This window comes from Neolamprologus brichardi, chromosome 15 (genome assembly GCF_056152115.1).
Source record: "Neolamprologus brichardi isolate AB-2024 chromosome 15, ASM5615211v1, whole genome shotgun sequence".
NCBI lineage: Eukaryota > Metazoa > Chordata > Actinopteri > Cichliformes > Cichlidae > Neolamprologus > Neolamprologus brichardi.
Genome location: NC_142118.1, coordinates 13950214 through 14008507, shown reverse-complemented (window position 1 = coordinate 14008507; position 58294 = coordinate 13950214). Strand labels below are relative to the sequence as shown.

General features: G+C 40.2%; 1 protein-coding gene across 2 annotated transcripts; it reads left to right on the top strand.

Annotated features, from left to right (window-relative positions):
* Positions 1-22803: 22803 nt before the first annotated feature.
* On the top strand, positions 22804-56959 carry enpp1 (ectonucleotide pyrophosphatase/phosphodiesterase 1). Of its 2 annotated transcripts, XM_006792572.3 has the most exons (23): positions 22804-23076; positions 28015-28084; positions 31674-31734; positions 33442-33539; positions 33620-33699; positions 36026-36145; positions 37037-37146; positions 37253-37318; positions 37414-37486; positions 38881-38989; positions 40361-40492; positions 40608-40639; positions 40764-40891; positions 41599-41668; positions 43859-43946; positions 45088-45272; positions 46578-46617; positions 46702-46862; positions 48620-48755; positions 50385-50453; positions 51498-51630; positions 54934-55078; positions 55213-56959. In XM_006792572.3, exons 1-23 carry the CDS (start codon positions 22948-22950, stop codon positions 55363-55365), a joined length of 2388 nt encoding a protein of 795 aa, XP_006792635.2. In that variant the 5' UTR covers positions 22804-22947; the 3' UTR covers positions 55366-56959. The 2 variants fall into 2 exon arrangements, with proteins under 2 accessions (XP_006792635.2, XP_006792636.2); XM_006792573.3 differs by lacking the exons at positions 22804-23076; positions 28015-28084; positions 31674-31734 and adding an exon at positions 32893-33193.
* The last annotated feature ends 1335 nt before the right edge of the window (positions 56960-58294 follow it).

Genomic DNA, 58294 nt, shown 5'->3' with positions numbered 1-58294 from the left:
TTTGTGCTTTATACATTATCTGTGCCATTTTATATTCAACTAAATCACAAAATTTCAGGTTATTCAGATTAATAAACAAAATATTAGTTGGTTCTATATAGTTTGATTTATAATTCTTATAGCTCTTTTTTGGAACTTGAAAATAGGAAGAGTATTTGTTTTATATGCATTACCCCATATCTCTAGACAATAAGTCATATATGGAAGCAACAGAGTACAATAAAGTAAGTATTTCTTGTTCAGGACATGCTTTGTTTTGTAGACAATAGCAATGGTTTTTAACATTTTTGTTTTCACATGGTTTATATGAGACTTCCAACTCAGCTTATCATCAATTATCACTCCAAGAAATTTATTTTCATACACTCTTTCAATTTCAATTCCATTAACCCTGATTTTAGATACATTTTTCATTTGTCTAGTGCCAGAAATAATCAATTTTGTTTTCTTTATATTTAACGATAACTTATTTATATCAAACCAGTTTTTTAAATATATTTAAACTCCTTTTCCACTGTAGTCAGAAGCTGTTCTAGGTTTTTACCTGAGCAATACAGAGTGGTATCATCAGCAAACAATACACATTTTAACAGTTTGGAAACTCTACATATGTAATTTATATATAATATGAATAATTTAGGGCCCAGCACAGAGCCCTGAGGAACACCACAAGTTACCTTCAACTGCTTAGATTTTACATTGTTGATTTCAACATATTGACATCTGTCATCCAGGTAACCTTTCATGCTATCCCTCTTATGCCATATCTCTCTAGTTTATTCATTAATATAGAATGATCAATTGTATCAAACACCTTTTTTAAGTCAAACACCAACAGTATATTCCTTATTATCTATTGCATTAGATATCCCTTCTACAAGTTCCATCACTGCCATCGAAGTGGACCTTTTCGCTCTAAAGCCATATTGGTTATCACTTAGAAGATTATGCTTCTCAATATATTTATCAAGTCTATTAACAAATAACTTTTCTAAAATTTTTGAGAACTGTGGGAGTAGTGATATTGGCCTGTAATTGGTAAACTGACATCTCTCTCCGTTTTTATGGATTGGAATAACTTTTGCTATTTTCATTTGTGAGGGAAACACACCAGTTCGAAAGGACAGATTACAAATGTATGCGAAAGGTTGAACTATATATTCTATAATACTTTTAACTAATATCATGTCAATACCAAAACACTCGGTGGACTTTTTATTTTTAAATGTTTTCACAATGTTAATTATTTCTCTATGAGTTACAGCACCAATAAACATGGAGGACACATTCTGAGTAATACGTTTATTTAGGTCGTTATTATTTCTTGACTCTGGAATTTCTTTTGCTAAATTAAATTATTGATCTGTGATGCTTTCTAGTGATTTTCATTAAAGGACAATGTTTTTCATATAGTGAAATTACAGTTGATAGGAATGCATCATATGCACTATTTGAATCTTCATTTGCAAAAACCTCATTCCAATTGTGTTCCTTTAAGTCCACCTGGAGGGCAGCAATGGCTCTTGTTGTTCTATGTCGTATCATATCAAATGTTTGATTCTTTTGTTTAGTTTTAATCCCAAAATAATTTTGAAAAATTGCAAAAACAGGAAGATGATTGCTTATATCAGTTATAAGAAGTCCACCTACTATTTCATAGTCAATTTTATTCGTGAATATATTATCTATCAATGTAGCTGTATCAATTGTTATTCTACTTGGTTTTATAATTACAGGGAAAAGGGAGTTACTATACATTGTATTGATGAAATCTGTTGTTTTCTGATGTCCATTTGGGTTTAGCAAATCTATATTAAAATCACCACAAATTATTTGCACTTTTTTATCATTTAGGTTGCTGAACATAGCAGCAAGTTTTTCATTGAATGTCTCAAGGCATGATCCTGGTGTCCTATAGATGCAACTCATAATTATATTGCTAGCTTTTTCAACATGGATTTCAATAGTAACACATTCCAATATGTTATCTATGGTGCTTGACATACATTCAATCAGACTACATTTCAAAACTTTATCTACATATAAAGCAACACCGCCTCCTTTTTTTATTCACCCTGTTCATTGTAAATAATTTGTATCCTTCCACTCCCATTTCACTAACTTTCTCATTATCGAGCCATGTTTCTGATATTGCAATTATATTAAACTTTTTTAACTTACTTAAACATTCTGTAATTTAAAAAAAAAATGTATACAGGCTTCTACTATTGAAATGTATGACCGACAATGCATTTGCCATTTTAATATTCATATTGAATTGGTCGTCTGTATAGTACTCACAAGTATTATTGCTGTTATTGTAGAAGTGGTTATCTGGGTCAATGTTACTTTCAGGGTTATGCATGTTGTGCTCTGCATAGTTAAACGTTTTGAAGTTCGTTTTCTCAGCATGTGTGGCAAAATAACTTCCTTGACAGTCCTTTTCATAATCAAAGTCTTCCTCTTCAATATCTCTGAATGGAAACCTATAATCTGTGTCCAAACTTGTCATTTATGTGTTTTTTGTTTTTGTTGTTGTTGTTTCCATTGTTTTTTGAGCCATGTGGCCAGAAACACTTTCCATACCCATTGTTCATTATCCAATCATCACTTTTCCAATAGATTCCATAGCTGATTCCTGATTATTTATATTGCTCTAAGTCTTTGAGTTCTCTTATCATCACAACTTTCGCTTCTTCGGGAGTGCCATTTAGTCTTATCATTACTTTGCAGTTCCTCGTCCATGTTGCTTGTATCTTATTTTGATTTTTCAGGTTGCGTGCCTGTCTTGCAATTTCAGCAGTCTTTTTCGTTAAATGTTCATTTAAATACACACCGGTCCCTTTTAGCTTCTTTCCCTGTTTCAGTAACTCAATCTTTGTTTTGCGACTCACAAACCGAAGAATAATTGCTGGCTTTGTTTTACTGTCTTTTCTGGGGGGCGTGTGGCATGCTGCGATATGATGGCTTTGAATACTTACATTCTTCATTTGAAGGAATTTTATCACTTGCTGTTCAAGTGTTTGCAGCTCCTCTACCGGGGCATCTTCACTGTCTTTACCTCCGCCAGCTGTTACTCTGGCGTAGGTTCGGTGTTGCGTCTCCAGTCACTTATGACTAAATCATCCATTCTTGTGTATTGTTCAAGGTTTTCGATTCGCCGTTCCAAGTCGTCTATTTTCTTGTCCTTCTCCTTTATCAAGTTTTTTAGTTGTTTTCTTTCATCCATTAGGTCATGTAGCATACCTTGTTGTTTAGCCACTTTGCTCAGTTCATCAGACATGAAATTAAGCGATTTCCTAATCTCCTCCAACTCCTCTTCAACTCCTGGGTTTGCTTTTTTAGGCAGCATTTTGAAAATGGTGAGATTGGTATTACCTTGTGATGGCCCGTTGAAGTCACTGTCGATTTACTTGTCGGTGCCTTGCTAGAGGAGCCTGGGCCCAGTGGTTAATGGAGGATCCTGGGCCTAGTGGCTGTTGGAGGATCCTGGGCCTAGTGGCTGCTGGAAGAGCCTGGGCCTAGTGGCTGCTGGAAGAGCCTGGGCCTAGTGGCTGCTGCAGGATCCTGGGCCTAGTGGCTGCTGGAAGAGCCTGGGCCTAGTGGTTGTTGGAGGATCCTGGGCCTAGTGGCTGCAGGAGGGTCCTGGGCCTGGTGGCAGCAGGAGGGTCCTGGGCCTGGTGGCTGCTGGAAGAGCCTGGGATCAATGGCTGCTGGAAGAGCCTGGGCCTAGTGGTTGTTGGAGGATCCTGGGCCTAGTGGCTGCAGGAGGGTCCTGGGCCTGGTGGCAGCAGGAGGGTCCTGGGCCTGGTGGCTGCTGAAAGAGCCTGGGCCTAGTGGCTGCTGGAAGATCCTGGGCCTAGTGGCTGTTGGAGGATCCTGGGCCTAGTGGCTGCTGGAAGATCCTGGGCCTAGTGACTGTAATGTTCTTATTCCTCTATGAATAAAACATCAAGAATTTCTCCTGGTGCTAGCTTCAGCTAGTTGTTTATTGTTTTTCTACAGCGATCACTTTCTTCTTCTATTCTGTATATCTTATTGATTCCAGAACGCCCCCTGTGGGTAGCTTCAACAATAGCAGCTATCATTACATCCCCTTTCCAAACAGGTTGGTGTTATAATAACCACAATTCCGAAGAGAACTGTTACTCTGTAACATCTGAACATTCATGTCTAACATTCAACATGTTATAAATTGTGCAACAAACTACATTCAGTAGTGTTTTTTTTTAACCAAAAGTTGTAGCACAAGTCAAACAAAATAAATCCAAATGTATACCTTACATTTTCCAGAATGAACCAAATGAGTCCCATACAGCCCTCAAGCACATTAAAACTCTTCACCTTTGACAACTTGAACAGTCAATAACACATTATAACTCAGCAGTCTCAAGTACGTGTGAACAATTACTATTCTAAATGAAATATTATCCTTTATTTACTTGTGATTTATTTTGTTTTAACAATTCTTTACCACAACAGTTCACACTTGTTCTATGAGCCTCTCTGTGGCTTTCTTAGGTCTGGTAGACCTTCTCAGTATCTCAGACATTGGGGAAGGTGAAGGAGGCTCACTGTGGTGCTCAACAGGGTTAGCACCTCGTTGTTCAGTTCCAGTCTCTGTGTCCTGATGTTTAACATCCTGTGTCTTTAACAGACTTCTCCGGTTTCTTCTTAACACTTGTCCATTCTCTGTCTGAACAGCAAACAATCTGGGCCCTACTTTGCTGAGAACTGTTGCTTTTTTATCCCAGAAATCTGGACCTGCAATCCTCACAACATCTCTTTCCTGAAGCGGTTCTAGACGCCTTGCAGTTTTGTCATAGTTCCTTTTCTGTCTGTGCTTGAGTTTCATCCTTTTGTCAGTCAGCTTGTTGTCATGTGCATTGTCATTTTCCTTGGAAATGTGTGGAAGTGTGGTGCGGAGCTTGCGATGCATGAGTAGCTCAGCAGGTGATGCCCCACACTCCAGGGATGAAGCTCTGTAGCTTAGCAGAGCCAGGTAAGGGTCGGTCTTACTGTCTCTTGCTTTTTTGAATCTCTTTACTATTTGGACTCCTTTTTCTGCCTGTCCATTCGCTTGGGGATACAAGGGACTAGAGGTGATATGTTGAAATCCATATTGTTTTGCAAAGTCACTAAATTCTCTACAGTCATATTGTGGACCATTGTCACTGATGACACACTGTGGAATTTCATGTCTGGCAAAAAAGCCCTTCATGTGTGTGATGACTGACTGTGCTGATGTACTGGAAAGCTGTGCCACTTCTGGATAATTAGAATAGTAGTCAATCACCAAAACATAGTCCTTGCCATCCAGATGAAATAAATCCGTGCCTACCTTTTGCCATGGTTCAGTGGGTAGATCTGCTGCCAGCATTGGCTCTTTTGTTTGTTTGTAGTGATGTTTGAGACATGTTTCACATTTCTGTATCATCTCTTCAATATCCCTGTTGATACCTGGCCAGTAAACTGCTTCTCTCGCTCTCCTTTTACATTTCTCCACTCCGAGATGTCCTTCATGGATACGCTGAAGCATGTCCTTCCGCATAGATTGAGGAATGACAATCTGGTTTTGTCTCAGCACCATCCCATTAGCCACGCATAAATCAGCTCGCACAGAGTAGAACCCTGGACAGACTCCTTTTGACCACCCATTCTGTATATGGTGGAATACTTTCTGTAGCATTGGATCTTTTGCCGTCTCCTGGACAATTTGCTGCAACATGACATCTGATGTTGGGAGTGAAGCAGTTACCATGTTTAAATGTGTTTCAGCCTCCTCGGCTGTAGTGCTGACTAACCTGTCACCACTTGGTGCTGGCGCTCGGGATAATTCAATTCAATTCAATTCAATTCAATTCAATTCAATTCAATTCAATTCAATTCAATTTTATTTATATAGCGCCAAATCACAACAAAAGTCGCCTCAAGGCGCTTCATAGATACAGAGAAAAACCCAACAATCATATGACCCCCTATGAGCAAGCATTTTGGCAACAGTGGGAAGGAAAAACTCCCTTTTAACAGGAAGAAACCTCCGGCAGAACCAGGCTCAGGGAGGGGCGGCCATCTGCTGCGACCGGTTGGGGTGAGAGAAGGAAGACAGGATAAAAGACATGCTGTGGAAGTAATAATGGATAATGCATCCGCGAGTATGATATATTTCCCAGGCGTGTAGATCAGCTCAAAATCATAGCGCTGCAACACCATCATCATGCACTGAATTCTGGGTGACATGTCGTTGAGGTTCTTTTTTCTGATCGATATGAGAGGTTTGTGATCAATCTCTGCTGTAAAGGTTGGTAATCCATATACATAGATGTGAAATTTTCCACACCCAAACACTAAGCCCAAAGTCTCTTTTTCAATTTGAGCATAGCGTTGTTCAGTTTCTGTCATTGATCTGGACGCATATGCTACAGGTTGCCACTTGTCTTTGTTCCTTTGGAGCAGAACTGCTCCCAAGCCATCTTTTGAGGCATCTGTTGAAATTTTTGTTGGCTTTGATAGATCAAAGAATGTCAGGACCGGCTCTGTAGTTACAGTTTCCTTCAATTTTTTCCACTCTTTCTCATGCCGGGCCGTCCACTTGAACACTGTGTTGTGCTGTAGCAGCTCCCTTAAGCATGCTGTCTAGGGAGGTAAGATTAGGAATGAACTTACCCAGAAAGTTGATCATCCCCATTGCTCGCAAGACACCTTTTTTGTCAGTGGGTGCTGGCATATCCAATATGGCTTGTACCTTTGACTGATCAGGTTCCACCCCTTCACTTGTAACCTTATCTCCCAAAAAGGTCATCTCTGAAACACCAAAGAGGCACTTGTCTCTATTCAATTTAAGTCCATTCTTGTTAACTCTCCACAAAGGTTTCTCCAGCCTTTCATCATATTGTTGCCTTGTATTTCCCCAGACTACAAGGTCATCTATGTAGACTCTGGTGCCTTCCAGCCCTTCCATCAGGGACTCCATTGCCCTGTGGAAGATCTCTGGTGCTGATTTAATTCCAAATGGGAGCCTCAAGAAACAGTAACGCCCAAATGGTGTGTTAAAGGTAGTGTACCTGCTGCTTTCTGGGTCTAGCCTCAGCTGCCAAAATCCATGTGATGCATCCAGTTTGCTAAAAAACTTAGCTCCTGCCATTTCACTCATTATTTCCTCTCTCTTAGGGATCTGATAATGCTCTCTTTTAATGTTTTCATTTAGATCTTTGGGATCAAGGCAGACTCTTAAAGCACCTGTATTCTTTTTCTTGACACAAGTGATAGAGTTCACCCAGTCTGTGGGCTCTTCCACTCGTTCAATGACACCCATTTGAGTCATTCTTTCAAGCTCTTTTTTCAAACTTGTCCGTAATGGAGCAGGCACTCTTCTTGGGGCATGCACCACAGGCACGGCATCATCCTTGAGCTGGATTTTGTAGGTGTAAGGCAATGTTCCATGTCCTTTGAAGACTGAAGGAAATTTACTGATAATGTCTGAACTTCCTTCATGCCCTTGGTGTTCCAGTCTTTTGCCTTGTTTGGCTTCTTTCATGGTGTCAGTATTAATCTGATAGATCCTCTTTACTAGTCCCAAGTACTCAGATGTTTTATCTCCTAAAAGTGACTCGTGTCCATCAGGCACGATGGTGAACAAAATGTTATGCTGTTTGCCTTTTGCTGTCACTTTAAGTCTGCATCCACCTTTTGTTTGTATTGGCTGGTTATTGTAGGCCCTCAGCGGCGTGACTTTCTCTGTAAATCTTCTAGGCTTCTCAGTCAGTGCCTTGAAATCCTTCTCATTGATCAAGTTAGCTTTGGCCCCTGTGTCAATTTTAAATGTTACCAATGTCCCATTGACTAACAGCGGAGCAGTCCATTTATCATCTGTGACTGAACTAACACTTTGGCCAGTGTTAAGTCTTGAAGACTGTGCATTGACATCTTCTTCATGTGACACCATCTTAATGAAAAATGTTTCACTTAGATCATCACTGTCATCTGTGCCTTCCTGCACAGTGTGTACTTTTTGTCCCTTCTTTTTGGAGAGACACATTTTTGTATAATGGTTTTGTCCTTTACATTTTGCACATTTTTTTCCATATGCGGGACATTGTTTTGGTCTGTGTTTCTCTCCACATCTCTTGCAAGTGAACATTTCATTGTCACACGTTTTGTTTTTGTTGTCGTTGTTTTTGAATTTACTCCATGGCTTTCTTTTAATCGACACTGCGTTCACTGCCTCATTTTCTTGTTGCGCTGCTGCTTGAACAGGCTCTCTCTCTCACGACATGTTGTCGTTCTAGCTCACTGGCTTGACTTATCTTTATAGCACTTTGCAGCGTTAGTTCTGTTTCTCTCAACAGTTTCTCTCGGAGCTTCTTCTCATTAGTTCCAAACACTATTTGATCTCGTATCATAGAGTCTCTGAGATCACCAAAATTGCAGGACTGAGCTTTGATCTTGAGGTCTGTGAGAAAAGTATCAAATGACTCACCCTGATGCTGTAAGCGTGAGCGAAAGACGTATCTCTCGTATGTTTCATTTTTCTTTGACAGACAGTGCTCGTCAAATTTCTTCATGACTTCATCAAAGTTATCTTTGTCCTCGGGCTGAGCAAACACAAAAGTGTTGAAGACCTCTATTGCTTCTGTGCCGGCGATGGTGAGCAGCATGGCTATTTTCCTTTCATCTGCCCATCGATCCACTCCGACAGCTGCAATATACAGTTTGAACTGCTGTTTGAAAGTCCTCCAACTTTTTCCATCCACGTTTCCAGTCAGTTTCAATGGACTTGGCGGTTTTATTGCATCCATCTTGTTGTGTTTCTTCTTATTCTTGACCCGTCTCCTGGTACCATGTAATGTTCTTATTCCTCTATGAATAAAACATCAAGAATTGCTCCTGGTGCTAGCTTCAGCTAGCTGTTTATTGTTTTTCTACAGCGATCACTTTCTTCTTCTATTCTGTATATCTTATTGATTCCAGAGCACCCCCTGTGGGTAGCTTCAACAATAGCAGCTTCATTACAGTGACAGCAGGAGATTCCTGGGCCTAGTGGCTGTTGGAGGATCCTGGGCCTAGTGTCTTAACAGTAAGTGTCTGACTTACTTGTTGGAGCCAAGTCCATGCCATATTTAAGTATTTGTCAAGATCTTTAAGTTTCTATTATAATCTTGATCATTTTATGTTGTAATGTAATCGGCTGTGCTCCATAAATTAATCCTGCTTTGTTAGTCTGTTGTTGTAAAGTGTTGATAAGTGTCGTTAAGGGGGTGTGTATTTGGCCCGCATGCGGAGGGGTGTGGGTAAAAGGTTAGGTAAGCGAGCAGGATGTGGAGCAACAGTTTTTTGACCGTCGCTGTTTTAATGTTATTTTTTGTTGTATCATAAAGGAAAGCTCCCACCAGAGGCATTTGTTTTGTACCTTTCGGTTTATATGGAAAATAAATGTTTTGCCCCTTTTTTCCTTCGCCTCGTTTTTGCTACCGGAAGGCATCCAAGCTACTTAACAACAGCACGAGTCAGAAACTTTACGTCCTGCAGAAACGGCAAAGAAGGACCGAAGGTTGCCGTTACATTACTGTTATCACATGTACATTTTCCCTTTTATGTTGTTTGTTTATGATTGTTTTTTGCTATAACCAGTCTTGCACAATGATAACAGCCTCCTCTACTTTTACTCATAGTGAATTTAATGTCAAAGAATGAGAGAAACAGAGTCATACAAATGACTAGCAGTTGTCACTGTATCTTATTAACAGAAAAAAAAAAAAAATATCAGTGCTTCTGTTGTACCTAATAACCTGTCGATGGGACTGTGGATCCAAGTAACACTTAGTGGCTCTCTGCTGTCTGCAACTAATTGCACTTTAGTTCAGTTGTCCCTTATGGTACATCATTCCAACATGTCCAGATGCATCCTCAATAATCCAGAAAAGCAAATCCCAGAAAGTTGATTTCCCTTTGGAGAAAAGATTCAATATTCACCCATCTGACTTCTTCAGACTCAGTTTACTGTATGTTTAATAACAATAATAGCATTACTTACGTCAGCATCATTCATTTCATGATCGTTAATATTAATGATCATGAAGCTGAGGATGGCTTGGAGGAGTAATGAACGATTTCTCCCACTGAAATCCAGCCAATGAGCAGAATGAGCTTTCTAGGACAATTCCTTTCCCATTATTTTACCCCTCAGTGTTTTGAACATGTTAAAGTTAACCTCTTGTGTTCATTACATACTCTATATTCATCATTTTGAACTATACCCCAGTAGCTTTGCATGATTCACAGTACAAATGCATCTGTATTTATCTTATACTTGGCTTTGGTTCAGCCCCTAGGTCATCCTTTATCTGAAACCAGCAGTATTAGCTTCACTGACTTCATCTTCTAGCCTTTGGTTTGATTGGCTGCCCCAGAAGTCATGTGCTTGGATATTACTCTCTGTGGCATGAATAAGGCACGGCGGGTCCAGGGATCAGTGTTCTGAGCCATTTTATTTGATATTTGCATCACACCACACACCATACTACAACACACACCTGAGTCCCCGTGTTTTAACCTGGCGGGCGTGATTGCGGATGCCGTGCAGGTGCGTCCGCCGTGCCTGCACGCCACCGCAGACCACGCCCCACCACACAACCCCATCGCCCGATTGAGGCCGGGGAGTCATCCGGCCGAACCTACTCCCCTACCCCACTGGTTCTCAACCTGGGAACAGAGCAAAGTCCCTTGCGGAGGCCGCCCACACCTCAAATGGCGGCGAGGCTTGTCCGGGGGTCGGCCACGCCTCCAGCAGCAGCGGCGAAACTGGTCCGGAGGCCGGCTATCTAACAAGCCGGCACGACCCCGCCGGCCCCGGCAGAGGCTCACTACCGGGCGCGTCTGACGCTCCGGGGCCGCTCAATCCTCGACCTCGGGCCCAGGTCGCGCAGGCTCCCCTGGCACGGGGACCGCCATCTCCCCTCCCGGTTTCTCCACCTCTTCCGGCTGGAGCGGCTCGTCCACCGCTGGCGGGGTCGGGAGCGGCTCGCCCACCGCTGGCGGGGTCGGGAGCGGCTCGCCCACCGCTGGCGGGGTCGGGAGCGGCTCGCCCACCGCTGGCGGGGTCGGGAGCGGCTTGTCCACCGCTGGCGGGGTCGGGAGCGGCTCCAGCAGCCCCTCGCGCTGCTCCTCCGTCACCGCTGCCAACGTTACCACTCCCGGCTTGGCCAGCCCCTCGCGCGGCTCCTCCTCCAGCTGGCGCAGACCCTCACGCGCCTCGTCCGCCGTCTCCGGTTGGAACAGCTCCTCCACCGCTCCCGGCAGGAGCAGCCCTACATCCGGCTGTTCCCCCTCCTCCGGCAGGCGCAGATCCCCGCGTGCCTTGTCTGCCACGTCCGGCTGCTGAGGTGCCCCACGCGGCTCCTCCACCGCTTCACTGTCCTCGGGACACACCTGTGGGGGTGGCGCCCAGGCCCAGAGCAGCGCCGCTAGCTCCCCAATCCATTGCAGGTGGCGCTCGGACTGGTCCTGCAGCTCTGCCTGCTGGCGACGCACCTCCGCCGCCTGCTCCCGCTGGGCCAGCTCCTCCACTCCCTGGCTCCGATAAAAACCCGCCGTGCCGCTTCCTGGGTTTCGGCACCACTGTGGCATGAATAAGGCACGGCGGGTCCAGGGATCAGTGTTCTGAGCCATTTTATTTGATATTTGCATCACACCACACACCATACTACAACACACACCTGAGTCCCCGTGTTTTAACCTGGCGGGCGTGATTGCGGATGCCGTGCAGGTGCGTCCGCCGTTCCTGCACGCCACCGCAGACCACGCCCCACCACACTCTCCCAGGAAGAACTGCCTTAAACGGAGCTTCAAACTTGAATTTTTGGACTACGTGGATTACTTTCAATTCAATTCAATTCAATTCAATTTTATTTATATAGCGCCAAATCACAACAAAAGTCGCCTCAAGGCGCTTCATAGATACAGAGAAAAACCCAACAATCATATGACCCCCTATGAGCAAGCACTTTGGCGACAGTGGGAAGGAAAAACTCCCTTTTAACAGGAAGAAACCTCCGGCAGAACCAGGCTCAGGGAGGGGCGGCCATCTGCTGCGACCGGTTGGGGTGAGAGAAGGAAGACAGGATAAAAGACATGCTGTGGAAGAGAGTTAATAACAGATATGATTCAATGCAGAGAAGTCTATTAATACATAATGAGTGAGAAAGGTGACTGGAAAGGAAAAACTCAATGCATCATGGGAATCCCCCGGCAGCCTACGTCTATTGCAACATAACTAAGGCAGGATTCAGGGTCACCTGGTCCAGCCCTAACTATATGCTTTAGCAAAAAGGAAAGTTTTAAGCCTAATCTTAAAAGTAGAGATAGTGTCTGTCTCCCGAATCCAAACTGGAAGCTGGTTCCACAGAAGAGGGGCCTGAAAACTGAAGGCTCTCCCTCCCATTCTACTTTTAAATACTCTAGGAACAACAAGAAGGCCTGCAGAGCGAGAGCGAAGTGCTCTAATAGGGTGATATGGTACTACAAGGTCATTAAGATAAGATGGGGCCTGATTATTTAAGACCTTGTATGTGAGGAGCAGGATTTTGAATTCAATTCTGGATTTAACAGGAAGCCAGTGAAGGGAAGCCAAAACAGGAGAAATGTGCTCTCTCTTTCTAGTCCCTGTCAGTACTCTTGCTGCAGCATTTTGGATTAGCTGAAGGCTTTTCAGTGAGTTTTTTGGACATCCTGATAATAATGAATGGCAGTAGTCCAGCCTGGAAGTAATAAATGCATGAACTAGTTTTTCAGCGTCACTCTGAGACAAGATATTTCTAATTTTAGAGATGTTGCGCAAATGGAAGAACGCAGTCTTACATATTTGTTTAATATGTGCGTTGAAGGACATATCCTGGTCAAAAATGACTCCAAGGTTCCTCACAGCGTTACTGGAGGCCAAGGTAATGCCACCCAGAGTAAGAATCTGGTTAGATACCATATTTCTAAGCTTTTCAGCACCGAGTACAATAACCTCAGTTTTATCTGAATCAAGAAGCAGAAAGTTAGCGGCCATCCAGGTCTTTATGTCTTTAAGACATTCCTGCAGTTTAACTAATTGGTGTGTGTTATCTGGCTTCATGGACAGATAGAGCTGGGTGTCATCTGCATAGCAGTGAAAATGTATGCCATGTCTTCTAATGATGCTGCCTAGGGGAAGCATGTATAATGTAAACAGAATTGGTCCTAGCACTGAACCCTATGGAACTCCATAATTAACCTCAGTGTGTGAAGAGGACTCTCCATTTACATGCACAAATTGGAGTCTATTAGATAGATATGATACAAACCACTGCAGTGCAGTACCTGTAATACCTACAGCATGTTCTAATCGCTCTAATAGGATATTATGGTCAACAGTATCGAATGCTGCACTAAGGTCCAGCAGGACAAGCACAGAGATGAGTCCACTGTCAGAGGCCATAAGAAGATCATTTGTAACCTTCACTAAAGCTGTTTCTGTGCTGTGATGAACTCAGAAACCTGACTGAAACTCTTCAAATAAACCATTCCTCTGCAGATGATCTGTTAGCTGTTTGAAAACTACTCTTTCAAGGATTTTTGATATGAAAGGAAGGTTGGAGATTGGCCTATAATTAGCTAAGACTGCTGGGTCTAGAGATGGCTTTTTGAGTAAAGGTTTAACTACAGCCAGCTTGAAGGCCTGTGGTACATAGCCGATTATTAGAGATAGGTTGATCATATTTAAGATCGAAGAATTAATTAATGGCAGGACTTCTTTGAGCAGTTTTGTAGGAATGGGGTCTAAAAGACACGTTGATGGTTTGGAGGAAGTAATTATTGAAGTTAACTCAGAAAGATCAATTGGAGAAAAAGAGTCTAACTTAACATCAATGGTACTAAGAGTAGCTGTAGATAATATTACATCTGTGGGATGATTATTGGTAATTTTTTCTCTAATGATAAAAATTTTATTTGTGAAGAAGTTCATGAAGTCATTACTAGTTAATGTTAAAGGGATGGTTGGCTCAAAAGAGCTCTGACTTTTTGTCAGCCTGGCTACAGTGCTGAAGAGAAACCTGGGGTTGTTCTTATTTTCTTCAATCAGTGACGAATAGTGAGATGTTCTGGCTTTGCGGAGGGCTTTCTTATAAAGCAACAAACTATTTCTCCAGGCTAAATGATGATCCTCTAAATTTGTGACACGCCATTTCCTCTCCAGATTACGAGTCATCTGCTTTAGGGTACTTGTTTGAGAATTATACCACGGAGTCAGGTACTTCTGATTAGAGACCTTAGTTTTCACTGGAGCTACAGTATCCAGAGTCGTACGTAGTGAGGAGGTGAAATTATTAACAAGATAATCGACCTCTGTTGGGGTAGCGTTCAGATAGCTGCTCTGCTATGTGTTGGTACAGGGCACTGACGATGATAACAGTGGGTGGATTATATTCTTAAACTTAGTTACAGCGCTTTCAGAAAGACATCTACTTTGATAAAGTCTACTCTCCACTGCTGTGTAATCAATTATTGTAAATGTAACTGTTATCAGGAAATGATCAGACAGGAGAGGGTTTTCAGGAAACACTGTTAAATGTTCAGTTTCTATGCCATATGTTAAAACAATATCTAGAGTGTGATTAAAGTGGTGGGTGGGTTCTTTTACATTTTGAGAGAAACCAATTGAGTCTAATAACAGATTAAATGCCATGTTGAGGCTGTCATTTTTAGCATCTACATGGATGTTAACATCACCCACAATAATTATTTTATCTGAGCTCAGAACTAAATTAGATATAAAGTCTGAGAAATCAGACAGAAACTCTGTGTAAGGCCCAGGTGGACGATAGATGATAACAAGTAAGACTGGTTTCTGAGTTTCACAGCTGGGGTGGACAATGTTAAGCATCAGACTTTCAAATGAATTAAAAGTCTGTCTTGGTCTTTCATTAATTAATAGACTGGTGTGAAAAATTGCTGCCACACCGCCCCCTCGGCCTGTGCTTCAAGATTTCTGGTAGCTAGAATGACTCGGGGGTGTTGATTCATTTAAACTAACATAATCGTCCTGCTGCAACCAGGTTCCTGTAAGGCAGAGTAAATCAATTTGTTGATCAATTATTAAGTCATGTACTAACAGAGACTTGGAGGAGAGAGACCTAATATTTAATAAGCCACATTTCACTGTTTTACTCTTTGGTTCAGATGTGGATACTGTATTGTTCTTTCTTTGTAATTGTTTATGTTTAAGTTGTTTGTTGCTGGTTTTTAGTTTGTTTTTTGTCTTTTTGGAAGCTGACACAGTCTCTATGGAGATGGGTTTTTGGGAGGGTAGCAGGAGGAGAGAAGCTGCAGAGAGGCGTGTAAGACTACAACTCTGCTTCCTGGTCCCAACTCTGGATAGTCATATTTTGAGGGGTTTAATAAATTTGTCCATATTTCTAGAAATGAGAGCTGCTCCATCCAAAGTGGGATGGATGCCGTCTCTCCTAACAAGACCAGGTTTCCTCCAGAAGGTTTGCCAATTATGAAGCCCGCATCGTTTCTGGGATACCACTCAGACAGACAGCAATTTAAGGAGAACATGCGGCTAAACATGTCACTCCTGGTCTGATTGGGGAGGGGACCAGAGAAAACTACAGAGTCCGACATTGTTTTGGCAAAGTTGCACACTGATTCAATATTGATTTTAGTGACCTCCGATTGGCGTAACCGGGTGTCATTACTGCCGACGTGAATTATGATTTTACTGAATTTACGTTTACCCTTAGCCAGCAGTTTTAAATTTCCTTCAGTGTCGCCTCCTCTGGCCCCTGGAAGACAATTGACTATGGTTGCCGGTGTCTCTAGCTTCACATGTCTGAGAACAGAATCACCAATTACCAGAGTTTGACCCCCGGCGGGTGTATCGCCAAGTGGGGAAAAATGGTTAGACACATGAACGGGTTGGTGGTGTACCTGGGGCTTCTGTTTAGGACTATGCTTCCTCCTCACCGTCACCCAGCCGCCCTCTTTCCCCAGCTGCTTGGGGTCTGCCGGGGAACAGCTAGCGGGGCCTACGCTATCTTCGGCTGCACCAGCTACAGGGGCCTGGCTAGCTACAGGTGAATGAAGGGTGCGAAGCCGAGTCTCCAATTCAGTAATCCTGGCCTCCAGAGCTGCAAATATGCTACATTTGTTACAGATATCATTACTGCTAAAGGAGGCCGAGGAGTAACTAAACATCTGACACAATGAGCAAGAAAGTGCAGGAGGGACAGGTGAAGTAGCCATGGTGCTAACGAGTCGGCTACAAGCTAAGCTAAGCTACCGAAACAGTACAGAGACAGTGAGTGAATACTTTGGCTATAAATTAGGTAGTGAGTACACAGAAAGTGTGCTTCGGATGAAGCACGTGAAGATTATACTCTGAAAAAAGAATGTATTTAAAAGTTGTTAATTAAATTGCTAAGCAAATAAGTTACTCAGAAACACCACTGTGTTTGAGCAGGAACAGGAAGTGATACTCTACCGCAGAGCGAGCGAACACCAAGTGACAGCGCCACCAAGAGTGCAGTGCACTCAACTTGCATATTACTCATTGTTGACTTTGATCTTATGTAGGCTGGACTGGTAAAACTCAAATTTCTGTCAGTGTAAGAACGTTTAACTACACATTTAATCAATGAAATATCTTAATATAAGACAGAAAGCACAAGGTCAACAGTAAATCTCAGTTTTTCTACATGATAAAAAAATGGTGCTCTAATAAACGAAAGAAACTTGTCAGTAGGACTCTTTGATCTTAAACTGTACCATGTGTGTAAAAATTAAAGACATTTATCATTTAAATACTTTGTACTGTGAATGGCCATGGGGGAGATTTTTATCAGTAGTAAAAGCTCTAAAACTTGTTAAATTGCAGTCAAAAGTCAGAAATTTATGTCTTCATTCACATTTCCAAAGCCATCTAATGGACTGGATTGGAATTTTTGGCAGACCCATTCTGGTCCCCGAGCCTTATGTTTGACACTCCTTTTCTAGAACATTCCCACCATTTCAACTATATTTATGATGAAAAAATTAAAATCATAATAGATCTCGTTATCACAGTTCACTCTCCAGGTGACTGTAATAAATATGACATTACTCTTTTGCTTGCTGGAAATGAAGCAGTTTTATCTTTATTAAAACCACTTCAAAACAGAATTTTATTAAAAAAAAAAAACAACCTTTACCCAAGATCAAAAGACAAGTACACTGACTATTGCTTGCAGAAAGTGTAAAAAAAAAGAAAAAAAAGATTACATGTTACCTTTGAGTAGAGTTGGCAGGCCACATGATAGAATTTCATCCTGGGCAAAAAAGGGCTGCAGCTGCAGACCTTGACCATAATACCTCCACAGACACATTTATATGTGGAGAGACATATGCACACCACGGTCTGCTAATATATGTCCCAAACTGTCACTTTGTGCAGAGTACATTTCTTTCCCCGCTGTTCTCTCTGTGCAGGGGTTCATTTCCCAAAATATATTCAGTCTATGACAGAAAGCTCATCTGACATTAACCTCATGAGATTTTTTCCCCACTGGAAGATGTCTTTTTCTGGTTTTACACTGTCTCAAACAATCAGTGACACACCTGTGAAAATGCACACATTTTGAAACACAAAACTACGTAAGACAAACACAGAACATCTTGTACTAGCGCTGGTCTTCCACAGGGAAAGCATGCTTGTTTAACCCCAAGGAAATGTGCAGATTATGTGTCTTGTTCTCTTGTGTGCCTTAAACTTGGGGGACGTCCCTTCTCATGGGCAGTATTTGTGCTTATTCTACCCTCTGTGCTTCACCGTTATTTGTAGTTTTTGATGCAGAACTACAAAAGTAAACTTTACTAATGCACAGCAAGAAAGTCCTTGGTTTGAATCCTCTGGCCAGCCATGGGTCTATTTGTGCTAAGTTTACATATTCCCCGTGTGCTACCATGAGTTCTCTCTGGGTGCTCCCACTTCCTCCCACAGTCTAAAAATACACGTTGGGTTCGTTGGTGATTCTAAACTGTCTGCTGGTGTGAATGTGAGTGGCACTTCTATTGCAGGTTAGGTAGAGTCCAGGGTCTAAGCAGGGTACTCTAACTATGTACTATGTACTCTAACTGGATGAGCATTTTCACAGATTGATGAATGGATTTTTAATGCATAAAACTGAAACATGAAAGAATAACAAGATCAAGAGCAATGTTAGCAGCTCTACATAAGCTTTCAGAGCCTTGGAACAAATCAGCACTACCATTAGTGCCAAATTAAGGAAAAAAATCTGCTTTTCTTTTAGTAACATTAAAAAACACTTGAGCAAATATGACAGCAACTTCAAAGCTTTTTAAGGTGTCACATCCAACCTCAGCAGATTTGTAGCATCATTTGAAGAAGTGAAACTATCCAACCAAAACCTGTTTGCACCAGCTTTCACACCTCCATAATGTTCATAATGCAGACTGATGTGCAGTAGGTGTGTATAACCTTATTCTGGTCCTTTTCTGATCCCAGTAACTCAATAAAGTGTGCTTATATAACTCAGATTTGTTCTGATCTTACAAACATGGTGAAGCTAAAGCAAACTGCTAATGTTCAACCTCGTGTTTTATGTTGTAGTGTCACATGCTGTCCGTCCTTATATCACAACTCAGTTAAAACCAAAAATATGTCAACATGTTCCAGGTGGGCAACGTGTTCCAGTTGTGGGTAAGTGTATATCAACATTTCTGAAAGGTGCTCATTATTTCAGGGCATCAACAAAAGCAGGCCTCAGACTGAAAGCATAGGCGCTCCACTGTGAATGCTGACAGGTAGTTGGTGACACACATGCCTGTGAAGACAGAAGACTTCAATATTGGTTGAGGGTTGTGCAAAGTTGAAGGAATAACTCAAGTGCAGTAAATCTCAGCGGGGGATGTGCTTATAACTGTCAGCTGATGAATTCTTTAACCTACTGCACCAACTGCTGCTTTCACAGTGTATTATTTATAAATCGAGGCTTTATCTGGGTTCATCTCCTCTCTGCTTCTCATCTCTGTTCTCACTGCTGCAGATTGCTTCAGCAATGTGATTGCAAAAATAGTTGTTGCTGCAATCTGTTGCACATGAATGAAAGGTTTAATTTTCTGAATGTACATATAGTATGTTTGAAGAGCAAAAGAATTGTTAACAGGAAAGTCTTTACTGTCTTTTTATTGTTTCTTTGAGTGTCTTCTTTACTTCTTTACTTGATGTTTTGCTTCCTATGTTAATTCACCCACTGTGTATCTGCCGCTTGCTTATCTGTCAAAGCACTCTGCTAACTTTCTGTGAAGGTTCTCAGTCATCCAGGTCATCGTAGTCTAGGGAGCTTGGAAAGCAAAGAAAACGGGTGTGGGTCACAATCAGCCAAGGTTTCAGGTGAACCCATAGTGAAACCTAGCCCCACCCTATGATGTGATTTATTGAGGTCAAATGGCCCAGGATGTGAGTGGACGTTAAGGCGTCTAGAAAGGGATCTCAAAACTGGATTATACATGGCAGACAGTTGGCGTTGTAAGCTAACGCCTCTACCTTAGAGATCGCGGATACAAGCGGTGGAAATGAGTTTCCTCCGAAGGGTGGCTGGCCTCTCCCTTAGAGATAGGGTGAGAAGTCCAGCCATCTGGGAGGGGCTCAGAGTAGAGCCGCTGCTCCTCCACATTGAAAGGAGGCAGTTGAGTTGGTTCAGGCATCTGACAATGATGGTCCTTGGCCACTTCCTGGGTGAGGTGTTCTGGGCATGTCCCACGGGGAGGAGGCTCCAGGGGAGACCCAGGATACACTGGAGAGATTATATCTCTCAGCTGGCCTGGACACACCTTGGTGGAGGAGGTGGAGGAGACAAGATGAATTTTGAAAAAATTTTGAAAAAATTTTGAAAAAAGAATGAAAAAGATTGAGACAAGCTGGAGGAGGTGGCTGGGAAGAGGTAGGTCTGGGCTTCTCTGCTTAGGTTGCTGCCCCCGACACCCAGCCTTGGATAAGTGGAAGAAGATGGATGGATGGATGGATGGATGGATGGATGGATGGATGGATGGATGGATGGATGGATGTCATTATCGGTCATTATTGAACACCTTTACAAAGTTTTTCCGCAACCTTTTAAGTGCCCAGGCCCACTATTTGGTCTCTGGGTTCCACCAACTGAAAAGCAAAGCATAAGTCAAACTCTTCTTGTTTTATTACAAAATTCATTTTGATGATGGCTAGCCAAGCATCCTTTTGCTTTCAAGAGGTTCCCTTAACAAGGTTTCATACACTATTGTTTCCTTCTTTCATTAAAGACAAAGTTCCTTGTGCACTCTGCGGCCCCTCCAATGACTTTAAGTCTTCATGGCATGGACTCACCAAGGTGTTGGGAACATTCCAGAGGTTTTTGTCCCCACTGACATGATAGCTTCACAGCTGCTGCAGATTTGTCAGCTGCACATCCATGATGGGAATCTCGTGTTCCACCACATCCCAAAGGTGCTCTATTGGATTCAGATCTTGGTAGATGCCATTTGAGTTCAGTTGGACTTTAGCAGGTCATTTTGATCATGTCTACATGTCTAAATGTTCTGGGTTGCTGCCATGATTCCCATGACAAATACTTTGAAGCTCAAAGTGCACAACAAAAGGGTTTACTTGGATTATTTTGTCAGTCTGAGCATTAGGTCAGAATCGTGTAGACATTAAGTGCCAAATGTGTAGGTCAGCATTAAAGGTCATGTTGTAATATCCAGCTGAGTCAGGGGCAGCTGTAGGGAGACACAGCTGAGAGACATGCAGCTCACTGAGCAGAACACACACACAGAAACAGTCACTGTAACAACAACATGAAACACACATTCGGGCATGCGTGCACAGCCCTATAGCTTACAATGAAAAACAAACTCAGGCTTATGGAGCTAACGCACACACACATACAAACAAACACACACTGGGAGACAAAACTAAACAGACAGTGAGAACATGTAGCCCTGGGCTGTTTATGAGTACAAGACAACACAGGGGTCAGAGGTCAGGGGCACCAGCCACATGTGATAAAAATGATCATACAACTGGACACAGCTGGATGTGAAAGAAACCATATTATATGACTGCATATAGTGACAGGAAAACAGCTCTACCACCAAATACCAAATGTATTATAACTGTGAAAGTGTTGCAACAGCACCATATAGTGGATGCTTTAATACCACAGAGTAGTGTGCTTGGATATATATGCATAAACCGCAAGTGCCCATAACAATTGATTCAAAGTTAGAGAATGTGAATTTAAGTGCTTCCTGCAAACAAAAACATGCTTTTGTGTTACTGTTAAATCATTTAAATTGTATTTAGTTAGAGTAGAAGCAAATCGCAGTGAGGATACTAAGAATCGACATCAGTTAATACTGCACCTGACACTTTAAATGGGCAATGGGGTGATCCAAATTAAATTTTCATTAGGTCAGAATGGTCAAAAGTTAGTGTGTGATACAGCAACATAATATACAAAGTTTTATTTGGATTTTCCAAAGGCTGCACTGACACTTTAACCAGTTGTATATGCTTTACTTTTAACAGCCTCTGCTAATTGCTGGTATGAAATGTCTTGATGGGATCTACAAAACTTCTGGCAGGATTACCTTATTTAATAAACACAATTAAGCACCAAAGATGGCCGATAAGTCCAAGCTGCTCTGCTTAAGAGGCACTTGAAAAGAAGACCTTAGTACATTTATTTTTTCATAGGGGTGGGCATATGGGGCGGATGAACACCAGGTACCTTTCAGAGACAGGTTGCCTCGCCTCTGTCAGTGCGCCCCAGGGCAGCTGTGGCTACAATGTAGCTTGCCATCACCAGTGTGTGAATGTGTGTGTAAATGGGTGAATGACTGAATGTAGTGTAAAGCGCTTTGGGGTCCATAGGGACTAAGTAAAGCGCTATACAAATACAGGCCATTTACCATAAATCGCTTCTAAACCAGCCAAGTAAAGCTTACAGACCTGATGGAAGGAACTCTGAAAATAGCTCTGGTTGCCTGACGTTTATATTAAAGTAGTTTAATGCTGTTATGCTACATGCAAACCTTTTTTCTAGCAGGACTACAATTTATTAAAATACAAACTTTTTTTTTTTTTTTCATATGAGGCCGAATATCTTTTGTAATCGGCTGTTATTTCTTTTTGTTGACCAAATTATTTTTGAATAGAAGAAAGAATAGAAGAGGTGGGGCAGCGTCCTCTAGTGGATAATTTTTCCTTCAGTGGATAATTTTTAGCGAGCAGCAAGCCAAGCTCAAATTTGCCAACGGTAAGTGAAATTAAATAAGACTATAGTCAAGCCAAAAGCCTTAGATTCCTATTTCAGGAAAGGAAAATGTGTTGAACTGTTTTGTTTTTTTAATTAATTTAAATATTTGCATGGGACTCAACTCTCGAACTGGAACCTAATGCACCACTTAAGTCTGGCCACAAGATGGTGGCAGCTCCACGACCTTATAATGGATTTTCATAGAAAGTCCGTAATTACTGTATCTCTGTTTGCTTTTTATTTCGAGTCAATGTCCTAAATCAAAGAAATTAGACGTGATAATACGTCTGAGGCATGCGTATTCTGAATGTGTCTGGGTTTTATTTTCTTTTAAAGTGACTCTGACTGGCTTTAAAGTGGGTAAAGTACTATTTCCTCGCCACATTAGAGGAAAATAAGTCAGAATGAGGGGGAGTTTCTGCTTTCTGCTCTGCTTTTATTAGTCTTGGATCCTCCTCCTCCCTCAGATCTAACACATGTAGCTACTTTGCAAAAACTTGAAGACGTCAGAAAGGCGGGCATTTCCCCTCTATATATTCCTCAGAGCTGCATCCCATCCTGCTACTCAGTTCAACCTGGAAAGCACTTGCAGGCGTCCTTTTTTTGTTTTTGTTTTTTTGCGCTCAGCAGCATGGAAGTGACCAAAGGAGAGGACGGGTCGGCGGAACAGGCAGCGTCTTTATTTGGGACACGAGAGGTGGAGAGTCAGAGGAGCATGAATGAGAATAAAAGGAGTACCCGCCGTAAAATCATTATTGGGGTATGTTCAGTTGCACTTTGGCAGCATGGAGGGCAACTTTGAGCGATTGACTTCCGCAGTGTGAAAGTCACACATTATAGTTAATGTATGTGTCTGAGCTCCTGCCACTCATATTACTGCATGATCTTAATGTGACTTTTAAATTGGGAAGCCCTTAAAGTGTCAGGGACACTATTATTATAGATGATATTATTGATTAATAAGTAGCTGCTGTCTTTTGTCCTCTAGAAGAAATACTGGGGGAAAAAATCACCTGTCCCTGTTTGAAATTAAGAGATGTCCATCTTTTTTCTTTTGTCTCATAATTGGAAACTGGATTCTGGGGTTTAAAAAACATTTGAAGGCGTCATTTTGGGCCCTGTTGAGTCTTAGTCCTTTTTTTAATGTATAATTTTTGTCAAACATTAGACAGTTAACCCAACTGACACTGTGTGATGTTTAACTAGGGGAAGAGAACCATCGTCAGGGATCAAAAACCACATCCTCGGGTCAGCATTTCTGCACTGTTTACTCACACTGTCATTAATTCACAGCTGCCACACAGACCAGACTGTCAGTGTTGCCAGCGCGAACGTGGAAACTAAATGTTTTCACTCCACTGCAAACAGACACAGGCCAGCAGGCTCTCTGCAGGTGGACAAGACCTGCAGTTGTTAGTGCAAAGCAGGGCTGGGTGGAGCTCTGACCCCACAACGTTGACTCTGATCCAAAGTGTCATTTCAGCAAAATATTGGGTGTATTCAGGCAGCCGGAATACGAGTCGTCCTGCCAGTGCTTTGTTTTGATGTCGTTTTAGTGGTTCTAGATGTTACAGTGCAGAGGCACAGGTAGTAGCTGAAGTTGTTTATAACTATAATTATGTATAACGTTGACTAATTGGGCAATTAGTTTCTCACATAATTGAGCAATATTTGTTTTATTCTAATGCAAGACTGTTCAACAAACAGACAGGCACAGTGCTGTGATAGTCAGCACTGATGACTAAAACTAAAAAGCCACTGGTTTGAATCCACTGGCTAGCTGGAGTCTTTCTGCGTGGGGTTTGCATGTCCTCCCAGTGGGCTCTATCTGAGTACTCCAGCTTCCACAGCCCAAAGATGTGTGTTGGGTTCATTGGCAGTTCCTGAGATAAACTAGCTATCTGTGCAAAGTGTAACGCGCCTCTAACTTTTATGAAATGTGTGGTAGGCTCCAGCACCCCGCCCAAGAACCTGAATTAAACAGTGAAAGAAGATGGATGTGGACGTTTGTCACGGCTTGGCCTGTTCTTCCTGTGCTACCATCAAGTACAGACTCATTTAAACTGGCCCATCTTGACCCTGGACTCTCTTACAGAACACATTGTTAATTTTAAGATTCTGACTTGATCAATAACCTTCAGTGTCCAGTAACATCCCCACATCTGGGCCAGTAGATCAAAACCTTGGTAGCGCTTTGAGGTGTAATCTGTAATAATGTAGCATTGGTAAATATGTATTTTGAATTATTAGTCTAAATCTAAAAAAATTATAACTTAATAAAGGTTTACAAATATGTCAACCAAAAGACAGGCTGTGCGAACTTTGACGCAATACTTGGCTATCTCCATCACTGGCAGGGATGGACAATTTAATCTGCTGGGTCTGTTCTTTGTTTTCCCCAGAACAGTATTTTTATCACAGAAAGAACGTCTCAGAAAACAACAGCAGCTTTTATTGTTCACAGCTCCTCGGGGCATTGAAACTAACCACACTTAGTCTTTGTGGAGGCTAAATCTGGAGTGTGTTTCAGTCTTTACAGAAAAAAACATAATTGAAGCAATTGTAAAGAAAAATACCGTTATGTTTTATGGACTTGTTTTATATTGCTGCGGTCATAGTCATATCAGAAAAACATGTTTTTTGCTGTAATATAGTGAAATAAATTGTGATTTTTTTAAAGTTGGAAGTGGAAAGTTAAACATGTCTGGAATGTTCGTGATCTCCTTCATCACTGAGGCATAAACTGCATGTCAAAGAAGTCATTTGAGAATGTGCACATCCTTTCAGCTATTCACTTGCGACCGTCAGCTCGACACCACGATAACCAGATGCTGTCTGCTTTGTACCAATTAGACTCGCACAAGGTCTCATTTTTAAGGTCCACGAGAATTCGGACAATAGCATGACTTTGTAGTTTTGCCTCTATACACTACCACAGTGGATTTTAAATTAAACCAATCGAGATGTGTTTTAAGTGCAGATTGTAAGCTTTAGTTAAATGGGTTTACCAGAAAATGGTGCAGTAACTGCTTTGCAATACATCCCTAATGTCTTAAAACCCCATAATAACTCAAAAATAAGTAAAAGCTCAATCTTGAGTACCCACTAACACTTTATGACAATGAATAATAAAGTGAATGTCTACCACTCCTTCAACACGTAAATCTGTTCAAACTCCACCCACCTTAAACTCTTTTTTTCTATGGTAGTTCCTCTTTTGCTCTGCTGCCTGAGAAGCTAGTTTGCTTCAGAATAGCTAGTTTGATCCATAATAGTTGCAGCTGACACAGCATTTAAGTCAGTTGTGCACCTGATTAACACAGAAAAATAGCAGAGTTGTTGATTATTATTTTTTTTGGATCAAGGATCCAGGCTTATGTGAGAGCAGCTTGTCATATCTATCATATCTTTCAGCTTTGTGCGTGTCATAAGGCCACACATGATGGCTGTTTGATGTGTAGCCCTTAGCTTTTGTGTCTAAGTCCACCCCTGAACTAGAATGACTTTTCCCTAGAAAGACTTTAGCCTTTTTTTGACGTCCACTTCGAAGATGACTTTCATCTGTAGTTTAATTTCATAACCTTTACATCATTCTCTTGTAGACAATGGAAAATGAGTGGTGGTCATGGTGGGGGGTCTGAATAAGTATTAAAGTGTGTTTCAGTCAGCCCAGTAGGTTTCCACCAGACAGTCTGTTTACTTTCACAACCCACAGAGACCCCGTCTTTAAGCATTTCTGTGAAGCCCATCCGAGTTTTCAGTTTTTTTCACCTATAGCTGGGGAAAACACTGACACCAAATACAGCAGTGTGTTTTCATACCTGTATAGGAATTCCAGCTCTTGTGAATCACACTAAGTAGATTACTCTTGCTGTACTGCTGTAGCTTTCTAGCTTGGGAGGATCAGACTAGTTTTGGCTTGAGGATTTGTTTGTTTAAACTGTAAATCCTCTGTAAAATCTTTCCTCCAGGAAGAATTTATGTTTTTCCACTTCAAGCCTGTTTTTTTTTTTACTTTTTAGTTTAGCTTTTTCCCCCTTTCAGTTAAAAGTAATAGACTAAAGAAACGGTGTGAAAAGATTAAAAACGTATCAGTTCTGGGAGGAAATTAGACTCTTTGTGCCAGCAAAAAGTGACACCAGAGAACAAGAGACTTGCTTTAAACTATGACTTGTGTTGTGCTAAGGAAATATTTGCAGCTGCGTTCCCAGCAGAGAGGCGATAAGATGGTCATAGGAATAAAAGAAGATGAGCCATAATGCACTTACATATTATACTCTTTAAAAACTGTGATTGCAAGGCACAATTTTACCAGAATAATCAATATTAAAATCTGGCGACACATTTAAAATGAAGATTTGTAATGCCATAATGAGTAACTGGCCTGGTTTGGGGCATTGCAGACGCTTCAAAATCAGCATCCGTGATAACCCTGGTAAACACTGTCATTTCTAAGTAAAGTAATCTTTGAAACACCCATCTAATTACAAACCACTCGCCCCCAGGGAGCTGCTGTCCTGGGGCAGAAAGTTTGTGATTTTTTAAAAAAACAAACAAAAACAATTCTGGATTACTACTTCCAACTGCAGAGAGCTGAGACTAATATATAGACAGATGGAGATGGTGTGGAAATTGTTAAAATCAACAGTTGAGCTTGTGAGGATACAGATGGAAGTCTCGGTGGATGGCAGAAGGATAACTGAATAAAGCAACGTATCTAAACCTCTTCAGCTGCAGTAATGGAGTAGGGCTTTGAGCTAAAAGCTAATGTAAGCATAATTAGAAGTATACAGAAAATAATAGCATGGTGATCGAGTAGTGTTTGCCACCCTAGTGTAATTCAACAGGTCCCAAATGCTAATTCTTAACAGTAAAAAAGTAACAAAGTTGCATAAGACATGTACATTTTTATTTTAACTTGGAGATCTCAAACTCTGTATGTTTTTTCTTTTTTTCTTTTCTTTTTTTTTATATGATTGTAGTTTAGTAACAATGCACACAGAGTTGTAATCCGATCAGGGTTTTCCCCCCTGTTGGACGAGGATCTGGGGAAAAATAGCATGCAGTCTCTGGTGCGTAAAGTGTAAATAAACGATTCAATAAAATAATTTTTTCCAGACACAGTTTTTAAACGGAATCGAAGACAGTGAAGTACAGAGAAACACTGAGCCCGTTTGTTCTTGACCGTCTCGTAGCTTGGCTGTTTTTGTGATTCTCAGTCTGCATCTGCAGCTGCATCACATTTTTTGAAAAGAAAACTTGGAAATTTAAGAGGATCATATGAGTCAGCTGGGTTCCTCTGCAAACTGTGGATACAACAAATTTATACATGATCGGTCCATTAATATTTTTTTAAGAGCCTGTAATGTCAGCCTCGTGTTAGTGATACTAAGAGGCAAAATAACAGCATGATTTAGTCGTTAGGTGAAGAGGATCCCATCTAATACTTGCTGTACGACAGCCAATACTGCTCTCTCTAGAGCTGAAGCTTTGAGTGTGGACGTGATTTAGTTTTGTTAATTTATGTCTCCTCTTGAGAGAGACAAGATCATTGATCACATTATGTTGAATTTTGTAGTGCTTGAACCTTTTTCTTTTCTCAAAGTTCAAATAGTTCAAAATAAACAATTTCAAATTAGTGGCTGCTATCTCTAACAGCTTTAACAAACATCTTGCCATTTTATCTTCTGGGTTATAGGTTCTGCTGCTCTGTTTACTGGTGGTTATCCTGGCTGTGGTGTTTTTTCTGAGAAAGGAGAAAGGATCAGGTAAGATTGACTGTTTTAATTAACCAGCATTAAATTAATGTACATTTCACCTCCTCATTTTCATAATTCTTGCCCAATGGCTGTTGGAAAAGTCTCCAATCCCCCTCCCCCATCCCTCTTCCCCCTTCATGATTTGTGCTTCATTTACAGCATATTTTTCATTCAGCTTGGATTACATTTAAATTTTAAAGAAATTTATTTATTTAACACCCCTGTTTCTCATCAAACCACTTTATGCATGTTCTTGTGGTTTAATAAACAAGTTAAGTGTATCTTCTTCCTCAAAACAGGAAAAAGAGTTTTATAAAGAATTTGAAAGCTACATTTCTTCACTGCCACATTTGATTGCTTGCACTCCCTCTTCCTTTGGTTGGTGCATATCCAGACGTATTGCTGCTGCAGCTGTCAATAAGTGGTACAAGATGAAAATATCAGCGGGACTTCGTGTCACTGCAACACACATGTGCATCCTTCTGCGCAGGAAACAAAACTACAATCCGCATAAGTCTGTTACTGCAGGATATCTTTGAATTTTACTTTAGTAGATATATAGTCTGTGAAGTGCTGGTGTTGAAAATGTGAAGAATGTCAATATAGACCTCAGCGCCCTGTATTCACGAGGATTTCAATTGCTTTTCCATTGAATTCTCAGAGTTGACCTTCGATATGCAGCTGTCAAAGTGCTGACCCGCTTTTTCTTTCATTCACATGTAAATCTGAGTAGTGCCACATTAATACATTTTCTGTCTGAGCTTTGTCTAAGTCATGGTTTTCACTCCTCATGGACAGTGAATAGAGAGCTTTGGCTACAAGAGCGTGAGACAGATTATCTCAGGTTACATTTCTGGCATTTATTCAGCAAGAATTCATTTGGTACGGTTGTCACTTGGTAAAATAACAATCAAGGTTCCACACTCTCGTGTATAGCACCTAACATCCCGCTGCAGATCCTCCAGAAACTTGAAACTTGAAGTATTTAGAGGAGCAGTAGAGAAGGATAAAGTTACCAACCAGGCAGCAAAAGAGAGACAGAGAGGTGAAAGTTAACCCCCAAGACGCCACATAGGTTGAGCGTATGTTTTTGTCAGGGTGGTGCAGGCTAGTTTTTTCTGTCCATGGCTGCAAAACAAGTCGTAAATACCCTCTTAAGTGACAGAGGAATGTTTTCTGCAGCTATAGATTCGCCCCAGTTAGACGTGGGCAGCAGTGTCAGTACGCTCTTTGTTGAAAACCACCATGCCAAAAACGCTCCTCCAATTTAGGGGGCAGCGGCGATGACTGTGGGCAGCAGTCCCCAGCCTGGGTGGGGTCCTCTCTCTCCTGTGGCATTTCCCTTTAACTTGCACTCTATTTTCTCCTCAGTTAACATAAAACTTTTGCATATGGGAAGAATGCTTCTTTTCACTCACCAGTCCTTACATCTGTGCAGCTTTGTTGGGACTTTCACATCTTTCATACTGCTGCTTTCTTGGTGAGGCCTTTGGCAACAGATTAAAAGAAACAAAAATAAACCAGAACTCCACTTGTTCCTATAGGCTGACGCTGTGTTGTACAAAATGCTGAGAGTGGCTTTTTATGTCGATTACTCACCATAGAAAGCGGTCTCCTGAGACAGAGCATCCCCATGTTAAGTCCAAACCACATAGCTGGCCCCGAAGCAGCGAGGAGGGGATTTTTCACCCATGTGCTAAGGCTCCCTCTGTCGTATGCCCTGTCAGTACAGCAGGAGACTTGATGGATGCATAAGGAAGGCAGATGTTTAAAAGGTTAAAGAGGTGACCCAAAATTTCCTGCTTGGTGATGCCTTGCCTGTGGGAAAGTCCTTGAGTAAGGAACGTTTCTTATCAACCTGTGCAGACCGTTACAACATATGAGGGCGTATTCTCAGTTCGCATTTGAATGCAACAACTAGAATAAATGTTATGATTGTTTTACTGTCTATTGTCTTTCCCAAACTAAGTGCTGCTTTTGTTTTCTAAAAACTCCAGGAAGCAACACTTTTATTGGGTTTTTTTTTAATCATACATCTCTACATAACGCAGGAAGGAAGTGGTGCTCTTGCAGCTCTCTCTTAGATAATCATATATTACTGATGCATAAACAACAGTATTGTATTAGCCTCTCTCACAGCAGAAAGAGCAAGTGAGGGCTTTTTTCCTTTGTGTTTTTTTTGTTGTTTTGGGAGGACCAACCTTCATCTTCATGGAGCTGCTAAGACACCATGCCTGGGATTACCGTAATAACCCTAATATCACTAAAAAGCGCAGAGTCGCTGCTTTCAGGAACCTTTGCAATTATTTCAATCAAGCAAATGGTTCAGGAGTTACGGGAGTTGCAGATATTGAAAAGAGCGTTGCAAAACACCTGTCTGATGCCAGCGACAGGTTAGGTTTGAGAGAGTTAAAAGAACAGCAACAAATGGAACATGTAAAAATATGTAAAACCCAAATCCACCTATCAAAAGAATAACCTAACAGTTGTGTGTCTTTGATACAGACCCTCTTATTAGTAAATGCATCAAGTCGGCACAATAAGAGCTCTAATGAAAATGAGGCTCATTTCTTCTGGGGTGTCATGATAACCATGAATTGAGGATAACAAGACGGGATAAACGCCGTCACCAGTCTGTCACATGGCTAACACAGAGAGGAAAACAGTCTTACATTCCCATCCTGCAGCCCATTTAAAATCAAATTAACATGCATGACTTCGATCAGTTTGTGGAAACCTATGCAGGCTCCTGCAGAACACTCAAACAGCCAACAGCAAGATTCAAACCAGGAGTCTTTTTCCTGACTGGTGTCATTATCCAACACGACAGACATGAAGTGAAACTGTGATATCATGAAAGCCCTGTTATATAAGGACACAGCTGATGGCTAAAAAGTTTGCACTGAATACAGTATGTACTATTGTGTTCACAGGTTATGTAGTTCCCTGATGTAACAAACCAATTAATGCATTCTTAAAACATCATTGTATGTATTTCACTTATCAGATAAAGTGAAATAATGACGGTTTTTTGGGGGGAGGGGTTTCAGTGCATGTGTGGATACATCAGGTTACAACGTGTTACGTTTCACTTCTTTGTTTCCAAGAGTGTTTCTATGGCGATCGCATCGTCTCTGAGGCAAAATGAAACGCAGCATGTGTTCTGTCTCGAAATGCTTCCAGTCTTCTTGTAAATGTGGATGAAAAAGTAATGTCACTTCGAACTTACACATCCTCTTCACTGGTAGTCAAATTATTCAACAGTGCCATTTAAAGGGTGAACTTGACAGATTGCTTTAGTTGTTGTCCACCAGAAGGGATCATATTATATCCTCAAAGCTTGTCAGGTGACGTCCTTTTGTGGTAACTCTAAGTGATTAACAAAGATTACGTTATTTATATGAAAGGTTTTAAAATCTGTAAGAGTTTAAACTGAGGATCTAAGTGGTTGTCAAAACAGTTCTAGTAACTTACCTTGCAAGGTCACTGTGTCATGTTAATATATATTATTTATTGACATTTGCATTAACCCAAAAAGTGTGCTGAAATTAAATAGAAAACCTCAATTTTCCTTAGTAACACAGTTCTTTTCTCACAGGAGGGGAGGCCTGGCTGGAAGAGGCCTTTCAGGAAGTCAGTCAGCCACAGTGTCCTCCTGGGTAATATAATACTTTTGTTTGGCTTCAGCAATGTGAAAACAGATTTACTTTTCATAAAATTGAATACACAAATTCCACCTGGACTCCTTTGGATTACATCAGCTCTGGTCCTCCTCCATCTGAATCCTAAGTTGTAACATATCACAGATCTGAAAGTGAAACTATTTAATCATATCACCCACATTTTCCCTGAGAAGAAACCATTGTTCACTGTTAGCAAACACTATCAACATACAAAGCAGGCTAGAGTTTCCTTTCTATCACTCTCTGGTTGTTTACCCAGCTAACGTCCATATTTTTTATCTTGTAAATAGCTGAATCGCGGCTTGTTCTCTCCCAGTGGTGTTGCTTTATTGGGGAAAAAGTAACTGTCTCTATGGAAACTGGGGTAATGGCCGAGTAATCAGGCATGTGTTGATGAGTTGTGTCTGTGTGTTTGCACGAGAGCATGGTCACATGTTTGTGTTTCTGTCTTGGCGAGGGAGTAACCTCAGACAGACGCGTCAGACTGTGGAAAAATGGTCCTGTGGCTCCAGATGAAGCTATTTTAGTTTGAAAAATACAATAAGACACACACATGTCTGTATTATTTATATGAGTGTTGTTTTTTATTGTTTCTATGGATGCACCACACTTTTACTTTCCTGACAGGTTGGCAAAATCTTTCTTATGATTATTTTGGTTACTAGCAAATTGCTGCTCCTAGTTTGAATGGATGTGATGGGCTTGCTCTCGGAGCTATTGGGAAACTTTTAAAAGTGACGTGCAAACCGGAAATGGAGAAAGTTTGCCTTCAGCATAAAAGTTCTACCATAGTGCTGCAGTTTCAAAAAGCACATATTTTACTTTGAAGTTGAACTTTCCCTATTTCCACTAAGCGTCACTTTTACAAATTTTACAACTACACAGCTAATACCAGTAATAGACGACCATTACACAAACTGGCCAGTGTTATGTTTTTTAGGGGAGTTTTCTGGCTTTATTGTGAAGCACTCTGTGATTTTTATCTGTGAAACATGCTTTAGAAATCAGAGGCAGACAAATTTTAAACCATGTCCGCATGATGTCACATGAGAACCCTCAATAAACTGCTTTAATTGTATCTATTTTTATATAATTTTCTGAATTATATTGATGATTTTATTCTACATTAACAATAAAAAAATGAAAGACATTTTCATATTTGCAACTCTACAGAAAATCATAACCATCTCTTCCTTCTCCAGGTCTGTTTCACAACTTTTAGCTTGTTTTGGTTTTCAGTTTTAGTTTAATGCCAGCGCTGCTACATAGCGCATTCAGCCACAGGTCTAATTCTTGCTCTCAGTGGCTTGACACCAAAGCAATGTTAAAGGACAGACATTCTAAGAAAGGGACATGATGTTGAAAGACTTCTGAATTGAAAGGATACCGATAGGAGGACAGAAGATGATTGAAGTGTCACAGATGGAAAAGTAAAGTCAGTTAAATTTTCATTTGTCTTAAATTTGGTTCAGTTTTTATGTTTCAGTGAGCTATGATATGAAAGTTAACTTAAAAAATGCTTCGAAATGACTGACTGTAGCCGTTTCAAGATGCTGTTGTGTGATTAGACTTGCTTATAGAAAAACTTGGCACTAGAAGGAGTGGAAAGATGACTCCAGATTATTAATGATAAACACAGCGTCCCCTTAGAGAATGTATTTATAAGATGTTTTTCCTGTCCAGATTTTCAAAGCCTCCTCTCATCCTGGTGTCTTTGGACGGTTTCCGGGCAGCGTATCTGAAAGAACATGCGAGTCACATGCCTGTTATCAGCAAGTTACGTAAGTCAAAAACATCGCCTGTCTCACAGTTCTTTACGATTTACAGCTCATGGTAACAATGTGACTTTGTTACATTGCAGGAAATAATGGAACTACAACGCCGTACCTGAGGCCTGTTTATCCCACAAAGACCTTTCCCAACCACTACACCATTGTGACTGTGAGTGTTTTTTGTTCACTGAGAACTGACCAAACACTGTTGCCCAGCAAACCTGTTTGGTCAGTGATGATGAATAACTCATGTTGTGTAAGGATGTATTTGTAATTTGCAACTGTTTCAATGAACATTTTCAATGAGCAGTTTTGTGTGCAGTTTGAATGTGAAGTGACCAACCCAGTTACCTGGGGCACTTACAACAAAGCACGTTCAACATACCCACATGACATCACTGGTTATTCATTTCCCAGGGTTTCTTAATCTGCCAATAATCTAGCAGTGATTAAGAAACCCGGTGTATGGTCATATAAGACATGGTTTTTGTAGCATATGACAAGGGTGCAGATGGCATGTAGAGAAAACTACACACTAAGTAGCAACACAGTTGCTGCAGCCAAAGCCAGCAGCATGTAAGTCAGCATGATAGGAAAAGCACCTAGTAGTTACAGTTAGGCTACGTTCACACTGCAGGCGGAAGCGCATCAAATCCGATTTTTTTGACCCTATGCGACCCATATCCGATCATGGTATGACAGTGTGAGCGGCACAAATCCGATATTTTCAAATCCGATCTGGGTCACTTTCGTATGTGGTACTGAATCCGATAAATATCCGATATTTTAGAAGGCGACTGCTGTGAACGGTCATGTCACATTAAATCCGTCTTTTACGTCACTGACACAAGACAGACGCCAATTATCAGCGCCGGAGAAGACATCGCGAACGCTTACTGGCCATCCAGTGTAGATGTTAGTGAAACTGTTGGGAAGACAACGTGAACATTTTATTTGTACTGTATAATCTGCAGATTCTGACAGAAATCTGCAACTATCCTTTGAAGCACTGCTCCTCTCTAAAACAGCAATAAGGATAATTATTAGGTTATCTACATTATTATGTAAATAACAAAATAACTTAAAGCAAAAATTGGGAAACGTAAAGTCCGAAACAAGTCTTTATATTAAGGGCCATCAGTCAAACAATACTGTTTGGTCTAGATCTAAACAGAACAGTCTTCTTTTGCGCATGTGGGCCGCTTTGAGCGTTCACACTAGAGCGCGTTTCCTGTCGCATTTTATTTGTAGTGTGAACAAGCAGACAAAAAAATCGGATTTGATCAAAAAATTGAACTGAGCATTACGACCTGCAGTGTGAACGTAGCCTTAGAGTCCTGAATAAAGGTGTGAATGTGCGTTTAGTATGCCTCGGTTTCAGTGGTCAGTGAACTGAAAGGGATTATTCTCTATATATGTAAAGTGGGCATGAAACACTTGATGTATAAAGGCTAATTTACACTACCCCTGCTCTCAAAAACTGAAAAGATGTAACACTGTATGTGTAGCTGGATTTAAGAAACCTGTGATGTTGGAAAATGTCTGGATGTGTTGGGAAAAGACAGACTAGTTTAATGCATAAAATACAGCTGATTGATCTGAAGGCTCTCCTCCACACAGTGCTCATTCATAAAATGCTTTACAAACCCAAACATTACAGCTGGATTTTCCCATTTGAGTCCAGCTAGCCAAACAACAAAGAGGCAGTGAAAGTGAAAAGTATACATTTAGTTTTAACATAAAACTCATTGTTGCAGTCAGAGGCAGCACAAAAGTGATCACTTGAAACAGATTTTTAGTTTTAGTCACCTTGCTTTCCATTGAGTTATCGGTTCTGTCACTAGTTAGCTAACATAAACTAATGTAAGTCTATTGACACAAGAAACCAACCAATCCAGTGACGTTACGCTCTGTACTGAAAGATTATCGCACTAAACGTGTCTTAAAAATAGGATTTCTTAAATCCTGCTTCACAGACAGTTTTACATATGTGTCAGTTTTTGAGATGATGATGTAAATTGATAATGATGTAAATTAGCCTTTATACATGAAGTGTTTCATGTCCACTTTAAAGTTAGGAAAGAAAGCTATAAAAATAATATAGTTAATAGACGCATTCCAGGATTATACTTGTTTGTGAACACGGAAACCGTGACTAAGTAGCTATTGTTATTAAACTTTTTTCAGTTGTGCTTGAAGCCAAGTACTTAGGGCCTCACTCACAGAAGTCTAGACACTTCCACAGGATGGTAGGAATGGTTGAGACCTAATGGCTTACATTCGTACGGAGAACAACTCCAGCAAGACACTTATAACGTTGACTCCACCTTTATTGGTTGAAATCAGACACTGCAATTAAGATAAACTGCTGTGGTTACTTGTAATATTTGGGGTTGAAAGATGGTGAGAGAAGAGGTAATCACCTTTAAATCTCTGCAGCCACAGAATCAAAGCAGCTCATTGTGACTTGGTTTATCTTATCTCTGTTCCTGCAGGGTCTTTATCCCGAGTCTCATGGGATTGTGGACAACAAGATGTACGATGTGAAACGAAATGCTTTCTTCAGCTTGAAAACGGCTGAGAAAGTTTACCCCCAGTGGTATCAAGGAGAACCAGTAAGTGAATCTGTTGTGTAGAAAGGTGGTAAATTAGTACAGCAAAGCTCAGGCTCATAGAGGCCAAAAGTAAAACCTGCTAATAAGAAATCCCTTTTAAGGAAATTTAGGTTCTGTTGAACATGGCCAAAAAAATGTAGCTCTCGGGAATACTGTTTATTTCACACATCTGAGAATCCCAGTTAGACAGTGTTGTTCATAGTCTTGCAAAAGTCAGCGAACTAGTCATGTGTTAGAAATAGAAATACTGTGCTCATCACAATGTAATGTGCTTTCTATGAACGACACAAGTCAGTGAGTCAAGTTTGACTGCTGAGAATCGGTTTTCCCTGTAAGGAGTTTCTTGATTATAATTATGGATTGAGCTCGTGCTAAGTGACAGCTTGTGAGGGCTGCGTGTGGTGCTTGTTTAGATGCTTTGTGGTTTTCATTTAAACGAGAGGCCTCTTAAATCTCATTTCTCAAGTGTGTGACAAAGTGCTCTTCTTGAAATTACACAATGCAGCTGCCATATGGCTTTTCAGGAGGGAAGGAGAGATGGATGACCCCTGTCAAGCAATTTAGTCTGTAGGAATGAATTCTTTCATAATGACTTTTGAACCAATACAGCTAAGTGCATCAGCCAAATGTTTAGGAGACAGCTGCATAACTAATACATCTACCTGCAGATCTAATGGGTATTCATTTAGAATAAAATCCTACTCTTAGGTTGCCTTCTGACTTGACAGGGCTGTGAGGGATTACGCTTTTAGCTCGATGTACTAAACACTGAACAATTTTCTACTGCAACTCACTCAGAATAAAGTCTAGATGGCACTCTGTTCTCCTCCTCCTTTCTTTTAATTTCTTTCATTTTTTCATTTCTCTATCTCACCTAACTTCTCTCGTCAGGTCTGGCTCACGGCCATGTATCAGAAGCTGAAATCAGCAACTTTCTTCTGGCCAGGCTCTGATGTCGCCATCAATGGCACCTTCCCAAGTTTTTACAAGATGTATAACAAGTAAGAGCAATGCCACGCAAGCTTCTGATTCAATGCCAATGAAGTGTAAAATGTAGCTCAATGCAGTGCTGTATTGATGCTTTCATAAATGACATTTGTCCCACAGGTCTGTTGCATTTGAGAAGAGAGTGTCAACACTGCTTGACTGGCTCGATTTACCTGAGGGAGAAAGGTTCATGTTCATCTTTATGATAACAAAGATGATGTCGTAAGTTCCCATAAGGAAACTCTCTATATCACTCGTAACTGTTGGCTTTCTGTCTTTAGACCTGACTTCTACACTTTATACCTGGATGAACCTGATTCAACAGGACATTACTATGGGCCAGAAAGTACGCAGGTGAGTTATTTGCCTGCATTAACAAGACGGTTATTGATTACCTAAAAGAATTACTAAGTAAAAGAAGGGAACATCATTAGAGGAAAGCTCTGTGTGGAAAATTTGTGTGCTGACGGTGTTCGTCAGCTGACTGAGCATGCCTTACAATCACGGGTTCACTCAGTTGTATAATGTATGCCTGGGGTTTCAGTTAATATGCTCCTGCTAGTGTAAATTGGTCCTGGTGAGCAGCAAATTAAGCACAAAATGAAGAAGAAAAAAGTGTTTAACTGCTTTAACTAGGATAAACACATTTATAGGATTAGGATTCAACTTTATGGTCATTACACATGTGTATTTACAGGGTAAGAAAATACAGTTTGCATCTAAGTGCAAGAGTAGTAAGTGCAATAAGAGCAATTATATACAGATAAGCAGAGAGCTACTAAATGTATGGATATACTGATATATACAGATAAGGGTAGTATAAATGGTGGAATAGTTATGAACAGACTATGTACAGAGAGACCAAATATACAGATGAACTACAGACAAATGTACTGTTGCATACAGATATACAGATGATCTGTATAGCATACAGATGCTGTATATTGCTATACAGACGGGCAGATATACAGATGAACAAATATACAGATTTTACCACATTGTATCCATGAAATCCGGCCAAGCTCAGGATTAGGGCACCAACTGAAAACTGTTCCTCAACTGAGGGAACTCGACGCTGATGTGAACAATGGATTGTTTGGTAGGACATCTGCACTAAAGGGAGTTTGTCCATAACAAACTGTTTGGGCAGAAGGGTGTTAGTGAGTGTGCTGATTGCATTTGGTTTTGTTTGGTTTTTTTGGAACTGTATGTCTTGTCTTGTTCAACAGTTTAAGGAGAAGCTAAGTTGCTAGCTGACCAACCACCTGATTCTGGCATCTGTCCTGAATGACTCCTTGATGCCTTTTAAGTGTGGTGTTTTTGGAACGTAGGCCCTTGGGATAAAATCAGGATGCTGTGGAGTGATTACGACTCTCTCAGCTGAATTAAAACCTTTTTAGCACCTCTTTGGTGAGATGGAAGTGGTGGTTGGTGAAAGGGAGGTCTACTCAGCTCTGCTTACTGCTGCCTGCACAACGAAGGACCTGTAATGCTGTTTTTCCATTTTCATTTATTTATAGTTATTTTATTCCACTGAAAGTATTAAGTCAAACCTCTTCAAATAGTCAAGATCGTCTCTTATGGTAACAAATCTGTTAGTTAGTTCATTTTGCTGGGTAAATATTTATCTAAAGCACATTGTTGATAGGGCGTTTGCATGGCAAAAGCACAGTGATTCTCAGTGTTGTTGTTCCAGTCATGGTAACATTTTAACTCTGTTAGAACTTGAACTTCTGTTATTCATTTAGATCGTTTGGGCCTTGGAAAAGGTGGACAGGATTCTGGGCATGCTGATGGATGGCCTAAAAGCAAAAAACCTGCACGATTGTGTCAACATAATAGTCGCATCTGACCACGGTGAGATAAATACCAACTCTCCACAGCTGGGATACAGTTTACATGGGATGACTGAGACAGAAAATTACCGGTTTACTGAAACTGAAATACACTTTAAAAGAAATGAAGCATTATCTTATTTTTAGCTAGCAGATGGCTTAATTTCTAATGGAAATACTGAAAACGACTGATTCACTGAAGTGTTAGCTAAAATACAAATGGGCATATTTTGAGCATTTTTGAGGAACTGAGCAGTATATTGCAAATGGAACTCAAAATAGCCAGGCTTTCTTTCCATTCGCTCACATAAAGGGGCATTCCACATGCTTCTTATTCCAATTAGTGACGTCATCAGCTGATGATGATAACATGGAGACCGAAATATAGCAGAAATGTAACACTTCTGCAATTTGACAAGCAATTAGTCCTGCAAGAAAACATAAATCTTAGGATCTGAAACACAAAATAGTCAAATAAACATTTTGATTCCAGTTAATTATTTTATCACTGAGAGCATCCTCGGTGCTCCTGTTCATTTCAAAGATGACTGCTGCACATTAGAGCTCTGAAACCTTAAACTGGATACCTTAAAACATTAAATGTTACTGTTACACACCCTAATAAGGAGACTTGGAAATTGTTTTAATTTGTTGGCAGTTCAAAGTGAAATTATTTTGAGTCTTGATGTCAGTTTGTCAGTTAGTGTACCTGCTGTCGGTAAGAATGGAGACCACTGCCACTGAGGAACTGAATAAAGAAGTCATGTGCATGTTAACTAAGTAAAATGTTCTCAGTATTAGAGAAAGAGGTTTCTTTGGATGGCTGGAGACCAGATGTTTAGCCCTGTAATTACACACTCAAGATCAGTGTGTTGGAGTGGATGTGGCTCAGGGCGATGCCCAGATATCCTCATCTAAGACATTACTTCCAAGAGAAGAAGTACATTTTCTAAAATCCATGAACAGATTTTGTTCTTCATTAAAGGTTTAGGTTCATATCATTTACAAGAGAAGATGTTAATTTTAACTTTAGTATTTGGTAGTTCCTAGCTTGGCAAGGCAAGAAACAAGCAATTAGCTGGAGTGCTCATGTCACACCTGAAGACATTGCCAACACATGTTGCACTGTCATTTTAAATATCACGTCCTGCATGCACTGCAAACTTAATCCCTAGAAATGAATGGAAAAGTACGCCACAAATCTTCCCCTTTTATTGAGGAAAGCTTTAAACTTTGTATTTCCGAGGAATTGCAAACTTTTGTAGCTTTTATACAACATTAAACAGTTCGTAAGCATTATAAGGTTTTGATTAAGAACTTCTTCTGGTGCCTTTCTCTGTGTCATTTGTTGCCCTGCTGAAGACAACCTAGTGAAATGACTTCTTTTCAACAGGCATGGAGAGTGCTTCATGTGAAAGGGCATCATATGTGTCAGATTTCCAGAAAGACACCTCTGGTTTCACTGTAATCCAAGGCCCAGCTGCTCGCATCAGACCAAGTCGCCTCCCACAGGATTACTCTTCCTGTGAGTTCCTGTTTAAAAACACCAGAATTCCCTTGTTCTCAGATTTATATCATTACTCTGTGCCACTTTGTAGGAGATTAGCATGCCTGACTTGGTACTGTGTTTCTTTTTTCAGTTGACTATGAGGGCCTGGTGAAGAACTTGTCGGTATGCGAAATATTCGCTTGTATTCATAAGAAGAATGAAAGATTATCTGCTTGCTTGGAAAGTCAAACAGTCCCATTCTCTCTCTGTTGTGTGTTGATTCTCCTTGTCTGTGTCCATTTTGAAGTGCAGGACCGTTGACCAGCCAATGAGGCCGTACCTCAAAGAAAACCTTCCCAAAAGAATGCACTTCGCTAAAAACAGCCGCATAGAGAGGGGTCACCTCTACATGAAGTCAGGCTGGCAAGCAGCACTGTAAGTAAACAATCAGTGATACTCTCTTTAATTTTTAATGTGTTAGTTCATCAGGTTGGGCTGCATGAAAACCTTTTATTAGTCCTATTAAAGGCTTAGTTTAGTGCTAGATTCTAACCTAATTAAGTTAACATTTTTGTTTACAGGCATGTAATCTGTGCATTTTGGTTTAACGACTTCATTTTCAAACTTAACAAACTGTATGTAAAATTAAATCATAGAAATCTCATGGCCATGTAAACCTCCTGTCGTAAAGTAACACGTCATGCTGACCTGCATCTAGATCATTCTGCTGTCGATGAGTCTGAGAATACAAGCATATATGTTAAGTTGTAACTACAACTTTCATGTCTCTACTAAACATCTCTGAACTACCTTTGTGTATATTCGCCTACATGCAGCCTCAATATGTAGGTGCGATGTTTTGACTCGTATTATTATTATATTATTTTATAAAACAGAATGTTTTTTATTGTTTCCCTTTTTAGCTTAGCAGAGCTGTTTTTTAAGAAACAAGCTGACATATATTATATATCTTTATTTTTATTTTTTGCTGATGCTTCCTTGAATGTAATTTGTGCAATCATCCAAAAATGCTGGCAGACACAATTACAGTTACACCTAAAAGGGAAGTATGTTTAGTGACTTCCAGAATTTATTTTGTTCCGTGTTTTTTCCCTCAGATAAATTTTATTTTCTCTCCTCAGTAAACGCAGTGATATCAAGTATTGCACTGGCGGATTCCACGGCTCTGATAACCTTTTCACCAACATGCAGGTCAGAGGAATTTAATTAAAAGGTGTGTGTGTGTGTGTGTGTGTGTGTGTGTGTGTGTGTGTGTGATATTCACCAAAACTTATCTAGGGTTACTTATATCAGTTGAAGTGAGTGCCAAGTGTTTATGTCACTTTTGAATTATGAACATTAACTCTTCTTCATCTCATTCTCTCTCATAGGTTTTTAACCAGAAACAGTTAAAAACTCAACAAATGATTTGGCATAGTCAGTTTAATATACCAATTTTAAGTTACTAAAAATTAAAAATGTGTACTTTGCACATCTAATCGACATCTAAATGTGTTAAGTAGAAGTAAAAGCAAAACGTTGTTGGTTAAGTAGTGGAGTGAATTACAGATACCTGAAAAAAATCAATTTAAATGCACAAAAAAAGAATTAGTGCTTTGTTACTCGCCATTTCTGCTAGTTATGCAGTGAGACAGACAAAAAAGAAGCATGAACAGGAAGTGTAATATCTCTGACTAACCATAACTGTCCTTCCTCACACACAGATGTGAATGTTCCATAACGTTTTGTCTGCGATAGATCAGTGTTAATAGCACCAGTCAGATCATTTTGTACGATCACTTGGCCACAATACCCAGAAAGATAAAGAGTTGTGTCAGAGATGTCCTTGTAACAGTGGGTTTTCCCATTTTAATCATCGCATAATACCTCACACATATCTTACGATGTTTTGACACACATGTTTGGATAATCAAGTCATGCTATGTGTTTGCAATTGTAGAAAAAGAAACTATCTTGTTATATTCTGCTGTTTGCTCAAAAATATTAGATTTGTTCTGGATTTCTTTTATAAGTAATGTTCGAGCTTTTGTGACTACATATACTGATCACAGCTAAGAATTAGTCCAACATGATCTTTATACTGTAGTTTGTTTATGGAAATAAAAAAATAGGATATATTATTTTAATCAGTGAGCTTTAAATATGCATATAGACGGATTTTTGAACAGAAGGAAGGTTTAAAGCACTGTCATCTTTGAAAATGAACCATTCGGCTTGCTATGTGTGCTCGCTTCAAAGCTTGTACATCTGGAAAAGCACCATCAGTCCTGAAAGTTATATACAGGTTTTAGACTAACATCTGCTCTCATTCCCATGACATCGTTTTCAAGAAAGGGCTTCTATATTTCAGAAAGATGGTTTTGAATTACATACCACAGCTATTACAGAATAAAGCACGATGTAATGTCTTAATAGATGAGCTTTAAAAAAACTCTGGGTGCTGAACTGATCTGCCTGTAGTCCAGAACTTCACCGGTTAAAAAAAAACTTGGGCACATCGTGAAACAAATATACGACAAAGAAGAATCAGGACTGTTGAGCAGCTAGAATCCTATATCAGTCAAGAAATGGACAATGTTTTTCTTCCGAAAGTCCAACAGCTGGTGTCCTCAGTTTCCAGATGTTTATGAACTGTTGTTAAAAGAAGAGCAGATGCTACACAGCGGTAAACACGGCCCTGCCCTAGCATGTTTTCTCACAGATTCTGGAATTAGGCTTGTACTTGTAGTGAAACAAATCTAAAGGAAACATATGCATTAGGTATGTCTAGACCCGGACCTAAGTACCGTAATTACATTTTGTGTGGATTTCTCTCCACCTACACAATCAACTTTTGACTGAGTTTGTTTTAATTGAGAAAGGTGTTTCTGTCTGCCACCTTAATGTCAGTCTTTATGGTATTTTTGTCTATGCTTCCGGCCGTGGTTTACACTGGAATTTGACTCAGTATAATTAGCTTACAAGACTGCAGACTGATCTAAAAAAAGGGTCGAGAAAAGTCAACTTTTGTGTAAGCGGTTGCCGGCCTGCCTGCGCACAGCTAGGGAAAGTTGCAAACTGCCCTTGAAATAGATCACAGGCAAATATCTGTGAATCCATCCATGGCTTTCCTAGAATTGAAACCCTTCACTTCTGAGGTTACGTAAGGTCATTTTACTGTTTTAGTTCCTTTCAAATATTTATGCGTTATCTAATCAAAGCGTTCAGTGTTCAGTGATTTCTTTTTGTTGTACAAAAACAATTTAAACGTAGGTTTTAAGTTGATAAACTGTCAAACTGTAGATCATATAGTTCAATATACGCACTTTTTTATTTTATAGGCTGCAGAGAAATTAATGAAAGTCTTACCTGGTTTTTTGTTTGTTTGCTTGTCTCCATCAGGCAATCTTCATTGGCTACGGTCCAGCATTTAAACACAGCACAGTTGTGCCAACTTTTGAGAACATTGAATTATATAACCTCATGTGTGGTAAGTTATATTGTTCCTTCACACTGCTCACTACACATTCTTCTCCTGTCCTGTAACGAAGCCTAATATTTTTTCTTTATTGTTTCTTTTTCGTTAGACATATTCGCTCATTGACTTTCATGCTGAGAGCTAAATGAGAACATCTATTTTACTCTTGTACCCTGAAGTTTTGTTAGCCTTTTGAGGTTGCCAGGCGAGCTGAGGAGACTACAAGAATTACTGATCAAAGCCGAGAACTAGTCCACCCCACAAACCTTTAAATTGATACCATAGTCTTAAACTGCAGGAGATATAATGTTTCAATCAGTGAGCTCTAAACATGCTCATAGGCTGACTTTCTGTCTAAGATAAGCATGCTGCAGCTACAAATTTAGCAGATAAATGTGACACTAGCAGCAATGGCTTGAGCTCGGGGCATTTGCTGAATGTGTAACTATTTCTGCAGTGACATAATTAGTTTCCATCGCTTCATCATATGAATCACGTCCACAAGACACAGTCAAGTCATCTGATTTCATTTTTATTACCTTGCCTAACATAGTTTACTAACCCCATAATTCACCAAATTTATAAAAACAGCTGCTTATTTTTAAAAGATAAGTTAACACACTTGAGAAGAGGAAGCAGGTGTGCTTCATCTGCACTGAGTTTCAGGTCTGTGTTTTACTTCCAAAATAAAGAAGTGTTAGAAAAAAGAAAACCATATCTACCATGCTGACGAAAAGATAGAGTAACCCGGTTATTTCAATACTCTAAGTCAGAATCAAACTGAACACACAACCATACGGTGTATGACAGCTACAGTAGTGGCTCTGTAGGTCAAAATAGAATAGGCTGTTTGTTCATCTTCCATTAATTCAGGCAGTATCAATTAAAAAAATAGAATTTAGGCAGATTTACTCTTTGCTAGTGTATTTTTTTAACATAATAATAAACTGACTATTAAGGCTCGCTCTCTTTGAAACAAATGCAAATTTGTATAAGTCGCTGAACTCTTATATTTGTACTGTGTGATAACTTTGGTAAAGATTTGGTGTTCTTGAAACCGTGACTCTTCTTTTAATTTCAAATACACTGACATGTTGTCTTATTTGATGTGTCCTATTCATTTAGTTAATCATTTTCAACTCTTATCAAACAGATCTTCTTGGCATTCGTCCTTCTCCAAACAACGGGACCCACGGTAGTCTGAACCACCTCCTGAAGCACCCCATCCATAATCCAGTTCTCCCAGCACAGCTCTCCCACGACATCCCCTGTGACTCTAATGACTTCTTCCCCTCTGACAACCTGCAGTGCACTTGTGAATCCCTAACCACAGAAATGGTATGTGCAAACCAGATTTATTTTTGGCCTCTGGATGCAAATGTCAAGAATGAAATATATTTACAACTAGAGTGAAATGTTATGAATTTTTTAAAGCCATTTATGGGACCCACTGAATGTTTTCTAATAGGTTTAAAGACCCTAAGATTATTGTCAACCTACTAGATGGATGGGCACAAATATTTCTTTGACTAGATAGCTATGGACCAGTGCCTGGCCAACATTTAAATTAGTCTAAAACTTATTTTTATATGAAATATTCTTTCTGTCAGTAAACTCCCATTAAACTATACAAAGATCTGCCAAACATCTGTTTTTTGGGGGGTTTTTTGCGTTCTGTTTTTACAGATCGTAGTTGTGTGCAGTTACATGCATATGCATTGGTTAGATTTGAGACTCTTCTCCGTGTTTTTCAGCTGATGAGTGCTTTGTGGTGGTAGATAACTGGGACATGTGGGCCTTTTACTAGAGTCATGATTTCAAAGAGTTTTGTAAATACACAGAACAGCTCATCACTCCTACATCACAAGATCATGTAACACACATTCAGGCTTATTTTGGGACTAGTTTCTATCCACAGTGGCATTGCTGTAGACTTTTAGGTGGTTATATTTGGTGCTTCGCTTAATCATTCTTTGTGTGCACAGCGAAAAATGAGAATTCTCCAGGAGAGAACACAGCAGAGCTCGGGGACATGACTATAACTGCAGTTGCATGTTCTATGAAGCTAACATATGATGTTGTTTCATCTTTGACTGTGCTAAATGAAGTCTTGTGTTTGGATTATATTGCTGTATAACAGCTTTTAGAGCAATAGAATTGTTTTAAACCTGCTTGCAGAAAAATTGAAAAAAGCTGGATTGAAGGTCATCAGAGAAATAAAAGTATCTAGCCCTCCTAATACTAGACTTTTCCAGCAATGGACAAACTATTTTCCAGAGTATTGATTGGTGTGTAGATGTTGGCTGGAAAACCCAGAGTTAGCCTTGAATTTACTTCACTGAGCCCCATATCATGATCAATAATACAGGCCTCTGGTGTGCGCCGGATTTATGTTTTTTTATTCGTAGTTTGTGGCAGTGGTTAGCACTTGGTCTCTTCTGATGAAGTTCATTAACACATAGTGAAGTGCATGGAGTAATAGAAGTACTACTATCCTACTCTCAAAGTAGAGAAGCTGGGATATGTACAAAAAATGAACTTTAAAAAATGCATTGACATCAGAGCTTTATATACTGAATACGTGGTTAAATTATGTTAGCTATTTCTAACACAATCATGCTAACACGATGAATTTCTTTTCAGGTGGAACAAATGAACAGAAATTTATTGGCATTGAGCTCAAGTGAGAATCATTTCACTTTTCTTTGCACATGTGGTGGTTTTAGAGATGCTTCTGTCTGATACACATTACACATTTTCTCTTCAGGTGAGAAATCCAGCTTGCGTCGCCTCCACGAACCTTTTGGCATCCCTCGAGTCATCCAATCAGGTGCCACATTTTGTCTACTGCACCACTTAAACTACCTCAGCGGATACAGCAAAGACCGGCTCATGCCCCTCTGGGTATCCTATACCATTCCACCTCTGGTGAGTCCGCTGGCTGGAGCTTTTATCTCTAAACATAGCCCGTAGAGTTGAGTCGTCCCGGCTATATTTCTTCTGTGGTTATGGTTTGGCAGCAGATTGCACAGAGTTGTTTAGTATCTGAATCCCTTTTCTGAGCAGCTGTTACTCATCTTCTCTGCTCATGTTGGTTCAAGTCTCTCTTGTCTTTGTCACTATGTGGTTGAGCTCTAGTGTAAATTATGACCTCAAGCGGAGTGATGCATTCCCGGGAGACTTGAGACTATTACTGTACTGTCTGAATCATGGTGCAAGAGAGGAAGTAGCCATTGAAGCTCTATCTAAACAATAGAAGTAAAACAGAGAATCTTATTGTACCATCTGTATTTTTTCCCTCATACTGCAGATTGTTTTGTGACTGAGCACTATTATCTTCATCACACTTGTAAACCTACACAGAACTTCAGTTTGCAGCTTGTCAAAGCTAAGCATTTCCATGAAAAGCTAGCTTTAAGCTAGTTTGCCTATTATAAAAAAAAAGGACAATGTGACTAAGATATCGTCCAAGATGTTTCCTGGACAGAGTCGTAATGTTTAGTATTTTATGACAAAGAGGAATAATAGTAAAAAATTAAAGGGCAAAAAAAAATGGTTTTACATGCAATTAAATATTAATTTGCTGTTCATTTATTATAGATACTTACACAAGTTCACATCTGTGGCCCTGGCCTCTAGCTTAATGCAAGATCTCATTTAAAATTCCTTTTATCTGCCTCTTGGGGAAAAAAAACCCTTTTTCCACAAGTATATTGTATATGTTTTAACCCACGAGCTGTTCATACAGGCGCTGACACTATATGTTACTTTAATCTCAGTAAAGAGTAAAACATCTCCACAGTTTAGTCCTTTTTGTCACTTTGATTTGATTGACTTATTGCCCATTTTATGTCTAAACATTGGCATTTAACCAAATAATTCTTACAGCTTAGATGGGCTGGAAAACTAGAAAAAAATAAAAAATAGAAAATATTTTCATTGTACTCGTGCTGATTTGTCTTTGGGGTGAGGCCAGACCACTTTGGGGGATTGCCCAGATTTTTTGCATGCGGTTTAAAAACACAAAAGTGCATCTTTATGTAGACATGGTGTAAACGGTATGTGTTTCAAAGCGGGGCAGCACGGTGGAGCAGTGGTTAACGCTGTTGCCTTACAGCAAGAAGGTGCCGAGTTTGTGTGGAGTTTGCATGTTCTCCCATGTTTGGTTCTCTCTGGGTGTTCCAGCTTCCTCGCACAGTCCAAAGACATGCAGATGGCAATCTGTCCAGAGTGAATCATGTCGTCCCCTGCGACATTGAATTGAAAAGGTGGAAGAGGATGGATATTTTAAAGCTGCTCTTTTTTCTGGGAAATAGAAATACCCAAAAATGTCTTTCTTTCATTGTTTCTATTTAGCACTCTATTCTTTGAAATTATATAAATGTTTTGCATATCTGGTTCCAAAATGATATAACCCTTGGTGCTACCAAGAATTTAAGAGGAAACAAATGTGTCTTTTTTTCCCCTCTGTGACAGAGGATGGAAGTGATTTATTGGTTTGGGGGGTTTTTTTGGGAGCTGTGCGCACAGAATCAGAGCAATGCCCTTGTTGACCTATATACACATGGAGAGCAAAAACCAAGCCAAACCATCTTACACAACACTCGCGTTTTAGTCTGGACTCCCACTTATACTGTCAACACTGACTGATCCTCGCTCTCTCTACCTCTTACTCTCTCTCTCAGACAAGAGTGCAACCTCTGAGCCCAGCGTTGGAGGCGTGTGTCCGTGCTGACGTACGCATCCCAGCAAACAACAGCCAGCAGTGTCTGCGCTACAAAGACAACTCTGATCTTGCCTATGGCCTGCTGCATCCCCCCAGTGAGTGTTTGTGTTTGTGAACCTGCATGTGTGTGGTATTGAGGGAGACAGTTCATCCCATCTCAGTCTGTGTTGAAGTCAGGTCGACATGTTTCAGAGCGCATTTTCACATACAGAGCAAACATATGCTTCACAGCTGCGTGAGAGAAAAGCATCCACTTCCTCTTGAGTGACACTCTGCGGATTGAATGTTTATTTATCTGTTTCTGTATATCTGTCTTTTGTTCAGAGATAAGAATACACAAAGTTTGTGGTAGATTTTTCAGGGTTAACAGAAAAAGCTGGCCAAAATGAAACCTTTGATCTGCCTCTGGTTCTGGTAGAAAGTGAGCACAGCGATAGCAGTGATAGCAGATTAATTCATCAATTAATTTCTCTTGAGTGAATTAATGTAGCAACCTTTTAATGTGAATGACTTTCACTTTTTCTGGAGATAAGACACAGTCATTAGCACTGTCGCCTCACAACAGTTCAGACCTCCTGGTCCTCCAGTTTTCCACTACAGTCTAAAGACCTGCTCATTAGGCTAATTGGTGGTTCTAAATTGACTGTATGTTTGTCAGTGTGTGGTTCTCTTGCTATCTGCAGTAGCACTGTAACAGGCTGGTAACCATTCAGGGTGCTATTGCCTTTTGCAGTTCTTACACGACCCTTCGTGTTGTGTTTAAGTGTTTGGAACGTGGAATCAATGTGGATGTTAGAAAGGTGACGTGTAGTATTTTACTGATCAGTGCTTAAACAAGTCTTAAACACAATCTGTTTTAGCTGTGTTGTTATCTGGGCAAACCAATACCAGTACAAACAAGAGCACACAAGAGGGTACAGCTCCCCCTAAAGGGCAAGGGCTATACCAAAACTTTGATATTTTATGATGTTCTTCTTACATGCTGAGTGATCAGTCTGTTTTTTTGCTTCTTGGTTTTTTGTATTTTGTTGTTTTTCACGAGGAGGGGTGGGACCTTTCAACTATGACTTTGCAGCATTACAAACCAAAATTGTGTATTTTATTATCTGTAGCCATATGATTGGAGCAGAATTGTCTGAAACCTTGAGATTTTAAGAAATATTAGTGGAAAATTTGGAAAATTTTAAGAAATTTTCCAAGGTCAACTTTGACCTTGAATGCTAACAATGAAGGTCAATGTCAAATGCTTAGCCAACCTAGCTAATCCTTTCCCCCAGGCCTAGTTTGTAGGTGGGCTGGAGCCTATCATAACTGCCATGGTACACCCTGAACAGGTCACCAGTCTGTCGCAGGGCTAAAATCCTACAATTAACCAAATACCAACTTTCATTGCCATGTGTCTGAGTCAGCGATCCTGGAAGCTCCTGCCGACTTTTACGCCAGCTTTCCAAGCATGAGAAAAAACAATTTCAGATTCTTCTGACACCACATCAATGTGATTATTAAAATTAAAATAAGTCACAGGACATGTAATAAAGAAGCCCTAAATCTGCCTGCATTCAACTCCACTAATTTGTAAATGTTTTTCTCAGCCAGTAAATCGCTATGCTTTAGTTTCACAGTAGACGCATCAGTCTTCACAACATGTAATCTAAGTTTTAATCCATAGCCAAATTCCATGCCCAGCAAATTCAGTTTGTCTTAACCTCTCATTTCCTCTATAGATCTGAGTGCCAATATTTCAGACTCTCTAATCACGAGCAACATGGCACCGATGTTCCCTGCATTTAAAGGTGAGTCAGTTGTTTATTTGTTTCTAACTTTCCAGCTGCAGCCAGACCGGTAAAAAGACCAGCAGTGATTCACAAGTTCAACATTTCTTAAAAGATCTGTCACAACTGAATGAGTCGGCTTAACAGCTCTCTGGATCTTTGAGACAGGCTCGATTTTGTTAAATGGGTCAGACACTCAAGTTTTCAGACAGCAGGTATTGCGGTTTGCCAGTTTCCATTGCTTCAAATTATCCTGAGTTGCTTGAAAGCCGACAGCAAGCTATACTTTATCCCATCCCAAGTCCAGAGATCTAACTGATGTAATTATGTGGGACTTTGCCGCCCTAATTTACTTGAGCTTGTTCTGTAAAACACAATCAAAGGTTTAGTTAGTGGAACAGTTCCAGGGTTAGTTTCCCTGCTTGCATGCTGTGTGTTTCCCTTACAGCAGGATTCAGCAGAAAGTCAGTATGTTTGTAAAGTGACTCACCACACTGTGCTCCACAAAGGAGCGCATATAGGTTCTTCAGTCAAGGATCTGTGCAGGTTTGCTTTCATACTTCATCCTTTATGTAGAGATGACTTAAATGGGCTGGATTACATGATTATGAAGCCTGAACTTGCTCTCGGTGTACTTTACAGCATTACAAAATCATCTGTCATATGTGAAAGAATATGTACATCCATGGTGGTCTGGTAATTTCACTCTGTGTTTAGTTAGCCAACCCAGAACTGTTGAAACCTGTAGATTGTGCTGGGTGATTAAGATATTGCAGAACTGAGTTTTATCCTGACAACAAGCTGCAGAAAAGTTTCCACTGTGGTGACTTGTACTGTTACTGGAAATTTCGCTCGCTACTTTGCCAGAATGTTTATCAGCTGGGAGATGCTGCCCCCTGGTGGCTGAGTACTGTCTTTGCATGAGTGAGACGGGAGGAAAACATGAAGGAAGACCAGACAAACACTTTAGCATGTGTTGCATGCAGGGGAAAAAAGCAAAATAAAGTGATGTTTCTGTACAACACAGTGCAGCACTTAAAGCTTTTTTTGTGTGTATTTTCTCAGCTGTTTGGACGCATTTCCATGACGTCTTCCTCCCAAAATATTCACAACAGCTGAACGGAGTCAACGTCATGAGCGGGCCAATATTCGATAAAGACTATGATGGACACGTCGATGAATTAAAAAAGATATCAGGGTAAGACAGAAGCAAAATAACATTTACTGTTGCTACACTGTGCAGTAAAGTCCTTTGGTTGTCAGAAGCTGCATATTTTTATGTTGACAGTTTAATGGTCTGATTAAATCCAGCCTTTTTCATTTATTGTGCTTTACAGCTGCTTATTAGGTGTTATTAAAAAAAGACTTAAGTGGTGACTCACTTTCAAAAGTCTCCATTTGGCCTTGACGTAAATGTCAGTTGATCAAAAAAAAACTTTTCCAAAGAAAACAGCAACTTCAGTTTCGTTTTGAAGTTAGTTCTTAAGGAAGTAACTGTGTTGCAAAAATGCTTATGTAGACATTTCCATTTATTCCTCTAGCAGACACAGCAGGTCTGAAGAAAATCAAGAAAGGATTTCTAATAGTGAGAACATTAGTACAATATTCATCTTCACACATGAACAACAATTTTGATTTTTGTAGACATTTCCTGAGTGAGGTGCATGTGAGCAATGTGTTACAAATCCATATTCTAATGAGGGCACACACATATAAAGTGTGTTATGTTATTTAACTGTGGATGCTTCTGGACACAGTTTGCACTTTACCATCATGTTCTTGTCCTTCTGCACAATAAAAATTAAATTAATCGCCACTAATCAGAAGTTGAAGAGCCCACTATTTATTTTTACTTCACCCTCCAAGCGATTTAGGTCAGGTTCAGGTAGCTGAAGTGCAGGAAAAGGACACCTTTGGTTTGTTTTTGGCCTTTTTTCCTATTTCTGTTTTGTTTTTTTCTACTTTTTTCACCAGTCATGCAGACATATGAAGAACAAGCAAACAAACAAAGCAGAAAAATGTAATTTGATTACAGATTAAATGCAGATTAGTGCTCTACTTTAGAACGAGTTACACCCAACACCACTAATTAGTCATTTTCCAGCTTCCTACTAAAAAATGATCATTCTGTTTCCTGCCTGAGGCAGCTCCCTCACCCAAACCAAACTGAGTTTCACTGTTGTGTCCTCAAACTGAGAACATTCACCAGACATTTAATGTTTATATGGATCCACACAGCAAAAGTATTAACAAATAATTATATAAAATGTCAGAAAGCCATCGTAAGATAAACCAGTACTCAGATAAAATGTAAGAAACGCAGCACATAGTTCATGTGTAAAACTGACTATCAGTGTCCAGGCAGCTGAGCACACTCAATTAGATGAGATCTGATGGGGAATTCTAAAGTGATGCAATACCTGTGCTGCTGTAGACATTAATTTCCAGGATTTACAAACTACATTCAGGCTTTATCCAGACTAAAGTTTTGATGTTAAAATGCAATCTATTACATAAACATCCCTGGTAGTTTTGGTAGAACATTTGCACATGGCTTAACTCAAGCTCTGCCCTTCCTGCCTCCTGTCTAAAGGAAGGCCAAACAAAATATCCTAGCTTATAAGTCCACTGGAACGCATCTGAAAATGAAGATTGCATGACTGTTTGTGTACACCAGGAATGCCTCCTGCATGTAATGGTGCATTAGCTGTTAGCATTGAACACAAGGTCAGTAATCCCTCTGAGCTGTTATTTAATGTTAAACTAATCGGGTATTCTTTTTCTTCCGCAGAAGGGTTTGTGATAAGAGAATGATAATTTCGGAGGAGGATATGTAGTGACTGATAAGCAAATGTGGGTTTCAAACGTCTCCAGTTTTTTCTCTTCCAAACTAAGAAATAGTTGTAGAGTTTCAGAAAATAAAGAAACAGTGTAGACTCTTAAAAGTTGTGTTTTTTATATATATATAACAAAATATGTATATGCATTGTTTTGGCCATATGCTTAAGTTACTGAATTTTTTATCTATATGTCTCAGTATATGCATATTATACCTAATGTGTAAAGGCTGATGCGCTCATTTTGGACATTAGCTTTGTGCACTGGTTCAATACACCCCACCCTCACTCCACCCAACCCCCCAGTGATATTAATTTAAGTGCATAAATGAACTCATTGCATCGTTTTTGTTTGAATTAAAGAATTGATGCAGCCTTCACATGCACAATTATGCAAAAACTCAAAAGACCTTGAGAAAGTGTTTGAGAAACCCTCAATGTAACCCATGAGTGAGTTACATTGAGGGTTTCTCATGGCTCACGCAGTAACACACGTTGCAGACGAACTAAATTTGGCTATTCCCCTTTAATAGCTCTCAGTTTTTGCTTAAATACGTCATGCTGGCTGGAACATGTGATGTCATATACTCCTATACTCAGATCAAGATTTGGAAACAATGAGAGTTGAATGAAGTTTGGTGGGTTGCTTTGTGACTGTTTGTTAAACAACATGCAGACAATTCTTAAGAAGTCTTGAGCACTTGAGTTGAAGCCAGTTCATCCAAAAAGGCTTCTTGAGAAAGATTCCTTCAGTTTTCAAATAAAAGGTGAAATGTCCTTCAGAACCTAAAAAGGTCAGAGATGTGAATCTCCCATTCCACCACATCATAAAGGTGCTTTACTCCATTGAAATCTGATGACTGTGGAGGCCATTTGAGTATGATGAACTCAAGGTGATGATCAGGAAACCAGTTTGAGTTGATCTGCTGGAAGCAGCCAACAGAAGATAGTACACTGTGATCATAAAGGGATGGATATGGTCTGCAACAATACTCGGGTAGGCTGTGGTGTTTAAACATTGTTCAGTTGCAGCTCATTCTCACGCGCAACGCGTAATATACTGACGAATTGTCACGTCCCGAAGCGTTCCATGGGAACGCAAAAGGTGACCTTCTGCATTCCTATGCTACGCGCCGGATTGTGGATGAAATTGAATAGACCGACGCTCCCGCAGTAACACACGTTCCAGCCGTGTATTCCAGCCCTAATCATAACCTTATCCCTAACGTTCACCACCACCTTAATCGTGTTAGATTAAAGTAAAATACACGTACATGTGTAGATTCATTCCAAACGGTTCTCCTATTTCTAATATTTCCGAACTCGTAATATAAGGGTGGCCGAAAACATAATATACCGACGATTTGTCACCTAGCGTAAAATGTTATGCTTTGGGAGTGAGAACTTCTGTCAGTTGATACTCAAAGTGTGCCAAAAAATATCCCCCTTCATCATTACACCGCCAAGACACTGAACTGTTGAAATGAAGTAAGATGGACCCATCCTTCCATGTTTTTTATGCCAAAATCTATTCAGATGCAAAATGAGAGAAATCGGACTTAAAATACACCCGATGGTTATTTTTTAACCTGAGGCTTTATAACTGAGGTATTCAATTTTTCCATTGCAGCACTTTGATTACGTGTGATCTCTCATCTCTGCAGGAACAAGGCTCCCATCCCGACACATTTCTTTGTTATCCTGACCAGCTGCGGGGACTCGACCTTTGGCCCTCTGAACTGTGCAGGTCCACTCCAGGCCAGGTCCTTCATCATGCCCCACAGGCCCGACCACACAGAGAGCTGTGCTGTGAGTAACACCATTCGTCCCACATGTTTCTGCACAGTCTATTTCAGTCTGCCTCTGTGGAAACCTGCTGTCAGACCCTTCTTGATACTGCATCATTTTAATATACGCCTCCCCCACTTTCTGCTTTTCTTCAGAATGGGACGGACTTGACGTGGGTGGAAGACTGGCTGAAGCTCCACACCGCTCGAGTGCGAGACATCGAGCTCCTTACCGGACTCAGCTTCTACCACGACAGGTTATCAGTGGAAGAGACGCTGCGGATGAAGACATTTCTCCACACTTATTAAACTCACAGACTTTATCAAGTGAAGCTTTAACTGGCAGAGGAAGCCATATTGGTGTGCAGATGTCTGCCCACGTGGACAAACGGTTAACCCGATAACTGCGGGTTTAACAGATGCTTTACTTATAGACTTCCCTCATTTCAGACTGAACTCATTCTTAAGCTCCATCCATTATTTGAAGTGACATTTTTAAAAGACATTTGTATTGATTTTGATTGTGCACAAAAAAAATTAATAAGTAAATAATGAATGGAGCTTAAAGACGCCATCACATCGAATAAAATGATTCCAAAGTATTTCCGGGTTCCCCTTTCCAGATTGGAAAACTGGAATAAAACTAAAGGGAAAAGAGAGTTTTTATTGATGGAAGAACTGTTTATGTTGAGTGAAGCTTGCCACACATCAGGGGAGCTGCCTGCAGCAGCTGGAAAAACATCTAGCATGAATACGTTTTGCCCTTCTTTTTTTATATGTGTTTCTTTTCTTTTTACACCCATTGGTATTTTTTGTCTTTTGTAAAATGAATGAATTATTCAGCTTTTAAATGTGCGCCTATGCTGTATGCTTGGAAGGATTACTGTATGAGACACGTTTGAGCCAGTCTGGGCTCAGACACGTAAAAGCCTTCTCTTTGTCCAACACAGAGAGACATAAAGCAACTGCAAAGAACACTGAAAGCAAAGTTTACGTTTAGCAAGGGTCCCTGGTGTTGTATACTAAAATAGCTGTTAAATATATCACAGGTCATGTGAACTGTGTAGTGTGCGGTCTTGTGGTTAACACATTCGCATAGTCACAAGCTAGCACCGGTCCCAAGCCCAGATAAAGGGTATCCAGCATAAAATCTTTGCCAAATTAAACATGGCGATCCATCCACCCTGGCGAGGCTTTTATAAGAGAGCAGCCTGATGTATCTTCTCCTAGAAGCAGCAGATGTGAAGCTGTAATAACTGTTGATCACGTGAGGCAGCTGTAACCCTGAACAATCAAGACTTCAGAAAATCGATCTCCTACAAGAGTCCTTGATGATCATGAGTGTAACTTACACCTCACGGGGGTAAAGCAAGTCTGGTGAAAGCTGTAATGTTTAAGGATCATTCGAGTAAACTGCTTTTTATTATTATTCTGGTGCTCGGTGTTGGTGGTAAACAGAAATTACTGATGTTTTTTCTTCTTCACAGATAAGAAAAATTCAGATCTGGAGAATTATTTAAGATTATTTTGTTTCTATTCTGTCTTTTTTCAGACTCTTTCTGGTTGTTTTGTGTCTTTCGTTCCATTTTGTAACCTCATTGAAGTGATTTTACATCCCTGTTGTCATTTTGTTCCTCCGCAGCCATTTGGTGATTTTTTCCTGGGAAGATGAATTTTCAGGCAGCTGCTAAACTTCAGTGTTTAGTTGGAGATGAAGAGAAGCTGTGTGAGCTCAGTTCATTAATCCGTCCGTGACTGTGTGGATCAGCAAAATCATTATTCAGTCTTTTTCATCTTCGCGTACTGCTCGTATATGAAGTCATATAGATTTCATGTATACCAAGCCTTTTCTATTGGTTGCTGCAGTTTTTCACACATGAAAAATTTCATATAAAAAACAAACTTCCACATTGAGCTTGTGACTTGTTTCCTTTTGTTTATGACCTTTTATCAGCCAAGATTTAATTTGCACAAATCACTTTCGCTTCACACGATTGCAGTTAAAGCGTCATGTAGAACGAGGGAAGCAGCAGTTGCTCTTCAAGTCTCCTTCAGGTTGAAGCAGTACATGTACATGTGAAAAGGAAGGAAGCCGTGCTCTGTACGTTACCCTATGTGCTTAAAGTCTGCCACTTCCTCAGGCTGACCACTCCGGCAGCGCAAGAAGCCAGAAGGTAAGATCTTGCAGCTTTCAGCTCTGCACCTCGTAAACTCTGAGGTGACCCAATTCTCATGTCAGAAAACCTGAGCCTACTTTGCATTTGAGGTTGTTGCAAGGCTGGTGCAGTTGTCACAATACTTTTCTCAAGTGTCGGTTGATGGTTTGGCAAGAAGAGGGTACAAGTTGTCTCACTGCATCTTTAGTGATTGAGAAAGAAAAAAGAGTTTTGTTGTGTGAAATCTTTCTGTGAAGTCCGCCATTCAGTTGTTGAATTGCTGAGCTGGCTGAATAAGGTCTACTGACTGTGCATGCTCTTCTTATCATGATCAATCTGTATGACTTCAAATGTTTTATTACTTCATCTGGCATTCATATTTTCAAGTGTAATTTGAGTCAGTGGTTTCTTTATTTTAACTCTTATATGAAAGTTTTCAAATCCGGCTCAAACTGAAGCAACGTTTTTTTAGTTGCTGTGATGAACTGCATGAAGATGATAAGTTTCGTTTAAATATACACGCAGCTCGATAACATGCACCTAATTTCCTGGAAAGTATTTTGGGAGTCTGTGTCACCTCACAGCAAGGTTTTGTGACGTGAGCGAGTTTTGTTAGATGGGTCATTTTTAAAAATGTGTACCTGACATAGTTTCTGTTGTCAGTCACTGTGGGTTGCAAGCATGAAAAGGCAGCTGTGAGGTTTTTATTTGGAATTCACTTGCTGCGGACGCTTCTGGCTTTAAGGCCAGAGTTTGCATCAAGGTTATTATCGTTAACGAAAACTAACGAAATAACGAAAACTAGAAGTGAAAAAACATTTTCGTTAACGGAAATAAAAATAAAAACAAAAAAAGGAAAACTAACTAAAACTATAATGAGTGTTCACAAAACTAACTAAAATTAACTGAATTTATAGCAAAAATGTGTTTAGTTTTCATTGATGTGTGCGTGTCATACAAGAGTCAAGGGTGAAAATCAAGTTTAGTTTCCATATTTTTTTCTTGCTGTCTAATTATGCCAGCAGGTGGCAAGTACGTTAGTCGAGTCGTCTGTGTTGCTGCTCTGTCCACGCGTAGAATCA

Bases quoted from the DNA above. Each gene is read 5' to 3' on its own strand.
- enpp1 (XM_006792572.3), top strand. From the start codon at position 22,948: ATGGAAGTGACCAAAGGAGAGGACGGGTCGGCGGAACAGGCAGCGTCT. The intron at 37,319-37,413 runs GTTCATGTTCAT...TTCTGTCTTTAG, and splicing joins GATTTACCTGAGGGAGAAAG to ACCTGACTTCTACACTTTAT. The intron at 40,493-40,607 runs GTGAGTTCCTGT...TTCTTTTTTCAG, and splicing joins CCCACAGGATTACTCTTCCT to TTGACTATGAGGGCCTGGTG.